General features: G+C 39.4%; 2 protein-coding genes across 2 annotated transcripts in view; both read left to right on the top strand.

The window, feature by feature from the left end:
- Positions 1 to 20,561: 20,561 nt before the first annotated feature.
- LOC139718011 (univin-like) lies at positions 20,562 to 30,546 on the top strand. The gene is made up of 2 exons (XM_071629498.1): positions 20,562 to 20,889; positions 29,699 to 30,546. Exons 1-2 carry the CDS (start codon positions 20,562 to 20,564, stop codon positions 30,544 to 30,546), a joined length of 1,176 nt encoding a protein of 391 aa, XP_071485599.1.
- A 27,100-nt stretch (positions 30,547 to 57,646) lies between these two features.
- The window catches only part of LOC139718010 (bone morphogenetic protein 2-like), a 13,576-nt gene continuing 10,274 nt past the window's right edge, over positions 57,647 to 60,948 (top strand). Inside the window, exon 1 of the mRNA XM_071629497.1 lies at positions 57,647 to 57,819. The gene's annotated coding sequence lies outside the window, so the exon portion shown is untranslated. The remainder of the gene's footprint in view (positions 57,820 to 60,948) is intronic.

The raw sequence follows: 60,948 nt of genomic DNA, 5'->3' as shown, positions 1-60,948 counted from the left end.
TAAGACTATCATAGTGCTTGGCAAAATATGATTAGATGTAGAATTCATTTTTCAATTTAAAAAATCCAGGAATAATAAACTCTTCCTTCACAAAGTATCATTTGTGAACGTAATCCGTAATTTTGATACAATTTAAAGAATCGTATCAGATATTCAGGGTGTAGTTTATGTCGCAGCAGGACATACTTGATGTCATCTATCACAAAAATTACAAATATGGTTTGTCATTCACAGTAAGAATATACTGACCTGCAGACTTGATTTTGTTGCTTATACTTTGTGTCAATGTCTAATTTCATTTCTTTATAATTAATGGATCATTCCTGCTAAAATAAATGTAGGCTTTTCCCCAAATCTTGCCTCTAGTCAGAAGTTTAGAATCACCATAATTAAAATGTGCAATATATTAAATATATAATCACAGAAGTTTTATTTTTTGACAATCTTTGAAAGAAAATTATAATTCCTCTTAGCCTATATGTACTCAGTCATCCATGGATGTGGTGTTAATTTGTTTCCATTTTTTGTAACCAAATAAATCCAGCAAAAGTGTATTCAGACTGCTTTATCGCTGCCATGTGTTTCTCATTGTTTGGTAAAAGATACCTTTATAACAGGAGAGAAAGTGAAGAGAGACAGACAGACAGACAGATGGAAAAAGAGAACGGGTGGTGAGAGAAGTAGGAAAGATCAATTTGATGGTATTATAGTAAAGTGAAACATACCAACATAATCTACACAGGTGGGTTTTCTATTCAAAACTAGAAATCGACGAAATAAAAATTCGATTTGTCTGACCCGCCGCTTCTCGGTGCTTTAGTTCCCTGTAAATGTTAAACACACAGCGCCATCACATGTCTCTTACACGTCCCCCCCCCCCCCCCCCCCCGCTATCGTGTCTGTGTGCTGTAGTCTCTTCAGCTCTGAAGCCCGATACATACCTACGACTTACACACACACACACACACACAACGATGTTTATTCACACACACACATTCACACACACACACACACACACACACACACACACACACACACACACACACACACATAGCACAATCTTAATTACTCTAGATAATATATCATTTTTAGGTTAGAATCGAGAATCAATCTTATCCAGCATAAAACCCACACTGTATATTCATCTAATAGGGGCTTAATATCTATTATCATCTATTATTATATTTTTTGTAGGCCCTATGGTTTATAAATTACATCAATGCATGTGTGTGTGTGTGTGTGTGTGTGTGTGTGTTTGTGTGTGTGTGTGTGCGTGTGTGCAATACGCATAGTAGCCATGTTGTCTGTCTCTTCTAGTCTCAGAGAGTCCGAGATGAGAGAAGAGTTATAATCTCATCACGCATCCATCTCGAAGTACAATAGTCGTTACGTACGTCATCTGCTAATAGCCGACTTTCACGCAAGCTCACATTATCAAAACCAGAAAACAACCCTGTATATCGTACGACCTGGAAGTGTGACGTCACCCTTTTATTTACATTTCAATCGATCTGTTGCCTAAAAGAAAAAAAAAAACACCCAAAACAAACCAATCGTTACCGAGATATCTGAATATCTTATATTCCGTTTGCCAGTTTGGTTGCTTGATAAGATCTGACCATTGTCTTGATTAAATCATTTGATTTGATAAATCAAATTAAGCAATACCGCTTTACTATTTGAATAAGATTGCTTGTCGGTTTTTATTGCAGACCTTACTTGCGTACCATTAGAGACACGCATTTTTCACGAAATGAATGATTGAAACTCTTAACTTGAATTACATTTGATTTCATGAAGGTGGAATTGTTTCCTTTTGAGACCCCTTACAGTAAACATTTAAAAAAAAAAATCATTGACTCTATGACCTGAAAAAATTTCCAAGAGGGATTTTACGACTGAGCCAAACAATCAAATTCAATCCAAAAATGTGCCCGTGAAACACCTTTAGTAAAGCAAAAGTTACATTCTGTATACAGGCGCATACAAAGTTAGGCAGAGAAACAAATAAAGTCCGATATATCAAGTTCAGCATGCTTTCTTGGAAAATCGTTCGCAGGCTTACATGTGGATCAGACAAGATGGTGTAAGTGATTATCTTCTACTCACAATTCTCCGTAATATTTCTTTTCAATATCAAGACCATGTCATACCTTTTTGAGGTCAATAATTCAGCAACTATATGAAGCTCTATTTAACTTTACTAAGTAATCTCTACAAAATCATTTGACCTATGAAAAAAAAAATGATAATAAAAATGAAGGACTCAATTTTATTTTCCTGAATTTAAAACCGGTTAAGCCAAGGTAGAAAGGTCTAAAGCCCGGCTTTGCCCGGGACGTTAAAAGAGGGCTTTAGAAGTTTTAGGCTGGATACTCACCAGTACCCGCGCACGGTTGAAACAAAATTTTAATTATATTTCTCGTAAGCGTGAACGGAAGTGCGGACCGGATTCAAAATCCGGTATCAAGTCACATACTATCTATCTAAGAACATCGCCTTTCGGAATTTGTGCAAGTTTATTGCATTAAGCTGTTCATCACATTTGTTCATCGTGTATTAAGCTGTATTTCTTTCTGGTGTTTCTTATTCCTTGTCATATGCTATTCTGTAGGTTCGATGTTCCAAAACGTACAAATTCCGTATACCTGAAGGATTGTTAATCCGTTAATCCGAATATTTCTGGCGTTATTCCGAAGATTCGTAATTCTGAAAATGAAATAAGATTCTTTATTCCGAAGGTTCGTTCATCCGAAAATGATATCAGGTTTGTTTCTCCGAAGGTTGCGAAAATGAAATAAGATTTGTTAATTCGAAATTGTAAAGACGGTGCGTACTAACGAATCTTCTGAATTGCGAACCTTGTTTCATTTTCGGATTAACAAACCTTCGGAATGACATTCAGAATATAAACGTACTGTAGGGCCTAACCCAGCACAATATACCTCTATCTACTGAATGAGCTTCAATACAATACGTCTAGTTTGCTTGAGTTTGATCTTGCTATGAGGGCGCGCTTCAGGCAGTTTTTTCTGGTTGGTAGGAGCAACCTTCATACTGAACGAATGCATCAAATTTGTTAGGAAACCTCTCTATGCAACACGATATCCGTTTCTAGTGACGACGGAGTGAAATTGTGCTCTTCTCTTTATGAAAAGAAGCTACCGGGGATGGGAGTCAAGTATACTGTCAGTATTATGTCAGCTACCCGGCAGCCTACATCCAAACTGAACCAAAAGCACGGTGGCGAGTATTATGTGAGTTTTATCATAGATTAAGGGACCAAGAAGTATATAGGCAGGTAACAATACGGGGGGGGGGGGGGTTAATAAGTATGTTATGCTTGCAAATTTATAGTGCACCATGCTTAGTGAGAGCATTATAAATACTACACATAGCCAAGATAGCAACAAAACTCGTCTCGCTCCCTCTCGTTTTTACCAGAAAGAAATCTTGAAAACCCTTCGACCGACTTGTTGCCTGTAACAAAAATACTTCAAATTTTCAGTGTCAGTGCAAAATGTTTTAGTTAATAATAGATTAACGCTATTTCAGATGGCAATTGAATGACGATATCTTTCTCGTTATTTACTTTATTTTGCCTAAAGTTTTCCGGATCAGATCTTTTTATCGAAGTAAGGATGCAAATACTATCTCTCGATGATTTTTTTTTCTGTAACTATACAGCGTTTAGGGCAAGTATCGGTAAACATACATGCCCTGTATCAAATGCAATATGACCGTATTAAGCCGGAGCAATACATCATGTCACAGCATTAGAATTAATATCCATCCAAATTGACAAGAAAAAAAAAAATGATTGTTATCAAGTTTTCATTGGCCTTACCCTCTTTCCAAAACAATGCTGTAAATTCGATCAATGCCTTCATAAACTATTTCTCAACACAAACAAAGATTGATGTGACTCACTGCATTCATTTACAGTGGAGCATGATATCTATCAGTGTCCGTAAAGGATTTTCCACATTTCCCTGATATGATATGACCGAGTTGATTCAGTCAATAGTCACGTGGTGTATCCTTACCTTGATTTATCAACCCTTTCGTCATTAGTGTTCGCCCTTTAGACTGAGGATAGTGTGGGTGGTCTGACTATCGATACATGGTCACATTCCGATCCCAGCTTTGCCGAAGTATAGTCAGGTGACCAGCGGCCTGGAATGGACCATGTGATCACCGCTGTCTGTTTACTCTGTACAACTAAGTATAGAGATTCAAATCTTTGTAATGATGTTCTGTATATTAGTAATGAGATCTAATATAATTTCATGTGAGGATGACTGGGGATGATGTCAGACAAGATGAAACAAATTAAAGGAAATTCGAAGGAAATTTTTGTTGCTGATGATAAGAAAGATAATTTGTGAAATATCGAATCCCGTGGTGGAGTGTTATACATGTGTCTGCGCAAGTTGTCTTTATTCATTTTGTAATAAGATGATTTTGTAGTTCTAAAGTTTAAACAGAACGTGCACAAATAAATGCAAATCCATTAGACCTAGCTGTCATGTAGTCCTACTCTTTCGACCCATTGAAGAATTGGGCTATTCGAAGTTCTGAGAGGGTGAATACGTCAGAATTATGATTATTAGATGAAATTAATTTGATATGACATGCTGCAAACTACGATGCAAACTGCCATGCTCTGAAACTTTAGAGTGCCAAAAATCCCTCACATTGCGCTGATTATCATCATGTCGTTATGAGTTGATCACGACTCGCAGGATCAATATGGTGACATTTTTCTCTAATGTTTCTCAATTTGTAACATGTCTCAACTCATTCAGCAAGAGAGGAAATACTACTCCTGGATTTTGGCTCGCGAAGTCGTGAACTCCAAAACACAGACCTACATTTCATGACATTTGACTCCTCATTTCATTTCTATTCATTATCCGAGATTACAGATCACATCGCTACGTATTAAACCCTCACCTGTAGTGTAGAAGAAAAAGGAAGCGTTTGGTCGGCTGAAGACTTTCTTATGACGTCATACGGAAAACATTACACGTGACTCCGTGTTTCCTCGTCTGCTTCTCGATTTTAAAGGAATAGGATTCCTTGTCAAGTGTGACAGTCAAATTATGGATTTCTTATCTTTGTTAGAGGAAACTGGACGCCAATTTTAATTTCCCATTAAAATGTCTAATATATGAAGAATATTTTTGATGATTCATACAAATCACAGGCTCATGGTTTATACCACCCCACCTGTAAAAGAATGTTCTACAGAAACTAATCCGGGTTGCTAGTGAGGGTTTCCCTGATGAGAAATTAAAGCTACACAAGCTTGACAGAATATCACAGTCACATTAATTTTGTTGTAGTAGTTATACCCAAGAATGCGTTAACCATTCATCCATTCTTTGTCGATCTTGACTCGTTGGAGGGATGCTGAACCCCAACGTTCCATCGTCAGCGGGGGTAATATCGGATGATAACAGATGACTGGATCGGTATCATCGTGACAGATAAAGTGTTTTCGCTTCCCTCAAGCTCTCTCTACCCATCATTTCGATCATTTAGGTGTTGCTTCATGCCTACTATTTATTGTTGCACGCTTAGCTGGTTAAAAAGAGAGAAAGACTTAGGAATTCGCGATGTCCACGGAAGCCGTTGGTCCGTTGTGAAATCAACAAAACTCTTGGCTGTTTTCCAGACCAAACTGCATTTCGAAACCAGACAGCAGTGCGATGCCTCCGAGAAAGAGACATTATCTTGCCATCAGAGTTCGCTAGCTTTAATCTTGTTTGTCAGGAATGAAAGTTGACAATGAGACAGGCGAGCTCCCACCTGTACGTTAGTCATAAATTACCCCCACCCCTCCATCTCAGCACGATTTCTCGTCCAAAATACTTTCTATCGTAGATCTGCATCTCTTTATCTTTTCGTTTCTTTATATAGGCCTAGATACACCCATAACTCTATCAATCAATTCATAAATCCATCTCTTATTTATCTGACTTTCTTTTACCCTCATTTTCCTTCCTTTTAATACCATTAGTTCTCGTTTCTTTCACATATCTCCCTCTCCTTTCTTACAAACAGGTATATCTCTTTCTCAATATCTCCTCTATAGGACCCTACATGTATTTTCATCACCTCGAGTAAAATATACACCAATATTAGCTGAAGAAAAAAAAAATTTCAAGACCAATATATTTTACGGTCCTATCTTTTTATTCACTTAAAGCAAATGAAGGTATAAAGATGACTACATAAGGTTAAACCAGAAAAGTATAGCTTGGTCAGAGATATGAAGATGAAAGGAAGTCCAGAAGCCGGTCATTACATGTATATCTCTTCCTTCCGGATGTTCATTATCAAAATATAAGTAATATTTCCCATAATGTCTTACTACTTTTGCAGAATTTGAATGCATACATGAATATGAACAAGAATTACATCGCTGCAAGGATTTGTAACATAACATGACTGAAAAGAATTTTAATGTTTCTCAATGTGTCTTCATTTCACTTGATGTACATTTGGTAAGTCTGAAACTGTAAAGGTGTAGATCAAAGAAGATTGTCTCCTTCACGTGACATGAGAGGTGACGACTCTCAGGTAACCACGTGTTTTCATATTATTCTGTCAAATTATCATTCGTTCTGTGATAATTCAATGGGACTGCATTCCAGCAATCCTATTCCTGTACGACACACATCCAATGTCCAAACATGTGACTATTGCCCTGATAAGTTACTCTGACAGTAGTTAACGTCCTCGTTAATCTCTTATGTGCTATTCAAAAAAGTTGTAAAGATGATAATTTTGTGATGATCTCCTGTTTTCTGAATCCTAACGATACCAATTACAAACTGATGCTACAGAAGAACCTTTACCTTGATACACGAAGAGACATAGGATGGAGTTACACCTATATAGGGCGTTGATATACAGCATTTTGAATTCTGCGGGTCGATTTCAGTTTGATATTAACAATGCATGTGATTCATGCTAGTCTCATAATATGGATAACCGTTCCAGCATGGTTTCACGGACCGTCTCCCAAGTCCTCAAGAGATTAAATTATTTCTTTTCTCGAAAGAATCGCAGTCATTCGAAATATGCCTGAAATGTTTGTCTTCTGTATCTGTAGTTATGTACAATCATGTTGTCACAATGTATTTATGTCGAACTTTGTAAAGAAATCACAAAGGGTGTGGTCACATCTAAAACTTTTACGTGGAGCGAGTTCTTCAAGAAGAAATAAAACGAAAAACAACAACATGAGAAAGTATAGTTTTTCATAAAAGACCTGAACCAGACTGAACCAGCAGTTTTCACAAACGAAATTAGGTGGGGGATATCTTATGATGGAGTTTAAATCTACTGTTACAGTCAATTTGAAAGCTGTTGAATGTAAAGTAAAATTCGATCAAGTTGAATTGCATGTGTGTATATATTTGCAAGCATGTATGAATGTGGGTGAAAACACCTGTCATGTCATAAATCACACACAGTACGCCATGTGGTCCTTGGTAACCGGCTCTAGGCAAGAGACTACGGACGAAGCTGAGAAAGACAGGTTACCAGTCTGTGCTGCCACACACGGCCTGTCAGCTTGCCTCAGCTTTGGGTGATTGGCATGGCAGAGACGGTCGCGGTCTCGCCCAAGGTTTGACCCGCACCCAGCGTGTCTGTCAGCCCGAATTGATATTGTACAGGTGTGTACAATTACTGTCGCGTTTAATACCTGATAACATTGGACTTGAAATTTACGAGAGAAGTCTTAGCAGGAGGGAGAGATCAAGAAAAAAAAAAGGATTGATTGACGGATAGAAAGAAAAGAGAGGAAAGAGAAATGACTGGAGATTCAAATTGTCAAGCGATTGTTCGTTGGTTGGAGTACGGGATGGACAATGATTTTGGCTAGTTTATCAATTAGTAATCCACCTAGTTATGGAATAAAGAGATCAGTTGTATGCCAACACATTCATTTGAGTGAGGTCAATAATGATCAGTAGGTTAACTGTATTCCATAGCTAACATACCAGAAACAAGCTCTGAATAATATGACAAAAAAATCAACCCATTACAGTATATTGTGACACTCTTTTCACAAACAATTACCATGAAACAAGCAAAGAACAGAATGATACCACCAAGCATCAATCGCGTGTTTTGCCTCCAAGAGTAGACACCGTGCTCTGAATGCACACACAGTCACTTTGTTTCTTTAGAGAATAAACGTTTCATGGTCGGACATGCTACCGAGCTATGCCAAGATCCCACGTTCTTCACTCCTCAGAGGGGCACGTCTCTATCAAGAGATGACATCGGAGCTTTCAACCCAGTCACCATGGTAACGAACATCCTCTACGCTGGCTGAAAGGTAGGCAAATAGTTTTGCGCACCCGAGCAATTTTCTGCTCGTTTCAGAGCGGCAATTCGAAAGGATACACCTGGATTCCAGTCCCAATTGACGCGTGTGACCTTACGGGGTCATCGCTCAATACCGCTCTACACGGCCGCCTGTAATTTGCGACTGTAATTTACGTTTGAGAACCATCCGCTCCGCTAAAACTTGACTCTACTCTAGCATTTATCATTTAATAGGACGAAGGCAAATAATACGACCATGAGATTACTTCTGCAGCAAGCCATTATAAAGAGTCAGTTTTCAAGGACATGATGTAAATATCAACCTGACGGGGGAAGAAAGCAAGTCAGGAGCTTGTCTCGTAACGAGTTATTTATTAGAAGGACGGCTGAACTGTTATAAGGTTCAGGTGTGCTCGCCAGGGAATATTTTTCGCCTGAACGGATTCGAAACTGAGAGGCGGCGTCTATTGATAATCTTTGTGGAGGTGTTTTTTGATGGCAAGTCTGAATATTCGGCATAGGAGTTCAAGTTTTGGAAGCAACTAGTCACACATTTATCATTTTGGTCGCCTAAATATTTGTCGCATTCTCCCTTCCTTCCTAATGTGGGATGGTACTCTTCCGAAAGATATTATCCCTGAAACTCTGAGATAATTTCAGAACAGAGCGAAACCTTTGAACGGTTTATTCATCGTGTCGGTCATTTCATTTCGTCTGTTGTCTCTCAAAAACCTTCTTGAAAGTCGTCACAAATCATTTTCGGTCTTTGTCTCTCATTCCCCCATCTTCTATATCTTCACAATTTATTCTTCCCGATCTCATACCTATCTTCTTTGGTTGTTTTTCTTACCAGTAACTGATTATTTAATTACAAATGGTGGCCACTACATAACCATATTTCCCCATTTCCTCTGTGGAGTTTTAGACTCTGTTAATGACATATTACAAAAACTTTGCTCCCCCTCCCCATATTCTTCGTTTTTGCTGGCGGCTGTTCCTTCTACCAAGTACAAAACAACAGAAACATTGGAAAAGAAATTATTGATAGAGGTAAATTCATCTGAGTGCCAACATCAGCTTGCAATGTCAGAGATGGAGAGTGCAGTGTTTTGTGATAGTTTTCTATGGAGTCATTAGAAACTCGTGCTTATCAGAAGGTATCTCGATTCATAGCGACAGAAATTTTACTGCGGGAAGCCTGGAAAGAGTTAAAAGAGAGAGAGAGAGGGGTGGGGGAGAAAATACGAAACGCACTCCGCAGACTGAATCGTAAACCTGTCACGTGGTTTAGGTTTTCGATGGTATCTTTTTTTTTCCTCGAGATTTCACCGGGACTCTGTCGTCACAGCCAAATCCCCGCATTTTCTCCGGGGAACATCCGGGAATGCGATATAAAGTGCTGTTGATCTCTCTATCCCGGTAAAGAAAACATGGCCTAAAATTGTCCCTCAAATAGGTTCGAACCAGCCTTTTAGGCGAGTACTAAAATTCTGTATTTAACATATATGGCATAAACTTCTGGATGTTATTTCTCTGTCCTCGTCTGTTGACTTGATGGGAGTTGATCGAAGCACACTAGAATGATAGCCACTTTGTAAGGAATAGGACGTGAACATGACCATTTTATTCGTCAGTTGAAGATGATTCTCTTCAAATGTTGCATTGTGTCTGAAATAAATGTTTACATTTTTAGAGTGGTAGATATATATCCGGAGATGTAAATGACCCGCATAGGAGAGAAGGGGTAGAATAATGAGAGTGCTGATTTGAAGGCACACATGCCACTCAAATTGCTGTGATTCACCTTTTAGAGATACATGTAATAATGTACTAGATGATCGAGAGGACTGACTTCCTCAGAAGGTGTTAGTATAGCGCCCTCAAACAGCCACTCCTTTGCAGTGGACCGTGTAAGAGGAGCAGTCGCTCTTTGATACGGCGTAATCGGTCAATAATTGATGACATTAGCACCTCACCGTGCCGAAAATTGGTGAGCAAACTCTCAACTATGGTGTCATGGTGTCATGACAGTAGCGATTCACGCGAGGCTTTCCACGCTGCAACGTAGTCTTCGTCGTAGACCCTCTTTACTTGTCTGGCCTCTCCTCTCTCAAGCGTTATTGAGTTAACATAGTGACAGCCGGATATAGATTTACAGAGAAATTTGATTGTTTTAGGATAGTAGTCACTATAGTTTTTCCCTGTTTTCCTTTACTGTTTAAGGTCGTCAAATCTTTAATTATGTGAATAGGGAGAGGGAGAGAGCGTTATGTGTAAGTAATAAGTATCATGAACAATATTCAAACACACACACACACACACACACACACACACACACACACACAAACCCCACATTTTTGTTGTGTACAGTGTATCATTACAATAATTTTTATTAATGAAATCAGCGTTTGAATTATAAAACTTTGGTAAATAGAAGAACTTGTATACTGTTCCAAACTTGAAATATTTTTTCTCAAAATGTAAATTATCACACACAAAATAATGTCTAACGCTGCATGAAGAAATTGCAAAAACAAAACAAAGCAATCTAAACCACATCTTATCATCAGAAACGAAAACAGTTGGACTTTGCTCAAATGCATCATATTCATGCCATGCATATCCTTTATTTGAAAAGGTAGACTGTCCCTAAAGGGCATGGTTATAAACAGTAATATTTTTTAAATAAATAGATTAAAACATCACTTCCTCCAGTTTCAGATATTGTATGATATAGAAAATGCATTCTTACACAGTATGACATGCCAATGCATTCCCTTAATTAGCTAATCCTAATTTTTTTTCTCGCAAATCTCATATAGACACGACGGACCGGACATTTAGTAGTCCATCATTTTAGGAAAATCATGTAAAAGAGTGAATTAATGAGAATAGTTCTATCCTTTTCAACTGATTGTAGTCTTTTGCACGGGTAACTTTGATAAAGGGATAAGGGTTCTTTTTACTAAATTTATTAATATATCATCGTCTCTTTTGTTTGTGTGGTTGCGACCCATATCATGTCACTTTTTTGATGAAACATATGAAACTCTTAAATTCCATTACTTTCTGATAGGGCATATATATTATCATCTATGGTTTTGATGAAACTATCCTATATTTGTTCTATCATACTTTGTATTTAAAAAAAATCATCTTAAAGTTGGTGTAAAATTGGATAATAGATAAAAGGTAATTTAGACGGAATCCCTCTTCCTTTTGATGGTTATGAGCACCGTGGTGTTTATCCCTAAGATATAAGATCTTTTCACGAAGGTATATATAAGTTTATTTTTTTTTTTGTGATCGTGAATTCTGTAATCTCATTAGTCAATCACGTAATTGATAAAATCCCGTATTACCTGTGTTACTCAGACCAACCACTGAATATTTCCCGTATTCCGTGAATAAGGTCATATTGTGCGCATGCGCTAAATCGGCCACTGAATATTTTCCGTATTCCGTGATATGACATCATGATATTACACAGCATGCTGCGCGTGTACGTACGTATGCGCGCATAATCACCTCGCGAGACGTAAGTCAACATGCTGGCTGACAGCCGGCGATTTCAACATCATTCACAAGAGGAAATCAGCGAGAAGAAGGTTAGCACAACGTCCAAAAATACAGCAAAGGCCAGATCTACACTTAAAAAGATAAAATTGTTACCCCCTGCTTGTTCAAGAAATACGGGCAAATATCTACGGTGTGGTGCCATATTCCATGAGGCCTCATGGAATATGGCACCACACCGTAGATATTTGCCCGTATTTCGTGAACAAGCAGGGGGTAACTAAATATCTGGTGCAGTACTGTGGTAATAATGATAATGGCAGGTCCCTCTGGGAGGGCAGTGGTAACATTAAAGAGGCTACCATAGATAGAAAACATGATTATTTTACTGGGGGAGTTGCGTCATCATATACCTTGATTCAGGGAACATTTTCCCCAGGATTTTGAAAATAAAAAGTGTATTTCGTTTTGCCTCACGATATGATGAGGAAGATGCACGAATAATTAATGGAATAAAATTAAATTAAATAAACAATAAATAAGGCAATATCTGTTACTGTTAATAATCTAAATGAATACACAAAATTAACTTTTCGAGATATAGTGCGAAGGTGCTGCAACATAATTTGCAAAACAATAAGGCGAGGATTTCATACAGTTTTCACTACGTGTATAGGAAAGTCACAAAGATTGAATATGAGATGAAATTCGAATTGAATTCGGACTATACACCTGCTGAAAACAACCGCTGCAGCTCGGGCACTCAAAACAGAGACGTCATGATCAGGTATGGTCATGATTGCTAGAATCATCAACTGACGAAAAACAGCTCCAGAAAGTTTTGATAATAATGATATTAATGATAACAACAACAAAAACAACAACAACAATAATCATAATCATAATCATAATCATAATCATGATAACAATAGTAATATCGATGATAATACTACTAACAGTTATTATTATTTTTATTATCATCATTAGTATTAGTATTGTTATTATCATGTTTCTTTATTATTATTAGTATGATTATAATCATTTTTAAATTTATTATTATTATTATTATTATTATTATTATCATCATCATCATCATCATCATCATCATCATCATCATCATCATCATGTTTTATACCCATGGTAATCACTATCGCGTCACAAGGCCCTATTGCTTTCGTTACATCAACATTGCCTGGAACCCATTTAAACTGACGAGACTCCATCATTACCATTGTAACTTGACTGCACACAATGTCTATGGCATTTTGAAATCATGGTCCAGCCAGTGTATGTATTCCACGCTGTTCTCACATTATATTATGGGTATCTACACACCGACGAAGAGACAGAGAGGTGATGGAGATAAACAAGGAATAACAAGAAAGAGTGGTAGCGCCACGGAGTACTGTGAGGTCCGCCTCCCTGGTAGCACCATGAGGCCGGAGGTGGGGGGGGGGGGGGGGGGTGAGTTGAAGGAGAGGAACACGATGCGAGGTGGTGTTGGTGGATGGAGGACCCCTCCTGACCTCAGTCAGGACACGAGTAAGGTCATCCAGGCTTTAGGGCCGATTTTCTACCTGACTGGAGACAGTCTCCCACGTTCAGCCGAGTCTGGCACTGGAGTGGCGGATGGCAATCCCCCTCGTGCTCACCCCGTCTCGCTGTTAGTCTCGAATAAGACACGCCATGTGGTATAATTAGACCAAATACGAGACTTTTGTTTCGTCTCATATTCAAAATTCAAATTCAAATTTATTTCACATGCTAAAAAGAAAACATCACGTTCATCTCAGAAGAGAAAAATACATACAAACATAGCACGTGAGGGATCAGTAAAGGCCGTATGAAGCCTATCGATGCCGATTCCCTTACAAACAATAAATAGGACCTCCCTGATAAAAGGTTAGAAGCTATGTAGCAATAGTTCCAAATTCAGCCGATTTTTTTTAAATACATGTACTGTATGTATTGATATAAACCAACACGACGAGGGATGACCGATTACTCTGATTCAGGAATCCAGTGTTTGATCACTTGTCCTTGTCATTCCATCGTTGAGGCCGATGACAATATTTTAGCGCAATATGACACTTGCTAGCGCTCGTATTTTAATGTGTTTTTCTGTGACTATGGGGTGTTTTTTTTTACATTTTGAAGAATGCCGTAAAAACAACATTCAACTCTGCAGTCATCGGATATGAAAAATGGAACATAATTACGGCCTTGTGTGAGAAACTGTTGCAATTCGAAAGACAGTAACAAATACGAAAATAAGCTAGAGCGTCTGCAGTAAGACTAGTTATGGTCGTGGTAAACGGCCAGGGACTTTCCCTCGTATGTGACGAAAGACAGATGGCGTTTGCTGGCGGCAGGATGGTGACCTCTCGATGTTACGTAATAAGGGAGATGAGGTCATATCCAGTCACTGTTGTCCCTTATGGGCTGCACATGGCATGTTGGTTGGTTCAGGAGGTGAAGAAATGGCAGCCATCTCCCTGGCTGGTCAGTGCAGTGCTAACTCTACCACGCATGCATTTCACCTTGAATTGTGGTTTATACTTGTAAGAATGGGCATTTTTCTCTTTTATCATCCGATTGACATCATTATTTGTGTATGTCCTCTCAGAAGTCCCGACCTATGTTTTTCTCTCTTTCCAAAGGAAAAAAGGAAATAAATGACACAATAACTCTTGAGAAAGGTGAAGCCTACTTGTCGGTCACTGCCAATCTTAAACAGGTGCCTCCGTGATTTAAGTGATGAAAAATTCCTGGCCTGTCGCAGAATATCATGCACTCCATACAGAGGAAACCGGCTGACAACACAATTATCATTCCACTTACACAGTGTAAGTGGAATGAGCAAGAAAGAATCTCAAATGTGGTATGTGCTTTTTCTTGGGAAAACAAGAGCACCAATAATATCTTGACACTCACAGTAGTAAGTTAGAGCTTGAAAGTGACAGCAACCCCTCCCTAATTGATAGTGATGGTCATTCTTGTTCACCCTTTCTCTCTCGCAGTGTAACACAATCAACTGATACGGTGGGGAGGGGCAGAGGTCACAAAATAAGGAACATACACTTTAAAAAAAATTCTTTATTCGAATTTCGTTCAATACCACAAAATTCACATTCACCAAAACAGAGCAAAACATTTTACAAAGACAAAATGCATTATACATAAACATGGCACAGAAATATGTCAATCTTTAATTATGACTCATATGACCAAAAACGAAACCTGTTTTTTGTTTCTTTTTTAACACACATCTATTCTCGCACCTCATACACACACTCACACACACACACACACACTCACAAAAGAATAGATGGCAATGGCGAATACGTGCGTTACTCAATAGCAATGGGCGCGAACGCATTTCTAATGTGCACCCAAGCCACGAATATTGAAGTGTTCGTCACTAAAGATTAGTGGATTTTAACTATAAATGACGAAATTATGGCGTTGAAGCCCTGTACTCATGCTCTTGTTCTCATTTAGCTAATTTGTTTTTAAAAAGGACGATTAAAAAAAATCCTGTCATCATAAAAAAAAATTGTCATACTAAGGAGTCCTAACTCCTAGGTCATAAAGGGATAGAAACTAGTACACTCTTAGCCGGAAGTACACGTATATAGTCGGTGGTACTCTATAGAGACTTGTATTGAAGACTGTCGACAGAGATCAAAGGCAGTCACTGGTCTACCGGTCAAGATGATCTCGGGTCATCAGTGATCATTCATCCTCCTGACGGATACTCATTGCTGGGGGGGGGGGGAGGGGGTGTCCGCCCCTCCCTCTCAATAGCAGAAGTGCGTTATGCGAGTCTTGTGAAAACGTCTGGAATGTACCGTTTTTAAGTAAGCCTAATAAACTTTGTTTTGTGTTTGTTAGTCGTTCATTTTTTTTACGTTGATATCTATTTTCTTTATTCATAGTCGAGGACAAATCAAATTGATCTATCTCATCTGAACTGCGCCTGTTTTATGGAAACTTGATTGTAAGAACTGTTGCTCTTAAATCAAGTTTGTTATTCCGTTATGAAGATATGTTTCAGGCACCTTGACAGTGAGTAAAATAGACGTTGTATAACTGAGTAACACCACACGCAAAGTTTAGTTATGGGAAACATGGTTATTTCTGTGGAAATCGGAAACATCACACGAACATGTACAGACCTTCTTCTAAATGCACGTACACGGAGAAGAACATGCTGTTCAGTTCGGGGGGGGGGGGGGGGAGAGCTTTCTTGAAACTTGAAACGATATCACCACTCATTTTCAAACGGAGGGCGCCGATATACAGACATATTATTATGGGCACTCACTTGACATGATATTATTTCTTCTCCTCATTTCGAGATCACTGAAATATAGAACAAAAGTGCAAAGGCATTCTTTCCGGCAGCACGAATCAAGAAATCCAGCATATGTCGTGCGCTGCTGGAGATAGCGCAAAGAAAGCCGAAAACGGATGTTTCTAATAATAATGATTGGTTATGCGCATGTTGAAAAACTACAACAAATTAAGTTATTTCAATGTACAGACAAGAAACATGCACTGGAATTAGATTTGAGATATCAAGCTAGGCGCAATATTTTTCGAATAACCTGACCGACAGCACGCTCGCCCCGCTCGGCTGGAGAGCGCATAGAGGACGATGGGTACAACTAGTCTCTCTTTCAGCCAAGAATGTCATCTCTATTCGTTCTCTTTACTGTATTCTTCGAAGAGATCAAGGTATGAAAACAAATATGGCAACGTTTCATTTGTTCGGGAAAGTCATTTAAAAGGACCAGATCCCAATTTTATCAATTTGTTTGCATGCATCGATCCTACACCCCATCGGCTTTGCATTTTCTTGTTACATCTTAAATTTACGGCATATCTTGTTGTTGCTGTTTTTGTTTACCCGATATATTTTTCTCTTACTTTTCATTATCTGCAGGATCTAAGCAAAGACTTACACGAAATTTAATGTATGGGACTACTCAACTAAAGGGAACGTCAAATGTGAAGCATTGGACTAGGTAGAATTCCTGTTCAGCATCCTTTGGAGCTCCTTGTGCTGGTTTTCATCAGAAATGTTTCAATTGAACATAATACCGTATATGTCCCAAAAATTATAACGGGACCCTCCGCAAAAATAACTTCAAAATTAGTGAATCAATACAGATAAAATTTCAGGGTATGAAACTATAACTTATTACCCACATCTTACAGAAAACCCAATCCAATTTGCTTCAGTGGTCAAAGAGAAATGAGGATCTTTGTAGAGCATGTCAGGAATCCTTTCCCTCCAGGTGTGTTCGCACATTACAGTTTCAAGAGTATCCAAGTGCTTAAAGGACAAGTCCACCGTCATATACATTAGGATTGAGAGAATGCAGCAATATTAGTAGAACACATCAGTGAAAGTTTGAGGAAAATCAGACAATCCGTTCAAAAGTTATGAATATTTGAAGTATTTGCGCAGTCACTGCTGGATGAGCAGACTACTACAGTGTCAGTTATGATGTCACATGCGTACAACTATATAAGGAAAATAAAAAAAGAATTTCACAAAACTTTACTTTTTGAATAAAGTGCACATTTCTTCGACTTTCTACTGACGTATTTTAAGGGTAATAATATTCCCCCTGCCTTCTGAAAGAGAGAAGTTGACTGTTCCTTTGTTATGCGAGGAAAATGGAAATATGTTGAATTTTCCTTATTCTTTCTTTATATCGTTGTACTCATGTGACATCACAACCTTACTTAGTCTTTTCATCCAGCCGTGACTGAGCAGAAACTTCAAAAATTCATAACTTTTGAACAGGTTGTCCAATTTTCCTCAAACTCTCACTGATGTATTCTACTGATAATATTGCTGCATTCACTCAACCCACATGTCTATGAAGGTGAACTTGTCCTTTAACGTGGACGAAACAGACACATGGCATGCCTTACAACGATCCGCATTTCTCTTCGAAAACTTTGCCAAATTAAATGGGGTTTTCTGCAAAATGTAGGTAAGATGTTATATTTGTAGACCCTGAAATAGCATTCAGACAGTTATTCATTATGAAAGTGAATTTTTTAATCACTGTAAAGTAGAGCAGCAATTCAGCCTGTTGGCTGTTATGTTTTAATGTATAGGTCCGTATGTTTTTATCAATAAACCACTTCAATTAAATTCGATATCTCTCACCCTGAATTAGCATACGCCACAGAAATCCATCGGCGATGCCTTCGTGCCACCATTTGTTATAAAAGTTTGCATAAAATTTAGATACTTTGTAGACCGATGGTGTGCCCTAGTAATACGAGTATACACTTTTACACGAGCGAAAAGAATGTTACCAGATGAATAAAGAAGTGTTGAGATGGGGCGTTGGTTTGACAAGGGCTTCGAAGAGAATGGGCGAACTGCTAAATGAACACCCCAGTGTTTGCTTTGGTCTATCGACCATGGTTTACCAGCTATTCATAAATACATCTTGGGAAAGGGACTTAATCGGATACAACTGCTCTGTCCTCGGGTTTACATCGAGTGGAGCAACGAATGGGACTCTCTCGCTAATAGAGTTACGCCATTGTTGGTAATGGATTCTTAATCGCAATAGAAAACATGTACCTATTGTAGGCGTCAAGCCATTGATTATTGATGGTTGTTAGTTTAGGACGCATCAGGGTGAATAGGGCGGGTAAACCGCTCTTTAGCTTTTCTCTTGTCTTCTTTTGGAAGTTTTATCCAAGTCTTGCTCCCTCTCCCCCTCTTCGTCCTTTTAGCCCTCTCCTCTCTACGTCTTTCTCTCTTGGCCTCCTCATCCTTGGCAGAGAACATTCCAGTACTGATCCCCTAAGCACATACAGCCATCTCTCAACAGCTAGTGGCACCGGCAAACAACCGCTCTATCTACCTGTCCCTTTTCACCCCCGACCGCTCCCACAACCAAATTTACCCCCATTTCTCCACAATCCCGTTCCGTCTCTGTCTATCCTATAATGCATGCATATTGTGTTTTTTCTTTTTCTCTCCTTCTCACTCTCCCTTTCTTTCTTCTCTCTCTGTCTTTCTCTTTCGAGAATTCTTACCATTTTGTCTATACCTCATCCTTTGACTCTCTTAATACAAACTTTACTTCGTACCTGTGCCACACCTGGATAAGCGGTTGATGGTTACCCCCAGTGAAAGTTATCCGTGGAAAACATAATACAGGTTGGCGCAATCGAAAGGGAGCTGAAAACAAAGTCTTTTTTCCACCAGAACTTGATACAGGTACTGCACCTGCGATAGGGTCTGCTTTTGACAGCGTCCTCGTTGGAGCGTCAGATTTCATCCTGGAAACTTTCCTCCTCCTAAACATGACCTCCGTCTTTGAACCATCCTCATGTAAGGTTCTCCCTTCACGCGTTCTCACTCTATTCACCTGTCGCTTACACATCTGCTTTTTAAAAATCTTTTTTTTTTAAAATAAATTTATCGACTTGCCCTTACTTGGCAGGGAAGTAGACGCATAATCGCGTATACCATTTTATCAACTTCAACTTCAGAATTAGCAACGTATAATTTCAAGATACATCACTCTTCATCTGCTGTTCTGTCATTTTCGCTTTGTCATCCTTCCATCATCTCCCTAACGCCTTTGAACTGCCATCCCTCCTCATTTCCTCCTTTTTTGTCTCCTTCTCCCCTCTTTCCTTCTTTTTTTTTTCATCTGTCTCTCTCACTCTCTCTATTCTCTCACTCTCCATCGACTCTTTGTAGTCCGTTTCCTTCACTCTCTCGAACCGTCTTACGACTCAGAAAGCCCGCTGGCTTATCCATATGATCCAGAAAAGCATTTCGTATCCCAACGCTCTACTTTCACTCCAGTTCATGTTTGATGCGACACGACTGGAGTGAAGAAAAAAAAAATCGTCATTCACTGTTGGCAACTGCGGGCTCGCTTCTATCACTGGCGTGTTTGTCATTGTATTACTGGAGTGCCATAATGTTCGCACCCATTATTGTGAGTTGAGGGAAGTCTCAAGGATTCTCTACAGTATTGATCGTAAACCAGGTTGACTTTAACCTTGCTCATTTTTACATCGGGTCTTCTTGGGGCTAGAGATTGTTTGGTCAAACCTCTTTAGCTTTAGCACGCCTTATCCGGTTATCCCGATAATACGGCTATTGTCGAATACTAATTGTGTAATTAATGAGCATAGCTAGCCCACGCTGGGGTGGTATCCCTCCTTCTCTGCAGGCCAATTAGTCTGGCTAGACTGCTGAGAGGGGAGGCCTACCGCACTGAGTCTCTCTCCCTCTCTGCTCCTTCTCTCTCCTTACCATCCGATCAACCTCGAGCCAGCCACTGGAAGTAGGGAGCAAAGTGGAGAGTGAGCGTGGGAAATGCTGCAAAGGAAGGACATAACATTACTCTGCGAACCGCTGGCTTGAGAGACCACTGCGAGGCATGAGTGCAAGGAGCCGCTATTAGGGGAGATGTAATAATGCCACCGTATTTGTACAGAGGAGACAACAATGTTTTTACGATACCGATATAAATGACCGTGAGATCGTCGATTTTTTTCCCCTTGTCCGTCTGCACAAGTTAGTTGAGATTTAGCGCTAAGTGTTTGATGTGCGGGACAGAGCCTTATCCCGCTTCAAGCTCGGTTCGTAATCAACTGGAAGAAGAAGAAGGTGAAAGTACGTTTAGTCACCGTCAATGGAGGTCTCAAGACTTGTGCTGATCATTGTAATATGGCTGACCACAGCCGAGGGAGCCCCACCCGACTACGTGACCCTTACCCGTAGAATGGAGAGCAAAATCCTGCGAGTGATGGGGCTAAGTGAACGACCACATCCCCGGCCCAACGCCACGGCACCACAATACATGTGGGACTTGTACAGGCAAATGTCCGCCGCGGAGGAAACGGTCGCAAGCAGCGCAGACGGTGGACCGAGGAGAGCGGATGAAGGCGATGAGGACAAGGCGGGAGAGTGCTCGGGACCTCAGCTCCATGGTAACATCATCCGGAGCCTATCAAATACAGGTGGGTAAAATCACTGACTGGTAGGGGATGATTAACGAGCAGAAATAACGACGTATGTTACGCCAATTACTCACAAGCCAAGGTTGCCTACGATGACAGCTGGTAGCAGTGGGTGATGGACTCATCGCCATTTAATACCATATCTTGTTTCAAATATTTTTTTTCCTGCCTAGGTAGTAGGACACTATTTCACCGCGTGGATAGAATCATAGAACAGGTTGTCTGCTCAGAGATAAGGTTACGTCTCACAATTTGTCATTATTATCATTTATTTTGACTGGCGAGCGCTTGCTTATCATTGACACGAGCCATGAAATTTAACTTGCCATTTATTTACACCCTCTTTGAATGGTTCCGAAATGGATATAGTCATTGGATATTGTCCTACGATTTCACGATTATAGTCAAAAGAGGTATGTGACTAAACTAAGGCAATGAGCGTACTAAACAAACAAACAAACAAACAAACAAACAAACCCCAAGACAGTTTATTTATTTGCGAACTGAAATGAATATAAGGGATCTGCGGGACACCCTTCCTTTTCAAATTTGTGCGAAGATCTTGCATCTATTATTTCTTTTTTCCTCTTTTTTTTTTTTTTTTTGGGGGGGGGGTCTTTTAGATATCAATTATTTATATATCTCCGATTCTTAAAGAATGTTGTTTCCAACTTCGTGTGGGCGTCATTGCTATGTACGTGTTTATACATGATTATATGTGTTATTTGTCTTATGCAGATTGAATGCGGAATTTATTTTCACCAACCTTCCTAAAGTACCGTGCATGCACATGTCACTCTTTTTTATAGTTTGAGGAAATTAATGATGATTGTACATTGACAAAGTGGGCTTGGACATGAAAAAATTAAAACTTACGCTAATCATTTACATCTCTTCATTGGCAATATTTTCTTACGTCCTGCACAAGGCACTTCAACTCTTGGTTATTTTCGCGCTGTTGGTGATCGTGGTATACTCCGGGATGTTAACCATTTAATCCCACGTTTTCCATTCAACCTTCATCGAGGCTTGAAAATACCTAGTTAATTATTCCATTGAGACGAGTGTTTCGGAACTCGGGCAATTAATCGTGCCATTAAACAATTCTTCGTGATAGGTTCGTTGAAATCCCGCGTAATCTCAAACTGAGTATGGCTTGTCCAGCTCTTTGAGGTGCGAAAGAATGTCAATTCTTGGCTGGAATGCGCGTTTTTCATCAGACGTATAGGGTTCAATGGACTGAGTCATTATGAGGCTTTTCAAACCTAATTGGATAGGTGTCCACGCTGGCCTGAATAAAACCCGGAGAGTTTAGTAGGAAACCAGGAGGTGACTGGGGCTTTCTTTAGCCACGACTCCCCATCAACAATGACACTGAACCTCATTGTCAAACTAATATCCCATCATCGCTTTAAAAGGTTCAACGCACCCAATATGGTCGCCTTGGTGCACGGTCTTCAAGAATCTTAAAAAGCTGCTACCTACATTATACTGGGTAGCAATTACGTAAGATTTAGGAACACAAACTGACGTAGATTGTTATTAATCCAGTCCAAGTATTATCTGTATCTGTATGGTTTAGTCAGTAAAATGTCCAAGAAGACACATCCACGCTAACTTGTAGAGGAGCACGACTAGTGGACAGAGCGCGACTATTGAAATTGCTTCAAATTTTGCTTGAACAGGGACAATGATGGACATTGAACCACTGCGTTATAGGGAGTTGGTTCAGTCTTTAACAGTCTTTATTATCTCCGAAATTCTTATAAATCACAAAACTGGAATGGAAACTTACGTCGCGCGACGTTCCTTACACTGAAGGACGCCAAAACAAGCTGATCGTTAATCGGCAAAACGTCGCACGACGTATAAAACTTTCCATTAGAGTTTTGTGATTTATAAGAATTTTGGAGATTTAAGAACACACTGACATAAATCAGTAGAAGTTTGCAAGATGACTGTGTTCGCTTATCTCTGCATCATTTTTATTTCTTCCGTCACCATCACCAACAAAGAGAATAAAGAAGATATCAACGTACTCTATGTTTGTACTCGGCAAATGTTTCTATTGAGAATATACCAGTGATACGAAACATCATTGTCTTGCTGTTTAAATTTCTCTACTCTCATTGTTTTCTATCTACATAGTCGATACACTTATGTCATTAAAAAGCACCTGCACGCCTCCATCTGTTTGTGTGCAACTCTTTGTCCATGACTTATTCGTGCATGTTTCATGGAAGCTTCCTCCCTGCTTTGTGAATAATCAGTCTCTCTGTCTTTCCATTTTAGTTAACTCCCGACTTAAAAGGTCAGTAGTGCGGGCAATATCCTGTAATTAGTTTTGAGTCGCGAAACATACAAGCAAATTGATTTCATATTAAACTGACAAAGAAAAATGACTTTCTGCACTGGCCATTGGTAATTTGCCATATACGCACAGCTTTTTTACATGACCTTTATCACGTGTTGCCATATCACTTTAATGATTTGATAAAATGCTAACATCCTTTCGAGTCTACCCCTCTCCCCGTCTGATTTCCGACCGAGTGACCGAAACAAATGAGTTCCGCCTGCTGTTACGTCATCAGGCCATCAGATCATTACTCAGTCTCCTTCCCTAACATTCCCCCTTTCCCGTCACACTTCTTACACTGATATACAACACTGATAATCAGCAACTTTACCTCATCTACAAATAGATAGTTCATTTATGAACATCATGTTTATGTGATCCAAGATAATCGAGGTATCATTGTCATTGCGTAATGTTGCTTGTCTGGGGGTGGATACTTCTTATGTCGTGGAAATTAGATCACGTTGAATACCGAAGAAACACTTCCCTCTCGTAGGCTGAAATCTATTTGGTCTTGTTAGGATGTAATCATTGTCACACGGTGTCTATTCTTTGTTTGACTATTGAAGTCTGACGTGCATAGCAGGGGACGAATACAAATGTTCGTATAAACCAAGATTAATCTTACTGTTTTGTTATCACAGATGCCGTAGTAACAGATACAAGGCAGAGCTATGACTGTGCTATATTATTATGGCAGCTGCGCAGTATAGATGTCCTTTTTTATTATCATCATCACTGTTTTCCTAGAATACAGCATTATGACTAGACCATCGATTGATAACAGTCAGTCGCGTTGATCTGAAATAAACGACCAAACGTAGAGGTCCTCACCGTCAAACCGCTCCATACCAGTCTACTCCAGCTACATCAAAGTGTCAATCAAAATGATATAAGCCAATAAATGTGGTAAAGAAACTGTTTAGGGAAGGAAAGGTTGCACAATCACTTGAAATTTGATTTTTTTTTAAATATAAATATATAAAATCTGCAATGACATATCATCATGGCCTACTCCACTTTTGTGATATATTAGAAAGATGAACATTTAAAGTTAATCGCATTCTCTTTTAGATATCTATTACTTAGTAATACATGTGATGCGTATTAGTAACAATTTCTATTAGTAATAGTGATATGGTGAAAGCCGCTAATTTCTAATTCTTAAACTTTTGCAGTGGTTGATGTGAATCTTCTTGATGCTTTATAATCCCGGGATAGTTTCAAGGAACTGCTGAAAGGGATTACTACATGTACTTCAAGGTTCAAGGTAAAGTCGTCTATTATTATTGAGGCTTGATGTCTGAAATCTTACTGTTCATTTCTTCCAGTGAGGGGAATATTTCCACAATGACTATAGACTCTTTCAGGGATGGATAAACTCGGAAAATTAGTCATAACAAAATCAATCGTCTGCAACAAGAAAAAACAATGAAATCCTTTTCAAAAGTTGTTTTGAATTTATGGAAGTACCACAGAGCAGTGGATTAGTGGACAGTCGAGCAAATGTGGACCAATAACAAATGATATATCAGGTTGAGTCAGAGTGTCAGAAAATCAGGGAGTATTTGTTTCTAGTGACTTCTCTTTAAGGTACAAATTTAAGGTACAAAAACCTGTCGATTGATTTGAAACAAGACCAAAGAATAACCTGTTACCTTTTCTTTCTTTTTTTTCTTTTCTTTTTTTTTTTGGGGGGGGGGGGGAGGATTTTAGTTTGTAGATCTGAAGACGATACCAAACTAAAATGTAAATCAACATTCTGGTTTTTTTTTTAATGCTTGGTGCCATGTGACCTATAGACACCTTTTTCTTTTTTTTTCGCGGTTCCCGTAAAGACGCCAAGCAAGACTGATTTAATGGTCTTTAGAGACCGTTCATTTGATGACGATGTTTTCAGTTAAAAAGACTCCCTCTCTTTGACCGTGTGATATATTCACCGTGGAGTCTATGTTGACCCATGTAGTCGTTCATAATTTTAGGCATCTGGAAGTCAGAAATTAGTTTGGCTGTGGTGTCAGTGTCCTCTCTAGTAAATATCGGTCAGTGGACTGAGTCGAATGTTTGGAGGATTGTGACTACCGTGCCTCATGTCGGTAAGACGACCCAGATGCGGATTCTGTGTTAGTTCTGTCTGGTCACGGGTAAACATGTGTCGGGAATCGGGCATCGCTTCAGCTGACCCACGTCGACTTGGCATACTTTGTTGGGTGATCTCTGGAAGGAGCAATGCATCAGTGTCACCATGGAGCAGCATCTTTACCGGAGGACTTCCTTTCTCCTCTCTCTCTCTCTCCTCCAGGGCTTTTAACTTCACAATAGAAAACTTGCGCCTTTGGCGAAGTCTTGATGCGAATGGAACTGCTCCACAATGAAAAGCTTATAAGTATCATTTAAATGTCGGTCGGAAAAGGGAGATATACCCCTTGTGGGTCGAGATATTGGTGCATTATGTTACCCCTCATCATAGTCAATTTATAATCATATATATGATTTGTCTAATATATATATTTGCCGAATATATATATTTGTCTATAGCCTATATATATATATATATATATATATATATATATATATATATATATATATATATATTATATAAGTAACAAAGCTGCAACAAAGTTCATGCTGTATTCACCAACGGTTTATTTCTTCACCGTTGGTGAATACAGCATGAACTTTGTTGCAGCTTTGTTACTTATCTTTTTATCTTGCCAACACGTGGACTACCTTATCAACATATATATATATATTTGTCTGTAGAAAGGAACTCCATGAATTATGTTCAATACGTTATGCGCGAAAGAAAGAAATGTTCACTATTTTATTACCCAAATGAGGAATTGTCCCTCTAGTTTACTTCTCCCTTTTAAAATAATATTGAAACAGTAAAAGGCGAGTGTTGTAACGCAACTCACATAATGGACTGAAAGGTCCAGTTCAGTTGTTGTTAGAAATGCGTCTACTCGCGCAACACGCGTGGAAGAAGAAAGTTCTCTTTGCAAAAATGAGGTAACCCCTAAATTGTGCTCCTTAAATAAACAGTTGATTCCAGAATCTCACACCCTGCCAAAACGCCCACTGCTTCCGGCATTTCACAGCTTCGAAGTGAAAGGCATCGTGCTGATTGCAAGAAGAAGCGCGAAGTTTACAATCCCGCCTTTTATTGTGGTGTATATGTGTGTGTTTGATGTGTGTGTGTGTGTGTGTGTGTGTGTGTGTGTGTGTGTGTGTGTCTGTCTGTCTGTCTGTCTGCCTGTCTATCTGTCCGTACTCGTGTCAGTGATCGAGTCTCCTGGAATGTTCAATGAAAACTCTTTTTTTCAGACAAATTTGCCCTTTTATCCGAGACGGATTTAAGGCATCATCGCACAATAAAGACGAACTCAATGTTTACGGCAACTTAAAAATAAGAAGATTGTATGGGTTTTTTTAATATAGGGTTTTACCTGCTTCTAAAAACGAAATGATGGGAATAACAGTATGCAAATTAGATGAAGTGATCAGTTATCGTCTCGCAACTCTACAACTTGATTTTACATGATGGGGATTATTGTAGAGGTCACATGTTGTGAGCGTCGCTCTAGCAACCCTTTCTTATCCTGTTGGGAGTCACTTGCATAATCGCTACAGCTGTATAACAATCTAAGACGAAATATACGATTCCTGAATTCATTTAGACATGAATTTAGTATAGATTTGTATTCGCGCCACTGGGAGATTCAGGCTGATTTCAGGTGTGGAAGAGCGAAGAACATTCAGTAATTGACTGGTGGTCTAGAGTCGTTTATTTGACACTCCACATTCTACACTAGATGGTTATTTGTTGTTGATGAAGGTATGGTCTAACGTATGCTCTGCGATAATATTACATGGAGAAAAAAATTTCAGTTACGACTCAGACATATTACAGTATTAAGTCTATTGTCAATTGTACTATTCACATAAGATATTTACATTGTAGTTTGATATATTCAAAAAATTACACCGATATCATGCGTATACAAAATTAAAAATTATATTAGATATGTAATTTTTGTGAGGGTGCTGATTTTACTCGCTAAATTTCATTCTGTATCGTAGAATGACTTTTCTAATCACATTTATGTGTATAGGAAGAAAACAAATATGATAGGCCTACTTGGCTTGTTGTTGTCACGAATGGGTTTAGCGACTTGGCGTTGTAAGTTCATATCGATAGGACATTATTCGCGTAACAGCGGTGTAATTGCGATACCTCACTTCTAATGAACGCAAATTTGAGTTGTGGTAAAATGTCTTAGCTGTAGGCTAATTTTGTTCTCAATACAGCTGAATACGTAAGCACGGGAGCGTTCCATTCGTCAATCCAGGGACGGTACACCAAACTAGCGCTGTATCGATGTGGGTTGTTTTTGACTTGTCTCAAGATGGCAGCAGACACATTTTTGAAAGAGCCAATTTGTAACCAAGTGCTGGGATGAATATGACCCATCTCAATTGTCGGTAGTTCATCACTTGGTCGATCTATTTAAGTCAGCAGAATACACGTAATGATTTACACAGATATTTGGGATTATACATGTCGGCAGTGATAGTCACGTCATAAATGACCTCAAACAAGAATACAGAAGGCAATTATTCAGAGCCTTCTATAAACTTTCGTCTCATTGAAGTATACAATCAGTGTTTTCCAAACTTAAGTATCTCTGGCCCTTCCAACTCTGTTTCAGTATTACTGCAACTCGCTTCATTTTATAGGATCGATGTGTTCAAAGAGCAAGTAGTGACTGGGGTTAATGCGGAAGAAATTTCGTGCGATGCCAAGTGTATAGCATGTGTTTTGTAAGATCTTTGTGGTCCCTAGAAGCCTGCGTTACAGATGTGGGGACCACATTAGAGTAATAAACACATCAGCTAGCATCCGACATGCTGGGAAGGGGAAGGGCGAATATAGGAGCATTGTTCGTTGGAAGGAGAGAAGAGGAAGGGATGGGAGAGAGGAGGAGAGTGGAAGACGAGTTCCATCATGCCATACCTGCATACCTTGGTACTACCCCCGGGAGATGAACGACTGACCCTCGGGTGAAACAACAAGGAGTACACGGTGTGCCAAGAAAAGAAAAACAGAAACAGCTACCAAGGTGTTTCAGTTTGTTCATATCTTCACTAGCATATTGACGACATATTTCTGGTTTTAGTTTTGAGCTCGCTACGTCGATAATTATTCAAGAAGGCGTGTTAGTGTATACATCTGATGTCACTTTTGCAATGTCTAGACATGAAACGATTATGAATGGCATTGTTTTGACATCGTGTATTTTTACACGCGCTCCCTCGAGGGATTTTTGCGGCAGAACGCCAGGTGACGATGGAGTGTCGAACCCGCCAGGTGAGGCGGCCTGACTCGCCTTCAAAGGGTACACCTGCCAGCAGCCATGGCGGCCTGGCATCGACCAGAAATACCGAGTTCCGTGTAGACAGAAATAGAGCACTACTACAAATTGTGTCTCCAAGTATCGAGCAATATAGCCTTGTTCCCTGCTGCCGTTTTGTGTAACATGCAAGCAGTTAACCATTAAAAAAAGGGCCAATACCAGATATACCTACCATGCCTACATACAACGTGTACTAAAGTTGTACTCAACCTATATTGTCATTATTTTTTTTCTCTCTTTTACCCCCCCCCCCCACATCCCAGTCACCTCAACTTCTTCACAAGATATCAGTGATAGCTAACAGTAGAACATTTTGTCAGATACACTAAGCTAATATTCGGGCAAACTGAGGGTAATTTTAAATGAATGAATATTTAGTTCGATTTGTAATATTTTTTTTTGCGTTTGTAGTCGTCTTCTTTTTGTTAATGTTAAGAATAAGTTTTGTTGTGACAAACTTCGTTAATATTGCTTTGACCAAACCTGATTATTGTGTACTGATCTTTTAATGAGTCTGGGAGCTGGCAAAGTCTTACCTTTTGACAATCTTATTTGCTTGTCGAAACAAATCATTAATGATTGACCCTTACATATTACAATGGTAGAAAAAAAATAGTTCAAACACCTTGTGTAGTATGATCGTGATCGATTTCTATGAATTTTATCCATTTGATCACTTCAGCAGATTATATGATGTGAGGACAGACACTTTTTGATTTGTTTTGTTTGTTTTTGTAGCCAATTTGAACAGAGTTTAATCAGTTATCTCTCGAAACAAGTTTTAACTGTCAGTTATTGTATCAGGCTAGTGGTGAATATCAATGATCCTCGGTGTTGTATTACGCTAAGATACGCACATGCTGTTTGATCCTACCAATTTGCTCTTTTCAAATCCGCATTCAGATATTTCGTGCAAATTCGTCATCGAAACTATTATCATAAAAGTAAACATTCACTATGATGGGGTAAAACGGAAACGATATTATACGTCTATTGATAACACTTTTTTTTCCCCCGCAATCTCGTCCATATACAGGGGGCGCTCTTCAGGCCAGTAATTCTTCAAGTCTTCAGCAAATTACTTTCTTCGACTTAGCGTCCATTCCCAGCCTTGAAGCCATCAAAGCGGCTGATCTAAGGCTAGACATTCCCGCCTTGTCGTCAGAAAAGTATTCCTCACTCCAGCTCAGCGTCCGAGTCTACCAACTCGTGGGTCGGACTAAATTCAATTCCATCATGTCACTGAAAGACAAGCGATTGCAACTCGTTGACGTTGTGTTCGTCAAAGCTTGGCGAGGCTACGCAGGTACGGTGGACATCTTGGAAGTGGTGAGTTCGTGGCGGGCTCGAAAGGCGCGAAATTTTGGTCTGCTCATTCACCTCGAGCCCGTACATTCGGGGAACTTGGAGGTGAGACAGCGAGTCCTCAAGGAAGCCTTCACCGCCATTCGCAAGCAGAGCACGACCAATTTAATCTTGACCTCGGCCGAGACCCAACAGTGTCGCAGTCGGAGAAACAAGCGTCAAGCCGACTCCCTCGATGAGCTGCCGACAACGACGACACACAACAACCTCTGCCAACGACATCGGCTGTATGTGAGTTTCCGCGATGTCGGCTGGCAGGACTGGATCATCGCGCCAATGGGGTACCAGGCTTACTACTGTGATGGTGAGTGCCCCTTCCCGCTGGGTGAGAGACTGAACGGAACCAACCACGCCATCATTCAGACTCTCGTCAATTCCATCGACAACCGAGCTGTACCCAAGGTGTGCTGCGCACCCACCAAACTTTCTGGCATCTCTATGCTATATTTCGACAACAACGAAAACGTTGTACTCAGACAGTACGAAGATATGGTAGTCGAAGCTTGTGGTTGTCGATAGGAAACTTCAAAGAGGGACCTCATATGAGAAAAATGATGCGGTTTGTTGCCATGGATACATGCTCGAAAGCAGAAATGAGACAAAATGCATTTATTGTCATAGCAGGGTCTCATAGAGACTGCCTTGTCATGGTGACACATAAAAGACATGACAACATTGGTGCGAACAACGAAACGCTGAAACTGTGAACAGCAACGACGTTATGACGTATATTTCTGGCAACATGTACCTTGTGCACGTGGAAGTGATAACTAATCTATTCGATCTGATTCGCGTTTTCACTGCTCATTTCCTCTTCCAACATAGTTTTCAAAGTACTTTTTTAAGGGATGGTACAGTTTTTGTTGAGAGGGGGATTCAGATTTTATTTTTTTTCTTTTGCGAGATAATTAGAAATCACTTATGAAATGATGACTAAAAGCATACAATTCTTAGAGGAATTCAGAGATTATTTGGTGAAAATCGGTTTTGAAATGGCTGAGATATCAAAAAGCAACAACAAGGTAAACAAAGTTTTCCTTGTAAAAGGTGGGTCCCACCTTTAATCAGGACCTCTTTGTTTTTGGATATCTCAGCCATTTCAATACCAATTTTTATCAAATGAACCTTGAGTTTTTGATAAAATTGTATGCTCTGTAATATTTCATAAGTGGTTTTTAATTTTCTCACAAAAACAGTTGGAAACCTGAAGGCCAATCTCAACCAAAACTGTACCATACCTTTCATCTTAGTCGCAAAGTGAATGATGACGTGATAAGTAGAAAGAATTCGATAAATAAATCCAGAGGTACTGGGTCACGGAGGACAACTAAATTTATTTTGAATAAAATGTTCATGATTCCTAGAAGCACACTGTCTTATTCATGGTAATTCTGAGAAAACATCATGCACTCATACGCGACTTGAAGTTATAATTTTCAAGGGGTTATTGCGACGAGGGAATATCGGGGTTCTTTTTCATGACTTTTAGTATACACACACAAAAAGTAATATTTTGAATACCCAGTCAGTAGAAATTTGCGTTCGTTTATTTATCAGCGCCATCGATGATACACCTCACGGTTTCAGCAGCTCTTTTGCTTGTTTTGTTTCTGCAGGGCCCTGTTTCATAAAGCTGTTCGTAAAGTTACGAACAACTTACGAGCGACTGGTGATCAGTTCTGATGTGCTATACTTATCAGAATTTCCATAATTCAGCATAAGAACTGATCACCAGTCGCTCGTAAGTCGTTCGTAACTTTACGAACAGCTTTATGAAACACTCCCCTGATGTTTTCAGATAAGGTCATACGAATGATCCTTTTCATCACATGACAAACATGAAGATGATGACTTTGACGTCACACGCGACGTCATTTATATGACCTATACAATACAAAGAGTAAAGTAACTGAATCAAATTTTAAGTCAGCTGTATTAAACTTCCGGTCAAAGTGAGATCGAATGGGATGTGAAGATAGTGACACATAATGAAGATTTTACAGGGCAATACCGAAATTCCTATTGTAGATTTCGTGTAATAGATAATGCACTTAAGATATTTACCAGATTATCTGGTTTTGATTGTGCTGCCTGTCAAACGTAGAGCTAGAAGTACTTATCTGTGATACAGGTATTTTTTCCTCGAGATCCACAGACGTGTGTAATGAACTGACATTTCAAAGACCAACCTTTTAAAAGTGGATATTTAAGGAAGAGAATATGACTTTTCCCGCTTGTTTTTATTTACTGTTGTCGGACGGGAAGAGAATATGAACTTGCCATGATGTAGATATTCTAGCTTATTACTCATTTTTTTTAAGTATACAAAATGTATTAAATATGTTATCATTTCTGTTTTAGTGAAATCAAGTAAATGACAAGTTTAATTTGACTGATGAAGATTTTAAAGAAATCATACGTTACAGTGAGTGCCAATATAGTACCAGTTGTTCCAGTTAAAGGGTGTGAAAGTAGAGAGAATGCGTTTATGTTATTGTTGATAAAAACAAAAATCCGTATAAATATGCTCTCCGATCTGTCTCCGAAACATTTATTATATTTCAGTGTTAAATTATGCAATAACAGCGTGCACAACGCACCGAAAATAATGGCTCAACATAACGCCATTGTTCTTTTGTTTGTTTGCTTATTTGTTTTTGTTATATATTTCTTTTTTTTTCCACAAGAAATGCAACACCGCTAAGTCAACCATGTATTCAAATGTACTTTTTTTTAAAAGATTAAACCAATTGTACGAAATTTGCGCATCATGCATCAGACACTGGTTTTGAATGATATGTTTTGTTTTTCTCTGTCATGTAAATACGTGCTGTGAACATTGATCTTTTATTTCATCACATCAGTATTCGTGACTATTGTATTCCGATGAATTATTAAACTACAAGTGTATACCCACGTCATATAAAACACTTGTCCTGATTCCAAGTCTGGTAGTAGCACGCCCTCAATGATGACCGTAGTCTTTGTTTCTCAGCCTTCTGAATGACCTCACTCCCTTCATACTTTCCTGACTTACTCTTTGCATACAACTAAACTTTAAAGGCATAATTTACCATTTGCAGATGAAACAAAAGCCAAGCATTAGTGCTTCAAAATAGTTCTAAAATGTGATTTAGGGATAGAAACCAATGTTAAAATTTGAAAAAGTATAATCGATGTAAAGTATTGTGAGATATACAAAATGTGAACAATAGTTATAATGAAAATGTTTCCAGACCAAACCGTCTACAGTTATGGTTTAATGAGAAAAATAGTGATATCTCCTTATATTTTAGGCTTTATTGCAAAAATTTTACATGGTAGGATGTTTTGTAATACAACTGACCAACACATATGCATTCAAAAGTAATATCTTGAACATTTTTTAAATCACTGCTTCAAAGGTGAACAGAACCTTTAATGTACGTTGAGTGCATCCATTGAAACAATCACTTGTGTCTTTGAAGAGTTCTAACGAAAAAATATACTTGAACCATGTAATGAACTAAGTTATTAAATCAGAAAAAAAAAATCCATATTTTAATCCCCTTATCACTCAGCTATTCGCTTTCAGCCTAAAATTCAAATTCAAACTCAAAGTACCGTATAATATTTCTTTCTTATACGTCATCTTATTAATTTACCGCATTATTACCACTGAATTTATCATAAGCGTAGATATAAACTTAGACTTAAAAGCTAATGTACTTAGAAAACAAAATTGTGTGGTGAGCTGTAAATGATGTGTATTTCCTTGTATGATCAGTACAAAGCGTTATTCAGTGAAGTGTGACCTAACAAGTTTGCATAATATTGTCCATCAGTAATATACAAATGTAGTGACAAAATTACGTGTTATCACATCATCAGTAACTAACAGCTAGCATACATCAAATTTTGTGTTCAACAGCAGGAGATAACAAACATGTCGGCAAAAGTAGACAAGGCGAGATGATGTCATGATGACGCTCGAAGTGACAGGTACGCAGAGATCGAAATTGATCGATTTTACGTCATCTGCTGCGTCATGGAATGGCTTTGTGTAAAGTCTTAACTACATTGATTCTATATGACTCTAATGGAGATAGATGTATACACCCACGATGACAGACGGATCAGTGTATAGTTACACAGCAATTCATTCACACACTCAAGTCATTATCTTAACGTGACCGAAAAGACTAAAATATAGCTTGCGGCTAGCATGACAAACGTATCTTTAATAATCACGTTGGATAAAAAGAACCCTTAATGTCTCATAATTGCCTGCATTTTGAAATAACTTCCGTGTGATTACTCAAATTCATGAAATTCTTCCGTCGAGATGTTTTCATTGCAACTGATTGGCAAATTGTTAACGTCGATGTAGGAAAATTTGTCAATCGGTTGCAACTTCCGTGTGAGTTGATAAAAGCTTTAAGTTAGTGTAGTTGAGCATTTACTTTATGTGCCTATTTTGTGAAGTGAAATACAGGTAGGTACCTGGGTAACCTTATCAAGTTTGGTATGAGGTTACCATGGTGACTGGATATTTTGTCACATCTCCCTGACTGACTCATTTATGTCTAGATTTTTTTTTCAGGACATCATAATTACCGGAAAGTCGAGTAAAACAAACAGGCAAACAAAAATACAAAAACCAGCGAACATTGGAATTCCAGACTGATACCAACTAGTGAGATTCGATTGACCAGAATGAAATTCTCTGCAAACTCAATTCTAGCCAGTTTTTATAGCTGGACTTGCTTTTCCATGAATTAAAATACAACAACAACAACAACAACAACAACAACAACAACAACAACAACAACAACAACAATAATAATAATAATAATAACAACAACAACAACAAATCATTCATTTCGGTGTAGATTCTCAACAGTAGCATCAGTCTGCTTATTTGACTGCCGAATTTATATAGTTTGAACGGAATAGCACCTTAATAGAAACAGATTTGCTCACAAAGAAACCAAAAAAACGAAAAAAGAAATCAAAGCTTTCGCCTAATCCAAAGAATTTGTGAGACTTACCACAAATCATCACAACATTTCTGCGTCCAATGGGACAGTAATTGTTTACACGACGAAGTGCGAGACCGTCACTGCACTGTACGAGACTTGACGTTGATGGCAGTATGCAAGAATCTATTTCAGGTGTCCACCAGCGTCCAAAATTCACACCTTTTATACCAACGTGCAAGTTATAGCCTCAATTTAACATTTCAAGTTTGCAGCCAAATTTCCCCCAATATCTATATTCGGGAATGAAAACAAGAACGATTTTTTTTTTCTTTTCAAATCAATCTTCATCGATGGTAAAGGTGAACCAATTTTCAAATAGGCGTAAATGTTCAAATTTCGACAAGAATTATTATTTTGAGGTTGTCATTGATTATTGACAGATGTGTCACTGCAGGATTTTCTCTCCACTTGTGTTGGTATGAAGTGGGCACGTAGGACATCTCCCTACTTCGTTAAGTGTATCATGTCGATACCACTACGTTTGATGCTTGAACAGGGCGTTATGAATGTACTTGCTACCGTTATTTTATTATGATGTATATCTGCTCGTACAGTTACACTGTAACATGTCACTACATTGCGATGCTCCCTGAGCTAACTTAATATGCAAAGTCTCAAAAGACTATAAAACAATCCACAAGTGAGAGCCGTGTTTACGAGTTGAGGAATTTTTCTCGGTCTCCTACTTCCCACAGATGATGTGAAGTGGGGTACGACCTGATTCGAGTCAATGTTCTCTGGACCGAGCACTGGACAAACAGACCTATTGAGGGCCTCGTGCAGCAACCTGCACCCCGTACGGCTTCCCGCTACCGCTCTGCCGGCTCCAAGAGAACGGAAAATGGTGTCCTCTGTTCAGTGTTATGTTAGGATTCCAACAGAGGCTCATTTACGTAAACTTATTTTGCCGGATATCCGTATGTCTAAATATCTGTTGATATCTTCGAAAGGCTATGTAGCATTTCAGAAACAGGAATGCTGCTTACTTTCCATAATCCATAATCTCGTGTGTTTTATGCTCTTACAAACCGATTGTTCGTTAACTGTACCATATTTATGTTCGTTTTGTTCTTTTTTTAATTGTGTGCACATGTAATGTAATGTAATGTATAATCGACGCAGGGCTCCCTTGTAAAGCAGGCATTTGTGGCTCCGCCGGATTACCCTGCTTTTAAAGAAGACTTAGTAAATGAATAAATCAATAAATAGGATTTCTCTCGTCCACAAGCTAGTCATATCATGACTGCACGAATTACAATGATAAGGTGGACCATAACTGCCGAAGGACGTATTTTCCTGATACACCATCAGATTTCTCCATGGCCATTTAGTTCCACCACAATCTATATGCGAAGGAGGAAACCCTGTCTTAACGAATTATGTCATACACTGTCTTCGCAAAGCCTAAAAACAGAAGCCATCGACTCCCCATCCAAGGTCTAAACCCTGCGTATTGGGGGCTCAAAGCACGCCTCCTTAATGAAACGTCACACCTTCGCTCGTCTCAAGCAAGATTATACGTTTAGTGTATCATCACTTCGATCTATCACCCGATATGCACACAGGAACTTTAGCGATTGACAATTCCTTGCTTAACAAGAGACACTGACTGTTGAATATTCATTTTCATTTTACATTACAGTGCTATTGACATGTTTGGCAGAGCTCGCACAAGGCATGTTAAAAAAAAAAGGGGGGGGGGCTTTATAATTCCAAGACTATTTTTGCCATCACACAATTCGGAAGACGTTGATTTTTTTTCTTTGAAATCATCAACCAGATGTTACCTTGAGCTTGAAGGGTTACACAATACCCATTTCAAAGAAAGATGTCTACATCGATTGGCCATGATGGGTCAAATCTGTACGACATGAGGAAGAAAATATAGAAACATCTAAAGATGTTTTTAATACTTTATTTTCTAATTTACGTTTTGAAGACACTGCCTTTTGGATATATTGCAGGCTCCCTTTTTGGTATGTTGTACTATGCTGTAGGGGAAATATTTCCTTACTTGAAGAGTGAAATACCTTGGAATGTTAGCTGATGATAAACTAAAGAGAACACGGACCTTGGTTTCTGGAGTCTTCTAACAACAGATGCTCCGAAGCGTTGCGGAGTCACCCCACCAAGGAAGGTTCGTAGAAAGACCAAAATCCGCTCCACGTACAGCTTTGTATTGGAAGTCGTACGACTTCGCTCGATCGTTTGGAATGTGACGATAAATTCACGAAATCCAGCAATATGTGGAGGCTATATTAGCACGACTTGTGAAACACTATCCATGGTATGTCAACGTTTTGGTTGTCGTGTCATCTATTGCAATACCTCAATTCGGTAAACAGTTACACTGAAGATGAGCGATTTCCCATGTTTCATGATGCGCATTAAAAAAAATGAATTATTTAACTGTTGTGAAAATGATTAGCACACATTGAATATTGGTTTCCATCGAAGTCCCTAAAAGTTACTCAGGTCGTGAGTTCTATACCAGGGAGTTTCTAGCACCTTCTTGGTTCTACATCCAGTCACACTTTTGACTTCTGAACAGAGACGTAGCTTCGTGCCCTTGTCAAAGATGGCAAGGATCAATTTTACATATTTGATTTATCAGCCAGATATCAACTACGTGCTGTAAAAGTCGTCTGAGTTAAGAAACAGAAGTAGCTTTATCAGAAAATGTTTATTCAATATTTATCAGCCATCGTCAGATATGCATACAAGCACAACAATACAACACCCGCAAGAGAGATTAGTGAAAGGAGCTTAGAATGGTTTGAGGAGATTGCGGGACCTCTCCTCCCTTTTCTGCTATCCTGGATGGTTACAGGGGTTGGTTGGGTGAAAGAGGAAAGTGCCTTGGTTCTTTCAACGTCCTGCTAAGATTAAAGGGCGGCACTCACAGCAAAATGGGTCTTTCACCCCTAACACAGCGCAATTGCGTGGCATTCCATTGTACAAAACAATTCGTATGTTGCCACGTTTACCGTATAGCGCAATTGCCATCACATCATGCTTATTTAGGATTGGATTAGATAACGGTCAATATTACCAAATATTTCTATGTTTCAACCACTGACAGTCGTCTAGATGTTTTCATATCTAATCAAAATCCTTCAGATTCGTCATCTGTCTCTAATCTTGACGTATGGGCGGTGCAGGGGGTGTAAGAGAACGAAACAAGATAGGCCCATAAAACACAAAGTTACGCATTTATAGCTTTGACAACGAACACCACATGCTAAAATGAATATTATATTATGTAAAATGCTTCAGTTGATTAGAATCATTCGCAAATTATGATAATAGCATCTATTGTTACGACTCTGACAGCAATTTGTATGGTAAGTAAGGGTTACACACTAATATTGGCACAACTGACATTTGATAGTTTGATTAACGGTTTTACAATCTGTATGTTTGATTTGGGTGAAAAGTGACAGAATGTCTCATCATCACGTATGTTATTTGTTGCACAAAAGAGAGCTCCTTCTTACGATGACCAGAAAATCAACTCACATGATACTAGCGGCTTTTTACGGGTATTTCATCCCAAGGCATACACATCCTTTTCTTATTTAGTGAACGAAGGGGTCCCAATATTGACCAAACACACATGATACGGTTTCATTAAATTGTTGGACTGAAATTACAACATGATTTCTAAAGTTTTGAAAAGGTAAGTCGAAGGGTATAGACCAGTATGATGTTTGCATCCCAGATGCATCTCACAAAGCCTTCCGGGTCACATGACATAGTCGCCATGCTAGATTGGTACTCATAATTTAAAAAAAAATCACTTATTCCAGCATTTTTTTACTTGTATGATAGGTTTTTCTTCATTCTTGGACAGACTCACCAATATTTGTTCTCTAGAGAAAGTTATTCAACTGACGCTCAATGCATGAAGGACACATGACTGAAGTCTCTGATGACGTCACTGTTACGTCTCGAAACTATCATTACCCCCCCCCTTTTTTTTTGGGGGGGGGGCAATCCCAAAATTTCACTCGGTTCACATCAATAATGCTAGCTAAGCGAGCATGATTCTAAAATGTTTGTCCTAATCTGTCGTCAAAAGTTTTCTGAACATTTGATTTCGTTTGCATTGATATATCTACCATTTCTAATTCAAAGAAGTCATATTTTCCTTTAATTTCTTTTTGACGGTATGACACGTGAACAAAGGTTCCCCAGCAGCTCACCAAGCTTGAACGCTCTACGGAGGCTCGACTGTTACGCCAGCTAATCCTCGCCTCCAGATAACCACCACTACCTGCTATTCTTAGTCGGGTTTTTTTTTACCCCTCTCCCCTCTCCACTCTTGTCCACCACATCCACCTTTCTTCTTCTCTCCTTTTTCTTAAACATTGTTAAAAGCGCCCTGAAGTGTTAAACATGCAGTGGAACCATTCATACTGAAAATAAAATCCAAATTCTCTGCTTCAGGATTGACAACATCGTCAGCAAATGCAAACAATAGATTTGAATCTCAGGTTCATGTGTAATCGACAAGATTATCTACAGAGGTATGATGATCATCTTAGTTGTGTGGAAAGTCACTGACGGAGATTTCTAGTTGTTTGATTTCAGAAGTTATCATATACATTTATTTTGTCAAGTCCTGAGAACCAAGTGAAATAATTTTACCAAAAGCACAAGTATAAATCATGACATTGTAGACGACAGTATTCACCAATAACTTATGGCAAATGCGGATTAAAATCCTTATGCGACTAGGGCACTTTTCTACCTGTGCGGAATTCGAGAGCGGATTTTTTTTTCTTTCTTTCTTTGCGTCCAGTGAAAGCTGAGGGTTCAATCCCTGCGACCTGTGACCGACCGACCAGGAGATTGGCGTCTTTCTGCGGTTCTTGACTTCTCCCTCGTTTTGTTCAGATCGTGCATTGAGGTGCGGTGAAAGGAGCGAAAAAGGTGAACAATCCGTGAAACCAGATGACACCTGAGCGACTCTTCGAGTACCTCTCCGCCCGAGTTCCAGCCATGAACGAATCTCATTACTCCTAACTTCACCATAGTTCAATGAAATGATCAGTACTGTCAACATACTGTGTCTTTTTCCTCGATTTTAATGGTATTTGTCTCATCTTCAAGCTGCTGCTACTGCAGTCTTTTGTCATACATTTTTGCTAATCTCATAAACTTGATAAACCTAAAAATGTTCATGTCTGTAATACTATTTTTGTTATTGTTATTAACGTTATTACTATCATCATTACTATTATATTGTTATTGTTAGTATTATTACTATTATCATTATTATATTGTTAGTAGTGGTAGTGAAAGTAGTAGAAGGATATAGTGCCATTATCATGATCATGATCATGATTATGATAATGATCATCATGATCGTCATCATCATCATCATCATCATCATCATCATCGTCATTTTCACTAAGACCACCAACAGTAAGTGGAAGGATCCTAACAATTGATATTCAACAAAGAACAGCAACAAAATTGTAATGATCCTCGAATGGCGCTTGAAAGTTGAATGGATATACATGTGTATACCCCTCTTGGTTTGCACATCTAACATGTAAAAAAAACCAGCAACATATGAGCGTGTTTTTAATAAATGTTACATGTAGGCAATAAGATTTCATACTACATGCCCTGAACCAATGGAAAGTGACTCGGAGGAGTGGAGTGTACACCTGCACCCGTCAAGGTGATTTCTTTGAACAGTATGACGTCTTGGCAACGCGACCGGAACGCAAGCAGCCTACGACCATGAAGTAACGACGCGACGGCGCGAGAAGAATCTTTCGTTGATCAGCTCCGGAACTAACCAAAAGACAAAGAAAGAAAGTAGTATGCATCGGACACCATTTATGAATGTTGATAGAGTCGAATAGATTGTTTCTGTAATTCATTACAATTTATGGATGTCTCTTTTCGCACATCCCAGTAAAGAAGCATCTACAATACACACGTTCTGTTTGTTTTAAAGATTGAAAAGAAAAAAAGTTAACTGTTTTATGATCAAGTTTTTATAAAAAACGGGAAATTTTCTTAAAGAGGTAACCTATACTACATTTCAGGATGTCATGTGTTTGGGAGGGGATTGCACTATCCATGTTCAATTACTCGTGGAACATTTCGATCTCTTCAACTTGATACACTTGATTCATTGAAATCCTAACCCACGGATCACAGAAAATTTGCTGTGTTTTTGCAGACTCCACTCGAGTGGACAATCACAGAAAATACGATGAGGGCAGCGGTATGGAGAAACGTAAACACTGGGATCGAGTTATGCCTCTTTCAACAGTCTGATTGTCAAGAATCAATTATCAAGAAAAGATAGAGTTTCTAACCTTCGCACGAAATGGCGTGGTGAATGAGAAAAACGGCCGTAGAGGTCGCATTTCATGAAACCGTTCAACTAATGCCCACCCCTTCCTACCATGAAGACCAAGTCAGACATAACATTTTTGTCTGCAACACGTTTTCTTTTATGGAGCCGAGTTCGCGGATACAGTCAGGGGCTTAGTGGAGAAGACATTGAAATAGATACTCAAACAGACGGACGAACAAAGAACTGATATATCAACTGCACAATGTGAAAAAAGGGAAAAAAGACCTTCCTAACTCTTGACTTCCAATCGCCAGACCGATACTCCTGCAGAGCACTCGACAAAATACTCGGACAATGAGTCATTTCGCGAATAAAGGATTAAAATATCGGATTATAATTGCATTTAATTCACGCCAAGTAACACAAAATTTCATTCAGTAATGGCACCATTGTCCCACACTGTTTGGATAATGGAAGGAGAACGAGGCTAGTATAGTTGACTGCCCAACGATAAGATGGAGGTAAAGACCGTCACTGTCGGAACGATTTACAATCAACGATACGCCCTCTTTCTATGGCACAAAGAATCTCAAATATTTCTCATTTTCACCATCAACAACTCAAAGCGACAGGAAGGGCTCAAAGCCGTATAAAGACTACAAAGTGAATGCACTCTGAAAGTGTCGCATTTTTTCCAACTATAGCAAAAACAGACACATGCCACTGTAGGCATTGCAGAGTTCTTATACCGGTCCTAACCCCCTACCCCTCTCACACAACCTCTCCTTTACACGAAGACTATAATAATGATGCAGTTTATCGTTTTCAAATATATGAACTCTGAATTTTCTAAATCCCCTCTTTAAGCTTCTAACAACAAAGAAACTCAATTTGAAATGGAAATCCAATCTCAGTTTTCATTCTGGATTCAGAATTATCCTTACAAACCTACGCAGTCAAAGAATCATTGTGCATGTGAAACACTTACAAGGCTTACATTTCCTTTGGAATATCGTCTTCCGATCTAATTTCACGTAATCATTTCTCGTGTATTGTATAATGATAATTCGCATAACCGTGCCATTTGATTTCACCATTTAAAAGCCGTTCGACTTCTTGTTTCTGGGTCCCCAAACAAGGCAGCTCTCTTCCTGCCTCCTTCGCCCATCTCCGGGAGAGCGGCAGCGGTAAAGCGGCGGTCTTGTCCAATAAGCTGGTCATGGATGACATTTTAGATGAAATAATAATCATCGTCGTTTTGAACGAGTTAATCTGCCCGATGTCGCGCCACATGTTCCAGTGTGTGACATAACGACGCTCTCATCTGAGGTGTTGTGGTAAAATGGAATATCACAACAAACACTGCGAGCGGGAGGTTGGCTAGAACCCGCCCCGGGGCTCTGGCTGTCACTGTGACTCAATCTGTCGCCCGCTCCCATTCCTCCTCGCTGTGTCTGTTTCTTTCAAGCAGATTCACATTCAGTCGTGTTTCTCCAACGTCTTCCTCTTCTTCCTCCTCCTCTTCCTCCTCCTCCTGCTCCTGCTCCTCCTCCTCCTCCTCCTCATCATCATCATCATCTTCTTCTTTTCTTCTGCTTTTTGAGAGTCGAACTACTTTGGTAGTCATTGACTTCAAATCGTAAATGAGGATAGTTTAAAGGTGGTATAAAGTGCTCCGAATTACACCGTAGTTACTGTACGTAGCAACAAGGGAAGAAAATTGAAGGTTCTTAATAGTTTTCCTATTTTAAATCAATCATGTTTCTTTAGGTGAGTCATCGAAGGGGGTCTAAATGTTAATAGTAATTTCAAGACCTGGCCCACCCCTCCTTCTCTTTCATTCCAGGGGATTATTCCTTGGAATTTAGAGATGAGCCAGGACGGCAAGGAAGGAGCGTGCTCAAGTTGATGTATACATCTGATCAGGTTAGCCTCCTACCTCCCACAGCCGACCGCAAAGGAGAAATTGTCGCCTATGGGAAGGGATGATTCCCAACCAGCCTCTGGGTTGGTGCTACACGGTTGCCATGTTTATCCCTTCTTAAGTCATGCTCGTTGAATTAGATACTCTTCCAAAAAATCACGTCAACTCTACAGCAGGTGTAACACAAAACAAACACACAGACAATCCAATAGTGATGAAATTTACCAACTGCAGAGTGTGAACTTTTTGGAGAAATCTAATCCGCTGCATCTTTGAGGCATTTTTTCAATATTTTCATAGAATCTAAAGAACGTGAATGTACTCCAGGTAATTTTGGTTAATATATCTCCTCGAGTGTATGGGAGAAAAGTAATTTTGTGCCTGATGTAGTCTGTATTTCTTCCTTGGTCGCCCAGGGCGAAAACGCCCCCTGTCGGACGGAGATGGCAAATTCTTCGGCACGAATCTGCCAGCATCAATTTGAGGTGGAAATCCCATTGAAGTTCAGGTGTGAAAATGGCGCCAAAGCGTCCTTTACCTGGGACTCGTCTGCAATCACTATGTCCACTGTATGAGGAATGTCTTTGTTTATGTGATTATCAGTACACTCATGTCATGCGCTGTTTGCGCTCCATCAAATATTCTATACGTATCGTTTATATGATGACCAGTGTGGTAAACACTGACCAGTCAAGGGTCATGGCGGTCTGGGATGACCCTTTGATTGGTTGCCGTCATGCTTAAGATACCATGTGGAAACTATATCATATTTCAGTGATGGCCCTGACTGATCAAATTGGATTTATCAGTTCCGAGGGATTGAGACCTCAATGCGCCACTGACATCGTAGATGTACAGGGGGAATATTGTCAGTTATACTGGCTTAAATCTGTTGATGGCTAGGCCTTATCTTTGACACATTTTCTTTCAAATCAGAAACGTTGTGATAAGAATGTTATTTGTTATTACTTATAAAAATGACTTTCTAACATTTCATTTCCAGGAATAAGACGCCATTTCCTCCACTTTAATCTTTGTCTTTCAGATCTTTCATTTTGGATATCAAATGAGACTGTCTGGACAGTTTTCTATTTGTTTGTTAGCACTTGAAGTAGTGCTCTTTCTATTGCTGCACAATGTCTTAGAAAAGAATACACCTTTTACCCCAGGCTGCCTCCTTTCCATCAATGTGATACACAGGAGAATTTTTCCCAGATTTGTCTCGAGTAACGATGGTGTTTTAGTGTCATTTTAGAACTATTCAGACTCAGAATGATTTGCCTTTTATAGATATTTCAAACAATCGTAACAATTCGATTTGCTTGAATATTTTGTTGACTAATTGTTTATGATTTCTTTCCTTCATTTAACAAGGTAAAATCAGAAGGTTACAATTCTTCGTTCTGAAGGTTCGTTATTTCGAAGGTTTATCAATCGTGTTGATTAAAAAAAATGAAATAGGGTTCGTTATTACGATGTTTCTTCAATCCAAAAACGAAATAAAATTCGTAATTTCGAAGGTTCGTTTGTACGCACCCACCTTTTTTCCATTTTCGGGTTAACGAACCTTTGGAATAACGATCCCTTCTTCATTTTCGGTTTAACGAACTTTCAGAATAGCGCAACAAATGTTCGGATTAAAAAACCATATACATAGACTAGCAAACGTCTAAGTAAAGGGATTTTGCGTGTTTCGGAATAACAAACCGTCGGAAAAACAAGCCTTCTTTCATTTTCGGATTAACCTGCGGAATATTGAACATCACCCAAATCAAAGTGAGTCGCTTTGATGACAACAGGCTGTTGTATGCAGTCTGTTTCTTCTTTATTCAGAGTGAGTTTATGTATTCAGCTGTATCATCTCTTTTCAGTTTTAACTTTCAAGCCTCTTCTGTATCTGTCACATTTCAAATATGATGCCATCTAAAGTGGTTTGTAGTTCTTGCTTCAGCATGCCTTCCTGATGTAGTCTATGTTCAGATATATCTGTTTACTCCTAGCTGGCTATTCTCATGTGATATGCAAGTCCTCTTTATCAGAGTCAACCCAAATTCTTTCTCCCTAAATCATGATAATTTTGATATGTTTTAGGTTATCCATGTTCACGTATACTTCAAGACTGTTCATATTTCCTGTTGTGATGTATGTCTTTTAAAATCGATTAAAAAGTATCTTTCCTATCTTCTCTCCTCTCTCTCTCTCTTTCTCTCTCATTCTCTCACTCTCTTAACTGCATCAGGACCACCGTCTTAGGAAGCCACTGTATTGTTCACCGGTGCTATACTTACAGAGTGAATTCGTTTTAAGCGCCTCACGTTTTTTCACCTTTACCTGTCTAAGGTCCCACTTTTCTCTATCCCGCCCTTCCCCCCCCCCCCCCTCTCTCTCTCTCTCTTTCGACGCCCCTCTATCTGATCGATCACTTTACCTGCCTCCTGCAAGCTTTTTCCTTCCTCATCTACATATTCCTTACTGCTAGGTCACCCCAAGCCGTTCAGCCAGGGTGTCATACCGTGTCGTTGCCCCTACGCACCGATTCAGTCTTCACGCGCCGACGGACTGGCGCGGGATGCGTGCTTTGCGGCACCTGGAGATTGCTCGAGACCTGATCTACGTCGAGTAGAGAGAGAGAGAGAGAGAAAGAGAGGGAGAAATCTTTTAAAACAAATATCTAAAGAAGCTTAGATGAAATAATGCACGAGACTATCTCTAACAATATCAGATATGGTTACAGTTGAATACGATGGCGTTGATTGATACAAAAAATATTTTACGATGCATTTTTGAAACTTGTAAAAGCGATTTGTGTAAAAAAAAGTACAATTCCGTAGACTTTAACAATGATGGAACCAAACAACAACAACAACAACAACAACAACATTCAAACAGAATAGTTAGACGTTTGATCAACATCAGACATAAAATCGCTATAATATAAAAAAGTTAGAGCGGCAAAGTGTCAGATGCTTTTATGAAACAGTGGTACAAGTATTGTTAGTAAATCATATTCAAGTGACTTTGATGTGTTGGTGTCATCACCGAACAAACATAACTCTCCAAGTAGTTTACACACAAACGTCTCATCTCAGCATACATTATTAATTGGTCGATGATTAAGTAACTATTGCAGTTTACCCCAAAACGACATTATATAGTTTATCATTATAATACATTTAAAGAACAGATGCAAAGAATACAATATATAGATGATGACTGGCGGGGGAGGGAACATAATACCGAATGTTCCACCCGAAGGGTTTGAAATGCTAGTGAGGGAGGTTATAAGTCCCGAGACGAAGTCGAGGGACTTACAGCCTCCCGAAATAGCATTTCAAACCCTGAGGGTGGAACGTTTGGTACATGTTCCCGACAACAAAAGTCATCATCTGTTATATTATATGGGTTAGTCAAATCTGCTTTTTTCAAATTGTGTGGAATAGGCAAATTTATCCTATCGATTGCGTGAAAAATATGATCGTTCAATCGTTTGGTATCGTTTGTCATATGTTACGTGAAAATGTTTTTCCATATGAGAACATTACAAAAATGTTCTGCCCATTGGCGAACATAACAAATGTGCCTCCATCACGTGACTGTGTTTTGCCAATCACTAACCGGTATTTGACTAACCCATTTAATATAAAGCAATGTTTCATTGGAACTCCATGTGAAAATGAATTATAATAATACACAAGAGAAGATTTGTGTGCATGTCAATGGGAGGCTTGTGAGGCATACATCCTATCTAATTTGCATTTGTGAAAATTCTAATGTCCCTACAATATCACTTGTTATTACCGGCGTTTATGAGACTTCTGTATTTGTGCGATTTTACTCTATTCATTAGAGCCAAATTGCACAAAAAGGAGAATAACACTTTAAGAGGGAATACGTGACGCTTTAGCGTGCCCAGTAAGGAATCAGGTATACAGAGAAGGTTTTTCCTGTCTTTTATCGTTCGTGCATCACCAGAACGATAAATAATCAATTCTTGCCTTCTCTGGAAGTTGGACGATTTTCTTTTTCTAACATTGTTATTGCTGCTGTTTTGTTTTTGTTGTCGTTTCTCTGATTCGTATTGAATTCTGCTCTGTAAATAACCAAAGACTGGAAATTTTCCTCCCGTCTAAGCAGGTGTCTCACAAACATAAAAGTTGCCACCATACATTAGCAGATTAAATCAATAGGCTAATAAATAACTTTCGGAATACGAACAGGTGACAATAGTATAAGCAACACCTATTAGCGTGCGTCATATATTCCTTCTCTGCAAGAAGAAACAAATGCATCGTGATGTCAAGGATGTTTGTGAAAGACGATTTCGAAACCAAACGATTCTCACGATGTAAGAGAAAAACGGTAGGTTAATTCGACCGAGGAATGTCTAACAGTATGTGTGTAACTCTTTTCATCCATTTTAATTCTCGTCAAACTCGACAATAACTGCGCAGGATATTAATTTACGGCAGCAGTCACGTCAATGGTAGTTTCACTATATTTCTACAACATCGGGGACGTTTGATGGCGTAGTCTGAGTTTAAGACCAGCTTTTTTCTTTGAGTCTGCAAATATTTTGACCACTCTTTTTAGGCTTACATTCAGTTCGGCGATGCATCTTTTTTAAGTTTTAAGTTTGAGTCAGCAATGTTCATGTATAGCTTGATGCTATCTTTTGGAGAACGATGTTGGTACAGCTGGTTATAAAGATGACATAAGGCGTGCTCTTTTGCACGATTCAATACCACTGTGCTCCTTTGAAGCGGTATAGTTTTGGTCTGAAAGGGCCTGGAAGAAAAAGTATCTTGAAAGCTTGCATATTTGAATGAATTACGAAAGCGAAATCAGCAGCTCAATGAAACAGTTGAGCAGAGTCAAATATCATGAATCGTCACATTTAGTTACATAAGGATAAGTCATTTTATTTCATTTCATTTCATTTCATTTCCAAGAAAATATAATTGCAATAAAACATTTCAATACAGGTAGCCACACAAAAACAACAGGCCCTACTACAGTGTAATGAAGAAAAATACTGTGAACTGAAATACAGTAAAAGTGACTTCTATTTTGACCAGTTGTCATTATAATTACTATTTTTGATCTATTATTGATAAAAGAGAAGTATGAAAATAAATTGAATTGAATTGAATTGAATTGAATTGAAATTCGAAATAATGAATTAAATTTGCTGGAAATGGTGGGGACTGCTTGTAATTTGCAGTCTCCTCATTTAAAAAACAAAACAAAACAAAAAACCAAAAAAAAAACTTATTGCTAAACTAGCAAGTCATTCAACTTAGCGTCGTTGGGCATTCCGTGCAGCATAGCGGGCGGCACTAGTGAGTCAGTTCAATTTCATGTCACTTGCCTACTAATTGATGGTGGTTTTTACCAATTTTTTTTTTCACCTGTCCTTTTCTGAAAGGAATATCTTCCCCCTTAACTCTGCCTAATCGATGTTCTCAAGCAGCTATGTTTGTTTGTTTGTTTGGTTTTATTTCTGCATTTTTCATCATTTCGATTAAAAATAACATCATGGATTTAAATAGTATCTTTCTAAACATTCCAATACAAAATAACATCATCAATAACATTTTTCAACATTACGAGCGAGAGAATATACAGTGCAAACATAACTTAAAAATCTATTACCAACGATGATAGTCGACGCCAGATAAAAGGGAATGTTTATAAGGAGAAAAATGCTTCAGACCACATATCGCAAGCGTGTGCTTGAAATGATAGTAGCCTGAAAAAGTGATAGAAGAAAAAAGGAATCGAAAAAGAGTGGGAGTATTTTGCCTGAAGCTATATTGTTATTTTTGTTATTGTATAATGTATAATGATATATGTGTTTTTATCGGGCATGGTCAAGCTGAAGAACAGCTGGGCTGAAGCAGATTCCGTGCTAAAATGAAATAAACTGAACTGAACTGAACTGAGCTTTCAAAGAAGAGGACGTCAGCGTCTTCGATAACAACATGATGAGATCATATTATATCTACTTCAAATCCATTTGATTTGATTGATTGTATTGGTTTCTGTATCATCATACATAATCATACAAGAAACAATCACAAGGGATACAAGTCGTTATGTGTACAATAATAGAGCGAAATAAGCTGAAGCGATATATTAAACAAACATGTCTATAGCTCAAGCAAAGCTTTGCATGAAAGGTAAATGTGATGCAGGTCTGTCATGTAAACACCATCAAGGTTAATGACCCAATATGCAACGACCTAACAGCGGTCATGTTGAATATTATGTCAGGTGTTTTTTTTTTTCACTTGGTCGATTTGGGTGAAAGATAGTTACCTCAATGCTGCTTGTGTTTGCATTGAAGACAGAACTCAATTTATCTCAATTTCTTGTAATCACGTTTTTTTGTTTGTTTGGTTTTTTTTGCGGATATACGGTGTATCAAATTCAGCAATGCCAGAATTACATCAATTCGGTAAAAGTGGGATTATGAGACCAGAGTTTATACGCTGAAGATAGGAGAAATGGTCTAGTGCTTGGAAGCCGAGACTACTACGGTCATGCAAAGTGAAAGAGCTTTCTCCAGAAGACTCGAGCACGCATTATTCCTGACTTACGAAGCGGTGAAAGTTTCTGACTAAATTGAGAGGCGAACGAAGCTTACTGTCGGATGCCTTTTGTCGCAGAGATATATTATTTTGGGGCAAGGTGAAGTATTTCTTTCGCTGCTTTGAACTGTCGCCTATCGAGAGTATCGAATAAAGATTTATCGGGCTGTTTGCTGACGGTTACGGTAATAAGCCGTCATCGATGTTCTCCATACGCCACGCGTTAAAGGTTGGATCTACGAGTAGCATGGAGCTACCGTGGCTCCATGCATCGAGTTAAGGTGGAACTCGTGCTCCGACAATGGATGGCCAACGGTTACCATGGTTACGTCATCTATTCTTAAAAGAGGAAGGTCCGGGAATTATTCGGGTCTTGTCTTTGTTTATTTATGTGTTTTGTCTGTGATGACGGCTGATCATTAATTCAAAGATTTCGCGATGAAAACATTCTTGGAGCTCCTCGTCGTAATTAAAGTAAGAGGTACGAAGAGGAATTTACCATTAGTTATTAGCAAATTCTCGCAATCAAAATAATAGCATAGACATTCTCAAGATTATGTGACCGAATGAACACATTTTCTAACATCCAGAAAGAGAGAGAGAGAGAGAGAGAGAGAGAGAGAGAGAGAGAGAGACGGAGAGAGATGATAACTTCGTATCAGGTATACAAATGTATATGCATTGGAATGGAATAGTGTTGGCACAAGAAGGTAATAAGTCTAGTTGAAATAACTCGTTCACACAGCTGTTTCCGGTCCTCCGCTGCTGCAGATGAGGACACATCATATGGCATCGCTCGTAAATAATCAACGGATCTTTCATTGGAAACTCAATAAAAACCAAAGATGGTTCTGTTGGTACATGACAGCGCGTTGTGCAGTGGAAGGTCTACAGCTTTGGAACAATCTAATAGGACCAGACTTGGAACCCAATGTCACTGTATTATTTGATTCATCTATTTGTAGGATTTTCCTAAAATCAGATTTCATATTTTCCTGACTTCTGCAGCGATGAATCTATCACCAAACGCAAAACGCAAGAAGAGATAATTGATGTCGTAAAAGACGGAGTTCAATAGTTTGATATGATGTACAACTGTCATTGTAATGCAAATAAACTAACAAGAAAAATAATAAACCATCAAACAACAAAGACAGCGACATCACTGGCCACGCCAAAGTTATCACCGAAACAATCCAGACTCGAACATGAAGCATTCCTTCGCATGACGTCATTCCTACCACTCTGTAGACGCAATTCAGTCTCTTGAACAGTCTGACTCGTATGGTTGAACTTCGACAGCGGGACAAAACATGTCAAGATCCTTTAGCATCTGTTTGTTGGTAGAAAGGAGCCGGTTGACAATGACAATGACTGGATCGACGTTGTTACTGTGATAAGATTCACTTCTTACTTCAGATCAACACAACACCGCTCACGTAAGTATTACGGAGTAGGCCCTACAGGGCAATCTTAGTTTTACGCCATCAATGTATGTTTATCCACACGTACTGAAGAGCCATAATGTTGCATTTGTGTCTTTCTCTCATCAAATTTCCTACTTTTCTAGGAAATGAAGTGATGGATTTCGGGCGTCCCAGAAATCCAGTAAGAGCTTATCTCTTGAGCGTACCTTTAACCGCTGAAAGAGCAGTGTTTTATGACCTTGCATTATTGTTTACATGTACTTGTCGGGTTGAGTCCAAGTTGACGATTTTTCTACAAGACTTCGGTGGTCCTGTGATTTCTTGCCTTTTGCTCTCTTTTTCTCTCTCTCCCTCCATCTCGCTCTTTCTACCTGCTTTCTCATTCATTTTTCCTTCCTTCTCACCAACACTGTCCTGTCTTTCATTTTCTCTATCCTTTCATCTCACTGTCTCACAACAAAATTTCCCTCTTACACTATACAAAAACATTGCTTCTTTTTTTCAAACATCTACTAGTATCAGCAAATATATTTATGATATTCATTCATCTATCACTCCGTAAATTGTTTGTTTCCTCCCTACCCAAAGATCTGTCTGTATCTCTCATCTTATCTTATGTCTTCCTTTCTTCTTTTTCTCTTTTTTTTTTACTTTTCATCGATCAGTTATTTCGCTATCGTTAAGAGCAAACAAATTAAAACGTTCTTTTAATTTAACATAAACTGTATTAGGTTTTGGATTTTTAAATTTACACCTGCTGGGAAAGGCACTATGTATGCACGCGCGCGCAAACACGGACTGAAACAGCTCTCTCTCTCCCTATATACCCCCCCCCCCATCTCTTTCTCTTCTCTCCTCACTCTCATTCTCCATGTCTCCCTGCTGCCGATCAAGAATTCACTCTTGTTTTTAAGGTAAACTATTTAACTTCGGGATAATGGTGGTAAATCATGTGATGATGGTGGAGCTGACGACTTCTTGTAACAGTATCTGCAGCAAGATATGCGCTATGATTGGCATGTATATATACGCAACCGAAGAGAATGTGCGAAGGCAGCGAAAGGAGTGGAAGACGAAAAGCAGGTGGGAATCAAACATCTGAACATCTCTCTCCCAGATCCCCTTTTTATTTCCTTTTTTTTTTCTCATTTAGACCTGTCAAGATGAAATACATGTATTCACCAATATGTCCTTTACTCTCTCTCTCTCTCCCTCTCTCTCTCATTTTACTTACATAGATATTTCCATTATCAACTATGAAAATGATCCTTCAGATATTTTGTCAGCAAGAACAAAATTGATACGTCATTTCATGAATAAATGATGTATTTGTACTCACATATCTAGATTTTAATATAAGCATTTTTATTCATTTATTTCCACTTGCATGTGTTTTTATCTTATCATATCTTTACTAAGGTATGTATTTGAAACCTAAACTACCTTCCGTTAGGAAGAGTTGTGAATCGAAGTCATTAAGATTGTAAGAGCAGCTTTTAAAACATGCATTGCTGGAAGTTCTTTTTTTTAATTTTTTAATTGAAAGTTTCTAACGTTGAGGGCTCTGATACCCCTATTCCACAGAGAGTTTCTCTCATCGGTTGCTCATCGGTTTACCGCTTCTGGTCACCCATCGAAGTGTATCGGATCACAGTCCGATGAATCCGACTTGTGTTGGTCGACTTTCAGGTCAGCGTCACACAATCCCATGTCCGGCGGTGATCCGATGAGGCAAAATCGTCCGATGGAGATCACGCGCCACACGTCTAACACTTACCTGATAGTCGACCAACCAAGTCGGATTCATCAGACTGCGATCCGATACACTTCGGTGGGTGGCCGGAGGCAACAAACTTTGCTTCCGATGAGTGACCGATGAGAGAAAAAATCTCTGTGGTATGAGGGTATTACTGGAGGTATCACCCTCCGAGTATCTGGGTAAATTTTGCTGGTGCCATAACATATTGCCCCCTGTTCCAGTATAATAAGTACGAATTGTTATCATTTTTAGTCACATCACATCTCTTTGCATATACACCTCGCAGTAGATGTCTTGATGAAGTATGATTCATGGGGAGTTATCTTTTGATTAAGAGTGTAAATCCCTCTTACATTGCCATTAATAGTCTCATTATGTAGGTCCTATATATAGCTTTATACAAATACATTTCTGTCATTAATAATAAGTGGAATAAAAACAGAAAGGAAAAAAAAAACATTCATTATGTATCTTTGCTTGCAGTAATTAAAGTTCCACCCTGCGTTCGATAATGATTCCAAGATTTTGATAAAATCACGATGTAGACAAGCGTTGTTTACATTATTTGTCTGTTGGTAATCTACATTCCCGACTTGTAAGTCGTATGCGTGATTATCACCGACAGGTTCGTAACTGCACATATTGAAGTGCTCCCTCTACAGTTTTCAGACGTACCATCATACCATGACTTGACAAAGGAACCGTGTCTCTATCCTTCGTCTCGTTCTAATTAGGGGTGTTTGGTTGTATAAACGACATCACTTGGAATTATGGTTTTAACGCTTATTTCATACCTTTTTCATTTCTTCTCTTTTGAAATAGAAAAGAGAAAAAACCGAAGAAGATTTGTAGCAACATGCCTCACACGAATATGTCATCATCATACGATCAATCTTGTTTTATTACAATTAGTATTATCATTGTCATCACCACCATCATCATCATTATTCTTCTATATCATTACTACATAATAAACTGAAGGGGTAATTGTGATTGTGATATCATTTAAAGATCACACCGTGTACGGAATATTGGAATGATTGACGCATAACATGGCATGATATGGTATGTCTAATGCTGTTGTTATATCAGTGTGTGTACTTTCTTAATTACAATGTACATTTACAAGTTACTGTATACATAGTATCAAATTTAGTATTAACATCTTAATCGTAACATATCTTAATTGTTTAGTAATTTTTGCCTCCCATCTTATCTCTCTATGGGTGAAATTTAAGTGTCACGTGCATATACCAACCCAGTCATGTGGTACAATAATGCGACCAACAATTATATTTAGTCACAGAGTTTTATGTCCATGCTAAATTTGATGGGGAGAGCTGGATCCTCTGAAAAGTAACTTTTTGATGAAATATGTGCTGTCACAGTAAAGAGAAATAGAATGGGATCGATTTGAGATGAGTGTATGGAAGACGATGAGAGCATTATCGATACAGATTATCAGTGAGATGGCATTGCTGCCTCGGTCATTTGACCGTTACGGTATAACATTCTATAACTGAACACTGCCCCTCCCCCATTACAAAATATGATGATTTTCTTGACGTTTCGTAATGGAATCAACTTTTTCTGCATGTGCGAAAACGTAATTAATTTCAGCCACCAACAATAAGGGTCTACATACTTTGATTTACTGCGAAATAGATGCTTTTTCACTAACAGTATTACATGAACCATAACCTGTGGTTAAAATATATTGAACGCTGCTTAAGGTAAATCAGCAGTATTAACATGCTGAAAATATTTTAATATTTTCCTATAATATGCACGTTTTTGCTTGTTTTTTCTGTCTAGTTTCCTAGATAATTTATCATTATCATTGAGTTCAATTCATAAACAAATGCATTTCTGTGGTACGTTCTATATGCGTATCACTGTGTTTATGGCATTTTGATTCTAATAGCGCTGTTTTATCAAGTCACTTCAAGGGACTTAAAAGATCTATATTTTTGTTCCTTTAGATGTATTGGTAACGAAAGACCTGTAGATAAATGAAATTTGTGAATAAGCAAATAATGTACATAATACCAAGTTTGGTTTCTTTGCAGCTGTAGTTATGCAAATGATTCCTTCTTTGCAACCTCCCTCATGAAACCTTGATTTCTTGTGATATTTCTAAAAACGAATGAATGGAATGATTTGATTACGGAGGTATCCTCCTTGATTTGATCTAGGCCTGAATTACTTTGTTGTCTAGGAAATGCTGTGTTATGTTTTGGGGTTTATCTCAAATCCTTACTCCCTTTCCCGATATTTCTACTCTATTACCTCATCATCTTTTGATTCTTCTCTGAAGAGGACAATGAACTCGGATGCCACGTAACACCACAAAATCTGAAACACTATAAAGAAATGTATGTTGGGGCTTTCAATATGTGTCTTAGGCGTGCGGTTATACAAACTTTTATCTAAACTTCATCCAGTGTTAAAATTAGTTGACTCTGAATAGAATAAAGGACAGATTGATTTAAACACACTGCGCAGACATTTAATTATATAAACATCAAACTGATGAGTAGTCTATGTTTTGATAATGTATGAAAATCTGATAATTTCTTGTGTAATCTATGCAAAATTTGTTTCATAATCAAACAATTAACACATAGGATGTAGGCCTTCATTGCAAAATCTATTACCATTGATTGTGAAATATTTGTGTGTTAATGGATTCGCTCCAATTTTAAAGAAAAGAGAAAAAGTCGAAAATCAGATAGCTGGCTCGTTCCATCCACAAACTGATGGGGGCGGATAAGACAGGATATTCATGAACATTAAGGGGATCTCCACATATTGAGAAGAGAGAGACAAAAAAAGCTGCAAGGCTAAAACTAAATGAAAGGCACTGTCAACCACGTCAGTAGAGTGGCGCAAATCTTGGTTGGACCCATCTGTATGAAAGGTGTGTTTGCAACATGTTGGAGACATGTAGGAGAAAATGTTGGTTTTTAATGCTGAAACCAATGACCCCCCGATGTGATCAAGCGGCGATTGCCCATTCATTGCCTCCGATCCAACGATCGCATGTTCCCACGTTCCAGTTAGGTCAAAGCCATCGTCACTGCCTCCATCTCTACTCGATTATCAATCAAGACACAACTGAGGAGTCGGCTGTTGAAGGAACAACGAAACGGAAGTGGAACGATGCGCCAATACCTGGTATAAAAGTCTACGATTTGTTATTTTGTCACTCAATGTCTAGATAGCTATGGTACGGCGCGAGCCAAACCTTCTTCAAAAGTAACGGTATTGCACCGCACGCTCAGCACGCATCCACGGCCGTGTTTGTACAACCCATTAGTAAAGTACACAGGAGAAAGTTATATGGGCGATAACTACGATCGACTAAAGCCGCCCGATGAACGGCAAGACTGACGTGAGCGTACAATCGCTAGTTAGCCAATCACATGTCACGATGAGTCTGTGGGCGGGGCCCCACACTATAACTTTTTGAGGGGGGCCCATTAGTTTAAGATCCGCTGACTTTCTGGGAGTTGAAATGTATCCAAAGGCAGTGAGCGTGTAACGCGCCGAAACAATATGGTCATGCATGCAGCATAAGTGTGTCGATCCCGGCCAGTGACGTGTGGATGTAGATACGGGCCTTTCTCGAGATTTCATGCCAGAAGCGAACGAGCCTGCCCAATTTATTCGCAACCTGCTGATTTGTGACGTTCATATCGCAATTAATAATTTTGGTGTGTCCTTGATCTCAAAAACTTTGGGTTACTCGACGAAAAATCATTTTGAAAGACTAGAAGTCAACGATTGGTTGGTGAGAAAGGAAGCGCGTCACTTTGACAGTTTTCTCTCTTCTCATATTGGCGAGTGACAAGAATTAGCGAAGAAGTTTAACTACGTATGCCAATATAGCAATGGCTATGGAGTTTGTTGAGAAATCCTAGTTCGATTTCGTCCATTGACGGCTGTTGTCGACGCGACGCAGGTAGATGTAGGTGGCTGTTGATGTTGCTGTTTGAAGGACACGATGGCTGTGAGTCGGGTGTCTCGGTATTCCACGCAGCGGTTTGTGCACTGTGAGAAATCCAGCATTTTAGGCTAGCACTCGTGGATTTGCGGCAGCCAAGGGGGCCTTCTCTGACTCTTTAGCCTGTTTGTGCGGAGGAGAATAGGCAGCAAGTTGAATGCATATGGATGTTCCTGAAGTAGGGCAATGTAGAAGCCTCGTCGCCGAACATCAAAGGCCTGACGGTGCCGACGCTGTGGCTACGTGAACGACAAGACGTGAGGGCCGATAAACGGTAGCGCTGGGCCACGAAGCCAGTAGGAAAACCTGCCCATCTCCAGCTCGTCGCGAGTGATTGGCATGTCAGCGGAGTGCTGCTCCTAGGATCGTATTTAAAGTTAGCCTGTGGCGCATGCCTGCGGTTAATTTACAGTTGCACTTGGCAGAGGGCCTTACCTGTCCTCCAAATCTTACCATTCGTTAGACTAACAGCAGGTCTAGCTCCGTGTCACTTCAAAGCGAGAAGTCAAGGTGTGACACGCTTTATGTCTGCTTGAACCATTTAGGGACTTAGCTTGGATTTTACTCGTCATCCCTACCTCCTAATCGTTCTTCCGAAATCGCCCCCACTTGGGGGACTGTCTTCGGGATCGTACCGTCTGTCGTTCGTCCAACCATCCCATCGGACGAGCTCGCAGGAAACATACTGCGAAATAGCTAAGGGTCTTCTATCAGTCTTTGGGCCAATATCTGTCCGCACCACGGTGAGTATCCTTTCTCCAACATCAGTAAAATTGTTGTTTGAATCTGGATTAAAATAACTGTCCGTCTTGAGCGAAGACTATTTAATTCTTACCGCTCCATATTCATGTAATATTGAACTTTTTTTCCCCACTGAAGACGATGATAATGTAGGATCGTGTAGTAGTTCCAATAATTTCGTCTTTTGTGTGTATGACAATATACATAAATATACTAATGTCTATGTTTTAACAGACATTCTAATTTTGAGATTAGTAATTTTCTTTGCAGTAGTCATTATTATCATTTACAGCACAGCCTCTCATGTTGCTCCTGGTTTTGAGAGGAATGCAATGGGGTCCTTGCCACGGATTACACGCACATTATCACTCCGGTTATGACAATGCGTGCCCCTATGTTACTCGGGCTCTAACCCCACATGTATGACACGGAATGGGGAATATGAGCTACTCTGAAGAATACATCAGATGTTGCCAGCCCGAGTTTAATAATCAGGCTTATGACCTGAAGCAGCTGTGTCGTTCATAACACTCATCGCAAGGCTGACGGGCCAGGGGAAAAAGTTGGTGATGGAGAAGAAGAGAGGAGGTAAAGAGTGAAAGTCCCTGTGAAACACGCGCCTTGTTCCCCGCGTACAGGACTTTGAATCCGCTCTGGCAGACAGCTAGCTAGCGCGGCAAACTATGAGCTCATTTCCTCTGCAGCAATCAAAAAATCTTACTCATCGCGTATCCAACAGACTCTACGAGTTGACAATTGTGATCTATTATAGCCTTTTATTGGGTCCCCTGTCCTCTTTCAGGGCGTTAATCACTAATGAACAAGGCTTGCAGACTGGTTAATAGCAGAGCATGAGCTGTGTGGAGATTAGACCAGTTTTAGTCGTGCAATTGTCTGGTTTTCCCGTTGACTAGCTCACCAGTGGTGGCCAGACGAGCACCTTACAATCCCACACCTATAGCATTCTATCTCTTGACTCGCAATAAAACAAGCCTCTGTTGACAGTATAGCATGGTAATACCGATAAGATATTGCAAGCATAACTTGATACAGGTGTAAAGACGCACATCTTGCATGCAAGAGATGCCACTATTTGGCCACAAGATGTATCCACTCGGCAGGTGTATTACGTGGATCAAACGGAAAGTCCGGGCTAAGACTCGGGGTGAGAGAGGGAGATTACTTCGGAGAGACGGGACAGAATTCCGACGGATGAAAAAATAAATAGATCATCTCAAGTCGCAAAAAGAGGTCGGTGTTCCTTCAAACAAACAGGTGTGCATGGAATGGTATAGGAAATGAACTCTTTGCCGAAAACAATCGTCGGGACATGGGATGAGTGACAAGTTGGCAAAGAAGATGGAGAAAGGGAGAGTAAGAGGAGAGGGTGGGGCGATGGAAATGTGGCTGAGTTTAAAGATGCCCCTCTCTACTCAAATAAACGTTTCATCGACGGCGTTATTTGTCGGAGTCGATGGACCCAGGCGGAGCGGTGTATGAGTGGGAGCTGGGCTATTGGTTGGGGTAGAATGTCCCGGTAAAAACCCAATTTCTACTGACATCAGGGGTCAATGTAAATCATCAGCAGACTTAGGGAGAAAGGAGGGAAAAAAATCTGGATCCCGCCTAACTGTCGTCCCCACCTGCGAACTGCGATGGTTTATATACACTACCAATGGGTAGTTAGTATGGCAAAACAACGCTAGCGATGAGGTTAAAGGGAAGGAGGAAAAAACTGTGAGTCAGGTGAGTGAATAAACAGCGCACCTGCGAGCTAGAGGACGTCTACAAAAATGCCAGGGTGTTTGATTTCGCATCGTTACAATTCAACGTCGAGAGGGGCTTTTTCCGCTATTTCAGTCGTATGAAGGCGGGTTTGATTCGCTATAAAAACTCTGCAGGCCCTCACTCCAGGTGTGTGCGATTTACTCTAACTGTTGAGTGGAGAAAATATACACTGGTAACCCTACACGTAGGTCTTCATATTTTATGGCATTCACAACCCTAAGAGTTTTGTTTTACGGCGAGTTCGTGGCAGAATGAAAGCTGATAATAGGCCTATGTGAACTCAATAGACAAAAGGCAGTGGAAGAAAAAAGAAGGAGAAAGAATTAAAAAGGCACAGGAGATGAAAAAAAAAGATGAAAGTGATGACTTGTTAGCACTATTGCATAGTTTGTGGTTACTCCAACCAGTCTGGATGGTGGCAATTGGTAGGACCAGTGTGATGTAGGTTAGCTAAATCGGGTCAGGAACATTGACCCCGTGTCCCACAGAAGTCCCTAACAGCCTCAGGCTACATTCCCTCTCACCCTCAATCCTCAACAACTCTGAACTTGACCATAACAAGTGAAAGGCCTCGTCAAGGGGGCCATCACGAACTCCACTGTTATCATCTTGACTTTACGGAGAATCTTAGCATCTTTCCTTTTACGCGCTAGCGCCACTCGATTCACAAAGGACCGGGCGGGTAGAAGCGTTAATTGCTGGCCTTTCTTCAACGCTGTGGATGTGCGCCCGAAGCCGGTGACCGTGACAATGGCCCAGTCTTTTCATGCCAAACAAAACGGCTGGTGATTACACCGTCCGCTGAACCCATTCAGCCACAGGTGGCGAATGGGCATTCGATCATGTTACAGTTACACACACAGTGTCCCGGGCATTATGTTACATCACAAAGGATAAAGGCATCTATGTGAGTATCTGGGACTAAGAACCTCCACAACCATGCCTTTCTGTAAGCCAAGTTCCACATTGTGCATGGCCCATGAAGGGGAGTGTGGCATTGCTAGACTGCATGTCTCGCTCGGTACTCTTTCATCTTACCAGACTTGTCAATTACAAAACAAAGCTCCGCTTCTTCCTCCCTGCCTTCTTGTCTGTCTACTAGGGGCTATCAAGTTCGCCTGAATATCTCGCCTCGTATAAACACACACTGAGCCATGCTCTCCCACACGTTGATATAACCGATTTTATTGCAGTCCTTCGCTTTATTTACTTGCACACACAGGTCAAAATGGGGGAAGAACGAATGACGATTAACCAGTGGAAACGATTAAATATGTACAAGTGTATCTAGTTTATATTGCAAAGTATGAAGGCTTCATTTCTGGAAAAAAAAATTAGGTATC

The sequence above is a fragment of the Diadema antillarum genome, unplaced genomic scaffold (assembly GCF_040938485.1).
Source record: "Diadema antillarum isolate AM-2024a unplaced genomic scaffold, OU_Dant_1.0 scf00000087, whole genome shotgun sequence".
Taxonomy (NCBI): Eukaryota; Metazoa; Echinodermata; class Echinoidea; order Diadematoida; family Diadematidae; genus Diadema; species Diadema antillarum.
Note: the sequence above shows the minus strand (reverse complement) of the source record. Positions and strands in the feature narration are given on the sequence as shown.

Excerpts from the sequence above, each read along its gene's own strand:
- LOC139718011 (XM_071629498.1), top strand. The coding sequence starts at position 20,562 with ATGGAGGTCTCAAGACTTGTGCTGATCATTGTAATATGGCTGACCACA. Across the intron at positions 20,890-29,698 it reads CCGGAGCCTATCAAATACAG|GGGGCGCTCTTCAGGCCAGT; the intron begins GTGGGTAAAATC and ends GTCCATATACAG.